Source organism: Zingiber officinale, chromosome 2B (genome assembly GCF_018446385.1).
Source record: "Zingiber officinale cultivar Zhangliang chromosome 2B, Zo_v1.1, whole genome shotgun sequence".
Lineage (NCBI taxonomy): Eukaryota > Viridiplantae > Streptophyta > Magnoliopsida > Zingiberales > Zingiberaceae > Zingiber > Zingiber officinale.
The window spans coordinates 28805412-28877500 of record NC_055989.1 but is presented as its reverse complement, the minus strand read 5'-3'; the positions used below and the strand labels follow the sequence as shown (position 1 = coordinate 28877500).

Sequence of the window (72089 nt, the reverse complement as noted above, 5' to 3'; positions counted from 1 at the left end):
CGGATCAGCTACAATTATTTCATGGTCATCCGGGATCCCGTAGGTCCGAACAAGACGCCGAGCGCTCTCCTCGTCAAATCTACTCTCCATGGTCACATACCAGGGACCGTGAACATCAACGGCGGGGGCGGAAGTGCTCGCCATGACTAAAGCCCCAAGAAAAGGAAAGAAGGAAGCCGAAAGACGCTCGGAAACAGAGGACAGATGAAAGTTCGCAAACAAGGGGACGAAAGGAGTTCCCCGCGAAAGGGAAAGGCCGAACGGAAGGAAGGGAGAAGCTTACTGAGGGAAGATGGACGGAAAGGATCACCAGAGAGCCAAAGACCACCAAGAGGCGAGAACTGGGACAGCCGGAATGATGCAGCAGCAGCGGGCACCTTCGACGGAGAATGCGCGATGAAACAGAGAATGCGGCGTAAAAGGCGAAGACGAGGGCTTTATACGAACGAGGCTGGTCGGCCTCGTCCGTCGGATGCAGGTCACGAAAGACGAAGTCATCATCTAACCGTCCGTTTCGAAATAACCGGCGTCCCATCGTACGGATCATCACCGCCACGCGAGAAGAGCCACGTGGCGCTCTGTCACCAGGCGCAATTAATGCGCCCATACCGCGCATGCTTCGACTTGATGAAAAGGATTTGCGCGATTTTCAAGAAGATTTAGACAAGCGAACATCCACGTTGAACGCCAAGACATCCAAAACGAAGAGCCGAGCGGCTGAATGTGGCGTAAGGGCCGAACGGCTCAAGGGATATTATAAGCGACAGTAAGGCGACGACCGCTCCGTTCGGACACATAGTCCAGTCAATCGGACTCACTGCCTCCTTCTACTAGACTTGAAGGAGAGGCAAGTGATCCGGCGGTAAGAATGGGGGGCCCACCTTCTGAAGGGTCCCAGCCTAAGGACGGATGGAGGGCTGGCCAAGCGGGTAATGGTCCGAGCGGAGCTAGAGATAACCCATCCATGGGCTTGGGTTTCCGACGCCAAGGCAGGAGGATCGAAGGGCCGAGCGGGTGGTCCGTTCGGCCAAGATAAGGGCGAGGGTACAAAGGTGGCCGAGCGGCCTATGCGCTCGGCTCGGGATATGGGATATCAGCAGAAGCATGTCTGATGATTAGGCCGTACACAAGATCGCACGATGGAGGATCTCACCGTCACATCACGGAGAGGTGGATACAGTAACGGTATGGCCTTAGGGATGTCCTTCTGACAGACCCATACCTGGGCATGATCGAAAGCAGGTGATCGCTTCGATTGGCGTGCTCAGGCTTCTTCAATAGGTCTATATAAGGCCTCCATTTCTTCACCGGAGGTACGCGCGTCCAGATCTCTGAAGTCACCTCCTTTGTTATTCCTCGCCTGACTCGAGTGTCGGAGGGTCGTCGCCGGGACACCCCTCCCGGCTCGGTTCTGTTGCAGGTTCGCCGGAGCACTCGAGGATCCAGCAGGGAGCGCCACGTCCCCAGCGTCCGTTGACTCCTGACTCGGACAGGATCAGGAGGTGTCAGCTATTCTGGAGCCTCCCTCTGAATTATTGGCCTTTATTTAATTTTTGGTTCTTGGTTTATTTTTGTTTTTTTTATAATTATAGTTTACTTGATAATATTCTAGGTCTTGGTGTGGATTAAAATATTTAGATTTTGAATTTGTTGGTCTAGGTTTGTATTTTATTTTTTGATTTGATTTATTTGATTTTATATAATATATTTTTTCTTTGGGTATGTAGTATTGATTAAGTCCTACTTGCGTGGTTAAGCACGCTTTCGGAACCCAAGCTTTGCTTGATTGTTTGTGTTGGGTTATTAATGATTTAAATGTTTTGTTCGAACTTGACTTGTAGCCAAGTCCGATTTTGTTATAAGTTGCCTTTTGATTATTTAATATTAGACCTAAATTCATAGATCTAGTTGTAAATTTTTCTAACATTTCTTTTAATTTGTTAATTTCTAGTTTTAGTAATAAATTTTCTTCCTCGAGTGTTGTGTCTTGAGTTGGAATTTGGATTTTTGATTTGTTCTTTGAGATTTTGATTTTCCTCAAGGAGCAATTTATTTTCTTTTTCTAGTTTAACTAATTTACTATTCAAGCATAAAATAATTTTTTAAAAAAATATTTAAAATAAACTTTACCTCGTCGAAACCTTCATAAACGAGTACGGACTCGTGGCTCGATTCGGGTTCGGACTCATCATCCGATTCTTCGTCCGATTCTTCTTTGAGGTTCATCAGCGCGAGGTGGCTCTGGTGCTTCTGATCTTCGGCCTCCGATTCATCCGAGGAGGAGTCGTCCCAAGTCGCTTTGAGAGCCTTCTTCTTCGATACCTTTGTCTTATCGCTCTTCAGTTTCAGACACTCGTTCTTATAGTGCCCTTTCTTGTTGTATCCGAAGCACGTTACATTCTTTAGTTCAGGGGAGTTGATCTTCTACAAATCCTTCTTGCTGAAGCTGTTCTTTCTCCTGGTGAACATCTTCCTTACCAGGTTCACCAGGAACTCTTCATCTTCAGTCTCCTGATCAGACTCTTCTTCGGGTTCAGGCTTGTTTTTAGATCTCTCCTTTGAAGAACCTGTAAAAAGGTTACACCTTTCTCGGTCCTGGCCTTAGTTTGCTCATGCAATTCTAATTCACAAAAAAGCTTGTCTAGTTTTAATTTTGATAAATTTTTAGAGATTTTGTAGGCATCCACGATAGATGCCCACAAATTATTACGTGGAAACGCGTTCAAGGCGTACCTTATTAAGTCTTGGTTCTCCATTTGATGTCCGATTGTGTGAAGTTCGTTGGGGATGTCCTTGATCCTCGCGTGAAGCTGACTTGCCGATTCTCCTTCCTGCATTTTAATGTTAGATAACTTATTTAATAACAAGTCACATTTCGTTACCTTTCCGTCGCTTGTTCCTTCGTGTAGCTCGATCAATTTGTCTCAAAGTTCTTTTGCATTCTGGTGTGGTCCTACCCGATTCAATTCTTCCTTCGTCAGTCCGCACTGGAGCGTGATGAGTGCTTTGAATTCCGTTGAAGATTTCTTCTTCATATCTGGAGTCCACTGTGTTAGGATCTTCGGATGGCTAGAGAGGGGGGGTGTGAATAGCCTCCTCTAAACGCTTAAGGAATTTCTTCCTACAAATCGTTAGCGCAGCGGAAATATGCAAACAAAAATGTAATACATGAAAAAGAAAGACAAGCACCACTAACACCAGTATGTACGAGGTTCGGGGATAACTTGCCCCTACTCCTCGGCGTGTCCGTAAGGTGGACGATTCCTTGATCTTTCGGTAGATCACACCCCGTATAGATTCCGGCTAAAGATTTTCTCCTTCTCGGTGGAGTAATCTCTCCACAAAGTCTCTAGAGATATGTAAATGAAGCACAAGACTTACAGCAATCAGTGGCTAGAAAGAATGAAGAATACGCTCACAGCCACACGAAGACGACGACAGAGCGCAAGAAGGAAAACAACAGCTTCTCAGCCAAGAGCTCGAAAACACCTTTTCACTTGCTTGATCGATTCTTATTCTTCTATCATCTTCCTTCTTCTTATGCCTCTGTTTTTCCACTGCGTTCAACCTGTACAGAATCACTGTCAACCTGCACTGAATCGCTGCTGCAAGCTAAGGCGTCGCCAATCACTCTTCCTCCTCATCTGATTCTCTGAACTCACACCAATAGAACCCATGTTCTTCACAGGTGTCTCTGAGCTCGAACCAATAAGCAAGAGTCAAGCTGACTGTCAACTGATAGTAGCCAGATCGCAGCCAGTGAACGTTGATGCTCCAATTGCACCATTTGCAGCGAAACACGGTAGAAAGAAACCTTTGCTTTATTCTCCTGATGGAGTTTAATTTGAATTTAAGCATTGGCATGATACCTGCAACCTGCAAATTAAAAAGTTCACAGCAGATGGTTAAATCAGACGAATCAAAAGTTGCAGAGAAACAGCAGAAACTACAGACATTATCGTGGATCGGTCAGCAGACCGATCCATAACCCTTCTGACCGATCAGGCCATAGCCTGATCGATCCAGGAAGGCTCTGATCGGTCTGTGGACCGATCAGGCTATAGGTGGATCGGTCCACAGACCGATCCCCTATCCTTTCTCCCGAAATCCGTTGCCTCCTGATCGGTCACCAGACCGATCAGTAATTCTCACGGAGAGTTACTGATTGGTTACTGATCGGTCACCAGACCGATCAGTAATTCTCACAGAGAGTTACTGATTGGTTACTGATCGGTCTGGTGACCGATCAGATAACCATAGTATCACTGGATCGGTCAACAGACCGATCCAATGCCTATGTAGGTTTAGAGCTTCCCAGCCCTAAACCCTAAAGCCTTCCTGGTCTAGAGAACGAGCTACCGAGCCCTCTCTGACTTAGTCCAGAGAACGAGCTACCGAGCCCTCTCCGACTTCCACGTCCAGTCCAGAGAACGAGCTACCAAGCCCTCTCTGACCTAGTCCGGAGAACGAGCTGCCGAGCCCTCTCCGACTCCGTCCGGTCTAGAGAATGAGCTACCAAGCCCTCTCTGACCTAGTCCAAAGAACGAGCTACCGAGCCCTCTCCGACTCCGTCCGGTCCAGAGAACAAGCTACCAAGCCCTCTCTGACCTAGTCCAGAGAACGAGCTACCGAGCCCTCTCCGACTCCGCGTGCCAAGTTTCCATACTTGGACTTTTCCCTTCCACCTAATCAACCTTGATCAGTAATCAATCTGAGTTTAATTAACATCTGATACAAACTTAAATCAGTGTCAACATCAAAACAACAGCTAGGTCAGACTGTATCAACAATACACTGTTCTAGGTCCAGTAGGATTCCGGAGTTGTCGATCGCGTCTTGTAGCCTCTTGTGATGTTGAACCATTGGTCGAAGTCCGTCTTCAGGTAGACTTCCATCCGCTTCTTTCAGTATGGAAAGTCATCCTAGTTGAACAAGGGAGGGCGTACTGTGCTGAAGCCTTCAAGTTGAGACATCCTGCACACAAGTAAAGAAAGAGACAAACAGAGTCCCAAGACTAGGTCTTGGATTAGTAGTGCGGGATTAAAATAGAAATAAACTGAAAAACACATTTGGTGTTGCACCAAATCAGATTAATAGCAACGAAAAGAGTTCCCAAAAAGATGATAATACCAGTTTGGGATAAAGATGAAAAATTGAAAACCGAAAAAAAAAAGAAAGAAAGTTACACCCCCTATCTGATTGGTGGTTGCACCAAATCAGAGTGGTACCTGCTCTGATACCACTTGTTGGATCGTAAGCGTTCGATATTGAGGGGGGAATATCGATTTAAAAAAAATTGTAGAGTAAGCGCAGCGGAAAGAGTAAATCAAAGAGAAATGTCACAAGTAATTTTTTACGTGGTTCGAAGCCTGTGTCGACTCCTACTCCAAGGCCAGCACACAAGGGTGCTTTCGGTGGGCAATTACTAATAATTCGAAATGAGAATTACAAAGAAAGTATAGGAATTATTAGAAAATGAAAAGACCGACAATAAAAAGAATACAAGGCAAACTGGCGATTTGTCGGAGAGCTTTTCGCAGCGTCGTAGGAGCACAGAAGATCAGATCGTGAGTTGTTGTTGGAGCTTCAACCTTGACCCTGTTGGTTGGTCCTAGGAAGATCGTACCGGCTCCACTATACAAAAAATTTTGTACAAGTGTCGAACCTTTCCTAAACAACCTATTGTGTTCTTTAGAAATTAAATTAGGAATCGCAAACGAAACTTAACATTATTAATTCCAAATTTAACTTATCTATTCTTAATGGTTTAGATTTGGATCGCAAACGATGCTTAACATTATTGATCCAAACCCACCTATGTTATAAATTCAATTAAATATTAATTTCTAAAATTGGCTTCCAGGTTAAACATGCCGAGGCACTAGGCCTTCTTGGATATGGGAGCAACCACCACTTCCTAGACAAAGCCTTTTAAGGAAATCTAATATTTAATTTCCTTATATAACTCTAGGTTTAACCAAAAAGAATAATTGAATCACAAATTCGATAAACAAAAAAAACACAAACTCGAATTACCAATTCAAAAAACTAGAATCTAATGTCTCTTGTGTTTGGAATTCATACAAAGAAGAACTAGCATGATGCGGAAATTAAATACTAGCTATACCTCTTCTTTGTATGCTAATAACCTCAAGATCTTCTGTTGTATTCCTCACCTCCTCTTGGACGTTGTGTGGGCAATGATCCTCCAAGATGAGCACCACCCAAAAGGCTTCTTCCTCCTTCTCTAGTATTCGGCCACCACCACCAGCACGGAGCAAAAGAGAGCAAGGGGAAAGGAGAGGGAGAGAGGGTCGGCCACAAGAGAGAGCTCCAACAAGAGAATAAGAATTAATTTCTCATGAAGCCTCTCGTCCCCTTCTTTTATAATACTTGCCGAAGGCAAATAAGGAAAAGATTTTTACAAAAATTAAAATCTTCCTCTTATTTTTCCTTTTCCCCTTTTATTTTTCCTTTTTTTTTCTCTTGATTGATTCAATCATTGATTGAATGCTTTTAATGGCCAGCCCCTTGCTTGGACACCAACCAAGGGTGGTCGGCCACATCACCATGAAGAGAAAAAAAATTTATAAAAATATGTATAAAAGAAGAAACCCTCTTATAAAATTTTACAAACTCTCTTTCCTTTTGTGGATGTTAAAAAAGGAAAGTTTTAAAAAATAAAACCAAGTTTTAAAATTTAAAACTTCTCTTCTAAAATTTCATTTTTTAACATGGTTACAAAAATATAAAGTTTCAAATTTAAAACTTCTCTTCCTTTTTTCTAAAAACCATGAGGATGGTTAAAAAGGAAAAGTTTTAAAACTTTTAAACTTTCTTTTAAACCATGTGGCCTAATTCAAAAAAGAAAAGTTTTATATTTTAAAATCTCTCTTTTAGAACTTGTAGATATCTACAAAGAGAAGATTTTAAAAATTCAAAACACCCCTCCTAATTTGAATTATATTGGTTGGCCCCTTCTTGCTTGGGCACCAAGCAAAGGGCCGACCCCCTTTGAGAAGTAAGTGGTCGGCCACTATGGCTTGGTCACCAAGCCATGGGCCAGCCCCCTCTTGAACACCAAGATGAGCTTTTCATGAGTGGATTTAAGGCTTCAATGAGGCTACAACAGGGACCTAGAGGAGAAATTGGTTTTGGCCTTCCGACGAGCTTGAGTATCCCGTGTTCGCCCCGAACACACAACTCAAGTTCATCAATAATAACTCATTCCACTAGAGAGCTATTATTACACTACCGCACCAATCCCAAATTACATTATGGGTTCCTTCTTATCATGAGTGTGTTAGTCTCCCCGTGTTTAAGATATCGAATGTCCATTAATTTAATTGAGTTACTGACAACTCACTTTAATTGATGTCTTAGTCCAAGAGCAGTACCACTCAACGTTATCGTCATGTCGGACTAAGCCCACCTACAGGGTTTAACATGACAATCCTTATGAGCTCCTCTTGGGGACATTCTCAACCTAGATAACTAGGACACAGTTTCCCTCTATAATCAACAACACACACTATAAGTAATATCCTTTCCCAACTTATCGAGCCTTTTGATATATCGAGCTAAATCTCACCCTTTGATAAGTTAAAGAAATAAATACTAAATATATATGCTTATTATTATATTAGGATTAAGAGCACACACTTCCATAATAACTAAGGTCTAATTCTTTTATTAAGTCAGTATAAAAAGAACTTACCTAAAATAGTCCTACTCAATACACTCAGAGTGTACTAGTGTAATTTATTAGTCAAGATAAACTAATACTTAATTACACTACGACTATTCCAATGATTTGTTCCTTTCCATCTTATTCGTGAGCAACTGTTTATAATTTATAAAGAACTAATAACATAATCTTCTGTATGTGACACCACACACTATGTTATCTACAATATAAATTAATTGAACAATTACACTTAACAAATAAATGTAGACATTTGACCAATGTGATTCTTTTATTTCAAAAATAAAAGCTAGGCTTTTAGTATACACTCTAACAATCTCCCACTTATACTAAAAGACTAAGCTGCCATATCTACTGTCATACATCCAATTCCCATCCCCTCTACATGCCGATCAAAAGCTTTCGCCGGAAGGGCCTTAGTGAAAGGATCTGCCAGGTTATCTGCTGATGCAATCTTGGCGACGACAACTTCTCCTCGCTTGACGATGTCTCGTATCAGGTGGTACTTGCGCTCTATATGTGTACTTGCCTTATGGGCTCGTGGTTCCTTTGAGTTTGCAACTGCACCGCTATTATCATAATAAATTGTGATGATTTTGGGCAAATCAGGAATCACATCTAAGTCCATTAGGAAGTTCCTGAGCCATATAGCTTCTTTGGCTGCCTCAGAGGCTGCCACATACTCAGCTTCCATGGTTGAGTCTAAAACGTATTTCTACTCGACACTCCTCCATGCAATGGCTCCACCTCCTAATGTAAACACATAACCTGATGTAGACTTACTATTGTCCCTATCTGATTGGAAATCTGAATCTGTATAACCCACAGGGAGCAAATCGTCTGCTTGGTAAACTAGCATATAATTTCTAGTCCTTCTCAGGTACTTTAATATATGCTCTACAGCAGTCCAATGTCTTTATCTAGGGTTACTCTGATATCTGCTAACCATGCCCATGGCAAAACAGATATCCGGTCTCGTACACAGTATTGCATACATTAAGCTTCCAACAGCCGAAGCATAAGGAACTACCTTCATGTCCTCTATCTCCTTTGATGTCTTCGGAGACATCTCTTTGGATAAAGCTACTCCATGCCTAAAAGGTAAGAAACCTTTCTTAGAGTTTTGCATGCTAAAACGAGCAAGGATTGTATCTATATATGAAGCTTGAGATAGGCACAACATCCTTTTCTTGCGATCCCTTATGACATTGATCCCAAGAATGTGTGCACATTCTCCTAAGTCATTCATATCAAATTGTTTGGATAACCATACTCTTACATCCGATAACACTTTAACATTGTTGCCAATTAACAAAATATCATCTACGTATAGTACAAGAAATACCACCACGTTTCCGTTACACTTCTTGTATACACAAGACTCATCCGGACACTGAATAAATCCATATGACTGGATTACTTTGTTAAACCAGATGTTCCAAGATCTTGAAGTTTGCTTCAGTCCATAAATGGACCGATTTAGCTTGCACACTAGATGTTCTTTGCCTTTTTCAATGAATCCCTCTAGTTGCTTCATATGGATGTTTTCTTCAAGACTTCCGTTAAGGAAAGCTGTCTTGACATCCATTTGCCAAATCTAATAATCCATATGAGCGGCAATGGATAAGAGTATCCGAATAGACTTAAGCATATCTACCGGTGAAAAGGTCTCCTCATAATCGATTCCCTCTTTCTGAGTATACCTTTCGCAACAAGCCTTGCTTTGAAGGTTTCTACCTTCCCGTCTGTTCCTCTTTTCCTTTTATAGATCCACTTACATCCAACGACTTTTACACCATCTGGTGGTTCTACAAGCTCCCAGACCTTATTAGAATACATAGACTCTATTTCAGAATTCATTGCCTTTTGCCAAGATACTGCATCTATATCTTCGAGTGCTTCGTCATATGCCCGGGGATCAGGTTCATGTTTACCCGGAATCAAGTCTGAAGACTCTTCCAAAAACATGAATCTCTCTGGTTGCCTCACAACCCTCCCACTACGACGAGGCACTGTCTGCGGTTGTGTATCATGTGTGACACGTGTTGCAGTCTCTTGTGGTACTTTATCTTGTACTATTGGTACTGAAGTAGACGTGTCCTCTCTTATTTCTTCTAGAACAATTTTACTTTTGGGCTTGTGGTCCATTATATAGTCTTCTTCTAAAAACTGGACATTGGTGCTAACAATGACCTTATGATCTTTAGGACTATAAAATAAACCACCTTTTGTTCCTCTAGGATAACCCACAAACACACGAACTTCTGTACGAGAATCTAACTTATCAGCATCTACTTTCAGCACATGTGCTGGACTACCCCAAATTCGAATATGTCTTAGACTGGGCTTTCGTCCATTCCACAATTCTGTGGGAGTAGAGGGTACTGATTTAGAAGGTACTAAGTTCAGAATGTGCACTGTTGTTTCCAGAGCGTATCCCCAAAATGAATTTGGTAATTCTGAATAACTCATCATTGATCTAACCATCTCCATAAGAGTCTTATTCCTTCGTTCTTCCACACCATTCTGTTGGGGTGTACCCAGTGTGGACAACTGGGATTGAATCTCGGCCTCTGATAAGTGATTCCTAAACTCTCCTAAGAGGTATTCGCCACCATGATCAGACCGTAGTGTCTTGATACTTTTAACGAGACATTTTTCCACATCAGCCTTGTATTCTTTGAACTTATCAAAGCATTCAGACTTGCGGCGCATCAAGTAAATGTATCCGTATCTTGAATAATCGTCTATAAAAGAGACAAACTATTCGAAACCACCTCTTGCCTGGATAGACATAAGACCACACAAATCAGAATGAACCAGTTCTAACACATCTTTGGCTCTATACCCCTTGACCTTAAAAGGTCTCTTGGTCATTTTACCTTCCAAGCAAGATTCACAAGTTAAAAAAATTTTCAATACTAATGAACCCAAGAGTCCATCGGCTATAAGCCTTTGAATCCTACTTAAGTTAATATGACCAAGCCTTAGATGCCAAAGATATATTTGGTTCATCTCCGAAGGTTTTTTTCTCTTATTGGAATTAGAATATGTATTATTAATTTCCATTTGTTTCTTTGTGGAAGAAATTAGATTTAAAGTATATAAATTGTCAACCAATGCACCAGAACAGATAATAATCCTATTTCTCTTTATAACCACATTGTCATTAAAAGAAACAGAATATCCATCCAAATACAGTTTAGAAACTGAAATTAAATTCTTTCTAAAACTGGGTACATAAAGACAATTTCTTAAAACCAAACTTCTATTCCTATCAAAAGATAAGTAGGCGTCTCCCACTGCAACAGCCGCCACCTTAGTAGCATTGCCCATGTAGACAGTTATCTCTCCTTCAAATAGTCGTCGGGTTTCCTGGAACCCCTGCAAAGAGTTGCAGACATGATCAGTGGCTCCCGTATCTACACACCAGGTGCTGGTAGATAACACCGCTAAACATGTTTCAACTACTAGAGAATGAGATATACCTTTATTGTTCTGATTCCTACGAGGACAGTCTGCCCTCCAATGTCCAGCCTGCTTGCAGATGAAGCACTTGCCCTTCGGCTTCTTCATTCCAACTTTTGATCTTGTTCCTAGAGGTTTATTCACCTTCTTTACTGAAACAACCTGTTCCTTCTTCTTCTTGCCTTTCGACTTAGAAGTAGAACCATTTTCAGTGTAGTGAATCTGAGAACTGTGATGAAATATACCTTCTGCTGCCTGTAGTTCTGTCAGAAGTTCCGCCAACGTATACTCCCTTTTGTTCAAGTTATAGTTCAGGCGGAATTGCTCAAAACTTTTAGATAGCGTTTAGAGAATAATATCGACTTGGGTTTCCCCATCGATTTCACCTCCAAGAACTTGTATTTCGTTCAGATAAGCCATCATCTTGAGGATATGATTCCTTACGGGTGTCCCCTCTGACATGGTGACTATCATTAACTTTTTCATTGCCTCTTGCCTAGCAGTCCGACTCTGGTGTCCAAAGAGTTCTTTGAGATTGTTCATTATATCATAAACAGTTGGCAAATCTTGATAATGATGTTGCAATACATTTGACATTGAAGTCAAAATGTAACACCGCGTCATCTCTTCTGTTTTTACTCATTTCTTATGATACTCAATCTCCTCTGGGGTAGAATCACTGTTAGGTGTATCTGGGCATACCTCTGACCGCTAAACTCAATCTGTTCTCTTTCAGAATAATGGCTAGTGGGTTGAAAGTCATCCTAAGAATCACAAAATAAACTTTGGTCAAGACTCTAAATTTAGAATAATATTGATTCCTCAAACAATACTATTTAAATTAACCAACACCTCAAATCACCATGAATTTTGCATGCTACGATAGTATGGACGTATACAAAATCGAACATTTGTAAGAGGAGGTTTTACCCATTAATTTTATTCTTGTCATCCTAACTTTATGACAAATAAAATTAATAGTTGGTTTTCCTTCGGTCACACAAATAATAGCAGTGACTTTGATGGGGAGAATACTATTAAGTGTGCCTAAGTGTACACCATTACTTGATACTTAGTCCATTAAATAAGATTGTGCCCCTTCCGATGGGGAAGATCACACGCTCCTAATTAATTTCCTATAATCATCCAAAATAGAAGTTTGATCTAGTGATCCGCAAACAAACTCATCTGATATGGAGGAAGGCACTCAGAGCCAACGCGCAAGTTCGTTTGCATCACTTACAAACCAGTAATGGAGACCATGAAATTTATTTAAAAATCCCTCTCCCACTTAGTTATTTAAGGTGAGGAATTTTAAACTATGCGAGCACACACCACAGCAAATAAAGCAACAAATATGAAAAAATATTTTTCCAACTATTATGACATTTTCTATCACAGTTCTCCGTGTTCTACCAACCCTAGCTGCTGTCATCTTTAGCTACCGCAATCGGGTCCAGTCACCGCATCCATCTTGCTTCCTTTTCCGCTGCATCTCTAGTGCTCCAATAGTACCACGCCTCGAAAGAATGTGATTCGCGACAAAAGTAGAATTTTACATTCATCGATCCTATATTCCACAAGGGAATGTACATGTAATCTAGATCGCAACAAAAATGTAAAATTCTAATAACTAATACAGCTCCTGTTGTATTTAATATTACAATCATGCACACACAATAAAATGCCCTTGACATGTCCAAGGGTCTAATCACACACAACAACCATAAGCCATAATAGTTGGAACCTGCAACCACAAAGTTAGCACATTCTACTATTATCCTGCCTAAATTATGTATGACATGTGCATAACTAGCTGAAAACCAAAACACACAGAAGCAAACCCTAGCTCTGATACCAATTATTGGTTGGTCCTAGGAAAATCGTACCGGCTCCACTGTACAAAAAATTTTGTACAAGTGTCGAACCTTTCCTAAACAACCTATTGTGTTCTTTAAAAATTAAATTAGAAATCACAAACGGAACTTAACATTATTGATTCCAAATTTAACTTTTCTATTCTTAATGGTTTAGATTTGGATCGCAAACGATGCTTAACATTATTGATCCAAACCCACCTATGTTATAAATTCAATTAAATATTAATTTCCAAAATTGGCTTCCAGGTTAAACATACCGAGGCACTAGGCCTTCTTGGATATGGGAGCAACCACCACTTCCTAGACAAAGCCTTTTAAGGAAATCTAATATTTAATTTCCTTATATAACTCTAGGTTTAACCAAAAAGAATAATCGAATCACAAATTCGATAAACAAAAAAAAACACAAACTCGAATTACCAATTCGAAAAACTAGAATCTAATGCCTCTTGTGTTTAGAATTCATACAAAGAAGAACTAGCATGATGCGGAAATTAAATACTAGTTATACCTCTTTTTTTTATGCTAATAACCTCGAGATCTTCTGCCATATTCCTCGCCTCCTCTTGGATGTCGTGTGGGCGACGATCCTCCAAGATGAACACCCTCCAAAAGGTTTCTTCCTCCTTCTTTAGTATTCGGCCACCACCACCACCACAGAGCAAAAGAGAGCAAGGGGAAAGAAGAGGGAGAGAGGGCCGGCCACAAGAGAGAGCTCCAACAAGATAATAAAAATTAATTTCTCATGAGGCCTCTCCTCCCCTTCTTTTATAATACATACCCAAGGCAAATAAGGAAAAGATTTTTACAAAAATTAAAACTTCCTCTTGTTTTTCCTTTTCCCCTTTTATTTTTCTTTTTTTTTCTCTTGATTGATTCAATCATTGATTGAATCCTTTTAATGGCCGGCCCCTTGCTTGGACACCAAGCAAGGGTGGCCGGCCACATCACCATGAAGAGAAAAAAAAATTTATAAAAAAAATTATAAAAGAAGAAACCCTCTTATAAAATTTTACAAACTCTCTTTCCTTTTGTGGATGTTAAAAAAAGAAAGTTTTAAAAAATAAAACCAAGTTTTAAAATTTAAACTTCTCTTCTAAAATTTCCTTTTTTAACATGGTTACAAAAATATAAAGTTTCAAATTTAAAACTTCTCTTCCTTTTTCTAAAAACCATGAGGATGGTTAAAAAAGGAAAGTTTTAAAACTTTTAAACTTTCTTTTAAACCATGTGGCCTAATTCAAAAAAGGAAAGTTTTATATTTTAAAATCTCTCTTTTAAAACTTGTAGATATTTACAAAGAGAAGATTTTAAAAATTCAAAACACCCCTCCTAATTTGAATTATATTGGTCGACCCCTTCTTGCTTGGGCACCAAGCAAAGGGCCGACCCCTATGGCTTGGTCACCAAGCCATGGGTCAGCCCCCCTCTTGAACACCAAAATGGGTTTTTCATGAGTGGATTTAAGGCTTCAATGAGGCTACAACAGGGACCTAGAGGAGAAATTGGTTTTGGTCTTCCGGCGAGTTTGAGTATTCCGTGTTCGCCCCAAACACACAACTCAAGTTCATCAATAATAACTCATTCCACTAGAGAGTTATTAATGCACTACTGCACCAATCTCAAATTAGATTATGGGCTCCTTCTTATCATGAGTGTGTTAGTCTCCCTGTGTTTAAGATATCGAATGTCCATTAATTTAATTGAGTTACTAACAACTCACTTTAATTAATGTCTTAGTCCAAGAGTAGTACCACTCAACGTTATCATCATGTCGGACTAAGTCCACCTACAGGGTTTAACATGACAATCCTTATGAGCTCCTTTTAGGGACATTCTCAACCTAGATAACTAGGACACAGTTTCCCTCTATAATCAACAACACACACTATAAGTAATATCATTACCCAACTTATCAAGCTAAATCTCACCCTTTGATAAGTTAAAGAAATAAATACTAGATATATGTGCTTATTATTATATTAGGATTAAGAGCATACACTTCCATAATAACTAAGGTCTAATTCTTTTATTAAGTCAGTATAAAAAGAACTTACCTAAAATGGTCCTACTCAATACACTCAAAGTGTACTAGTGTAATTTATTAGTCAAGATAAAATAATACCTAATTACACTACGACTATTCCAATGATTTGTTCCTTTCCATCTTAGTCATGAGCAACTGTTTATAATTTATAAAGAACTAATAACATGATCTTCTGTGTGTGACACCACACACCATGTTATCTACAATATAAATTAATTGAACAACTACACTTAACAAATAAATATAGACATTTGACCAATGTGATTCTTTTATTTCAAAAATAAAAGCTAGGTTTTTAGTATACACTCTAATAGACCCTCCTTATATAGGAGGTTCGAGGCGCCTGGAACCTTCAGGGCGCCCTGAACATGACGTAGCTGAGCCAACCAGGGCGCTCCACATGGCGAGGTGACGTTGAGGATAATTTTTCACCTCCGAGCGCCCAGGTCCCTTCCGGGCGCCCGGACCTCCGAACGCCCGGATCCATCCAGGGCACCCGGACCCCAGTTTTCCAGCAGCTTCCTCCCTGCAAGAAAACGTTAGTCCAGAGGTAAATATATAATACATATATCCTGCAAAATAAAGTGTTAGCACAGTTCAAGTTTAACAAGTAGAGTATTAATTAGATTCCGTCTCTCCGAGATTGGAATCTAGTCAAGATTTCGACTTAGAGTTCCGAAATGGTTCTAAGTCGGATTGGCGCCTAAATTCCCTTCCCGGGAACGCGTCCTCACAGTCACTCCCCTCTAGTGACTTACCTTCACTTACCTGCCAGACATCCGGTCAGCCCTTCGACCCGTCTAGGCTTCATGCCAGCTATCCGGTCAACCCGTCGACCTAGCTGGACTTCGTGTCAAACGTCTGGTCAGCCCGTCGACCCGTTTAGACTTCATGACAACTATCTGGTCGGCCCGTTGACCTAGCTGGGCTTCGTGCCAGACATCAGGTCAGCCCGTCGACCTGTTTGGACTTCTCCTGCACACTCGATCAGAGTGTTAGATAACAACGAACTAACTTAACCTATTTTGTCATTCATCAAAACTTGAATTAGACCGTTAGTGCTAACCGTACCAACAAATAGTTTCTGGCTAGGAAAAACCTCAAAAATCGAGCTCCAGCGCTAATATGACTTCATATCAGGCCCACGTTGGCCCTGATATGATTCCATATCAGGCCTAACATGAGTTTTTTTTTGTCGATTCTTTGATTTTATATATTAGCATCTATAAAAGGCAAAATAAATAATGGATATCATATTTGAACTCCTTGCACCATCAGAAATCCATAGGAATTGAAATGGATGCAATCGGAGTTCTCTAGGTCCATCAGTGGGTTTTGACCGAAACCCACTTATGGACCTAAGGAGCTCCGATTGTACTCATTTCAGTTCCTATGGATTTCTAATGTTGCAAGGAGTTCAAATATGGTGTCCATTATTTATTTCGCCTTTTCATAGATGTTAATATATCAAATCAAAGAATCGGCAAAAAAACCCATGTTGGGCCTGATATGATTTCATATCAGGCCCAACATGGGTGTTTTTGATGATTCTTTCATTTTACATGTTAACATCTATGAAAAGCCAAAATAAATAATGGATGTCATATTTGAACTCCTTGTAATTTTAGAAATCCATAGAAATTGAAATGGGTGCAATTGGAGCTCTCTAGGTCCATCAGTGGGTTTTGACCGAAACCCACTAATCGACTTAGAGAGCTCCGATTACACTTATTTTAGTTCCAATGGATTTCTGAAATTACAATGAATTCAAATATACTATTCATTGTTTATTTTTATTTCTTCAAATGTATTAAAATGTTATTAAAAAATTGATTAATGTTATTCATATGTTCTGCATGCCGATACAAAAAAGAAAAGAGAGAGAAGAGAGAAAAATAATGAAGAAAAGAATAACATTAGAAAAAGTCAAATTGTCAGGAGGGTAAAATAGGAAATGCACTTAAAAAGGTGCATTCTTTGGTAAATATCAAAGTAGTGTATGACTTTTGGTAAATTTAGATCTCTACATGCGCCCTTTGATAAATTGTTGGTTTTTTTTTAATTCTACGTATGTGAGCATTGGGTCTAATTAATTCTAAAGGCGGACTGTTCGTCGCTGCTGATCGCCATGAGAAGTATAAGTAGATTCTGACATAATACCCTCACCAATGGTTTGAATTTTTTTTATATAATTTATATCTCGTTCTGTGAGTCGATTAATTTAGAATGGATCAATCTTGTACTATAAAAGTTTTTTTATTGATTATCAGAATAAATTAAGAAGTACGAAGCCTATCCAAACGATCAGGCGAGATCTTCTAGTCCGTAAATTATGGGCCAGAGGATGGTCCATTTTTTTTTATTGGATGATTTGAATGTATCTCACTTATTTACAGGTGGAGTCCATCTAAATTACCCAATCTCATATAGTGGGCATTTCTTAGAGTTGTCATTTCTTTAGAAGAAAATCCTTACCATGCGCCGCAATTAAAATTCGCCCTTTAAATACCTAATTTACCGCTTGAAGGGTCTAATTATTGCACCGTTGGTCAGGCCCAATGATTTGATCTTCTTTTACAACAAAAGGTGATAAACCCCCCCCCCCCCCCCCCCCCCCCCCCTATACAATTTAAAAGGGAGATAAATCACCGAGATCATCCAACACAATGGCCCTTTGCATGACGACAAGTAATCTGCGATACATTTCGCACACGCTCAGAATCAATCCAACCTATTCCAACAACACCACATGCAAATATCAATTGTTCTAGTATGTGGGGGTTAATGGTTGGATTTTCTTTGTAACAAAAGGTAATTACGTCCACCTCATACCTCATATGTCCCTCACAATTCATCCCAAACTATATGAATGGAGGTAATTCATGAAATTAATTTGTATCCGACTTAACTAGGGGGTGAGAGGGGTAACGGTTAGATCTCCTTGAACTATATATCACTTGCACTGGATGATTGGTAATAGTAGAGTTTGTTTCATTAGTCTCAACTAGAAGCAGACACTTTAGAACAGAAGTTAACAACAATTCAATTCTATGCCCCTGATTAAATCATGGTAAATATATCAAATTAATTGTTCTGTTGACATATAAAAATATTCATATCAGCTATTTAAAAATTTTATCATAAATTTTAAATAAAATAGTTAAAAAATCTTTACATCAATTATTCTATTCATTCCGTAAATTATGTATTTATGCAGAGTATTTCTTTAAATTTAGAGAATATATTCCATTCTCTAAACATTATAGAAGAGAAAAGAAATAGGAAAATTGATATATGATGTATTGAAAAATGAATATTTAAATTTAATAAAATAATTTTTTTTACCCTATCTTATGTATTTTAAATAGAAAAACTGGTATAGAGGCTCTAATAATGTAAATTTTGGCCAAACCTTGTTTGCAATGCTTCGACTATCAGCCAAGCCGGTAGTAGGCATCAATCAATCTTTCAAAGAATATGCAGATGCAATATACAATATTACCTGCATATGTGGTTATATATGATCCAAGATAACATTTATTTATATTAAAAATCTTTTTGAACAAATGTTGTAATCCCGAAGGCCTCTCGCTAGGTTGTCTTTTGCAGAAGTTTCTCATCTTCAGCAAGCCTTTTCAACCAGCGGAGACCAAGGTCACAACCCGCACCAGCAGCAACTTCAAACTGTTCCTTTGCCAGTGCAAGTGGATCAACAATGTTTTTCTTACCTTTATTCCTGAGACCACCAGTAGAAGAGTTTCTTTTTGAATCAAACTTGGTTATAGCCTCTGGCACTTCATAACCTGCAATTGGTGTCTTTGTTTTGGTTAAAATCATTGCTATATTTACAAGTGGAAAAGATACTATAGCTATGCACAAAAAAGCATACAGCTGAATTACCTTGAAGCAAAAGAGATCCATAAGCAATTGCTGCTCCAGCATGACCCTGTCATGGATTAAATAAAAAAGTTAAAAGTTTCCGATTTTGAATATTTCAATCAAATTAGTATCAATGTTCAAAACTTGAAAGCTTGAATCATTGGATGGAAGTTAACAATGGAGATGAATGATAACAAAGAACACAATGCCTTCTCTGACGATCTGTGAAAGCACCACATAGCTGAAGCAACATCTTTTTTTACACACTCTCCGGTTAAATAAACTGCACCTAACAGATAAAGAGCACCTGGATGCAACTGGAGCAAAAACTAACCATAGTTAGAATGCTTGGATATCAGGAAAGACTACTAAATGTTGCAGCAAGAATACCTGATCAACTGCCTTTTCAATGTAGTAGAAAGCTTGTTGATCTGACTGAACATTGTCATTCTGCAACAATAAAAATATTAGTTTGCGGGAAACAAAACCTGAGAGAACTAATAACTTTAAGAATACAATAGTAACACAATAATATACGAAATATCCAGCAGCATAAAATTTTCAATGATGCATAATTCTCACGGTTATTGGATAATATAGAAATACATAATATTTATAAAAAGAAAAATCAATATGATTGGAAACTGATGAATGAATTTTAGTTTAGCATCATGCCTTAAGTCCGTTATCAACTACAGGAAAATGGTCGAGTTGCTAAACAGAATAAGATTCAAATTTATAGAATATAAACCGGAGAGCTGAAGCATGATGTTTTAATCTCCAAGTAACTATAGTAATTACATATTCTCCAGATTCCCCATGGTTCAGGAAGTGGGGCAATTTTACACCCCAGGTGAGAAGGTTGGGCTAGACCCTGTTCGGTGCAGTAAGACATCAAAGAGGCAGCTGCATATTTTGGATAGATTACACAGTTTACAACTATCAAATAAGATGATTGAAAAATAACTCTTCATTAAATATTTTTTTGTGATCATGGATATTGCAACATATCATAAGAGGAAATACATATGTAGAAATATGTAACAGAAATATATCATTGCGAATCAAGAAAATATCAGATGCATATAATAAAAACAAACATAATTATGGATGAAATTAGTGCAAATTGGCAGAAATTATTAGATAATCTCTTTCATTTAACAAGGGCCACCCACTTCAAGTTTTCTAGTGTTCTTGAAGGAGAAAGAGATGAAAAGTGGAGACCAGGAGTGTGACCATCTAACTTGGAAGACTTTTCTAGCCATTTAAAGAGTGAGGAAGGTGGATTGAGGCAAGACTTGGGTTGAGGTATCCCTCATGTTCTCTCAACCATACACTATGGTATGTTTAGATTTACTCTAGTTCCAAGTAGACCGTGATACACATTGTGTTCTCATTATTGGTTATTAGTGGATTTCCTCTTCAGGTGGGATTTTACCCTCTGCTTTGCAAGTGGTTTTTAACATGTAAAAATGAATGTTGTTGCTGTCATTTTCTGCACTGATGCATGCTTGAAGACGTGAATCAGTTTATGTGCTAGCCTTGTTATTTCATTATATATTTGCTACATTGGTTTCTTTGGATAACCAAGATTTGTGCCCTACAAGGCTATTAGATCCATGTGTAGTGCTCATCTGAGCCATGAATAATCAAGATGAAAGAGCCTGTATGCTGAAGTTGGATTTCTCATGCCATTTGGAACTTACTAGTATGGAGATGTTGTATTTGAAAAGATAGGAAAAAACCTACTAATACGAAAACATTGTATTTGTAAGACTTGAAAAAACCCAGATTATCGCCAATGTGATGGTGTTATGAAGTATGAACTAACTCAAATCTCACTTAATGGCTAATGGATACACTAATAGTGCAGATTATCTTGACACTTTCTCTTACTGACTCATCTACATTCATAATGATCTTACTAAGGGGGGTGTATTCAATGTTACACTTTTAATTACTTTGAATGACTTTTATGGATTTTAAAAATCTAGTTGTATTCAATCTAGACTTTTATAAACTCTATAGAAATCTAGTGGTATTCAAATTAGATTTTATAGAGTTTTAAAAGTCATGTGGTATTCAAACTTGACTTTTTAAAACTCTGAAAATCTTTTGGTATCCAAAGTTTCAATAGATTTTCATGGATTCTTTTAGAATTCCTTGGATATAAATTTTAACCAATAAGAACTCTCCAAAACACTTAGTACAACTTTAAAAATAAAATAGAAAGTCTTCTCCTCGCCCTTGAGATTTCTATCGACTTCAAATTGCCTTAATTTTTTACGAATAAATCCTTTCTCTTCCCACTCTTCGATTTTGATTATTTCTTTGATCTAAAAGACCCTGTCCTTGTTCAACCTCTCGGTGGCTTGCATCAACCTCTCAGCATGCATTTCATGCGAAGCTGAGAGTCCTCTGAAATGTCGTTTTCTGATGTTATAACAGCAAAATAATGGATCGAAACAGCCGGAACAGAACAGCAGCCACTTGCAGCCTTTTCTTCGGCGACAGCTCACGGCGGCAGGCTACAGGCAGAGAATTTTCTCGGGTTGCTCGTGATGGGAAACAATAAGGAGTGTCATCAAATGAAGCTTGCGGTGCGTCAGAAAGGAGAAAAATAAATAGAAAAATTGTTTGAGGCGGTCGGTGATGCTTCCGTCGACAACTTACGAGCAGGTCGAAGTCGAAGTCGAAGTCGATTTGGATGGTGGCACTGTGCGTACAAGAAAGAGAAACTTGAGACATTAAGTTTTAATATAAAATATATATTAATAAATCAAATTAATTCTCAACTTAATTAATAGATAATTTAATAAAGTCTAATGAAATTAGACCCTAAAAATATTCTATAAAATTTATTTAAATCTTAAAAATTCCTAAATTAATTTTATATATTTATATTTATTTATTTTAATAATATTATTACTAATCAAAGTAATAATATTATTATTAATTTTATTACTAATCAAATTTATTAATTCAACACTCTATTAAAAATTTGACCAAATTAAAGGGTTGACCAATATTTCATGATAATTTGGATCAAATTTGTAAATAAAAATATTTAAAAGTATTATAATATTATTGGATTTAAAATTATATTATTAAAGTTTTTTTAAAAATTATAAATTGAGACGTTATTCTCTCTTTGTTTTTAGCTAAAACAAGATAAAAATATAAAAAGTTGAAAAAAAAATTATGGACGAGTATGTTATTTATCATTTTATTAAAAAAATAACTTTAATTAGGTATTTTAGGTTTTGTTCGAAAATAAATATCGTGTGAGACAATGGCCACCTACGCTTTTCCAAGATTGAATACATCCCCTTAAATCTACAAGTTTCCATATAATTTATAAATGTCTATAAAAGTCTTGCAAAAAAGTATATAGAACTCTATGGAATTCTTTTCACAACTATATGCGATTCTATAAAAGTCAATAAAAATCTATCAACTCTACAAAAGTCTATCATTAAAAAAAATCAATGAAAGTCATTCAATCTCTTGATTGAATACACCCCTCTAAGATCTTGAATCCACATCCAGACTTTGCTCTATGTGTGTGTGTGTGACCAGCATCCTTTAGTTTCTGCATGAGCGGTTCAATGTGTGCGTGTGCGTGTGCATGTGTGTGTGACCAGCATCTTTTAGTTTCTGCATGAGCGGTGCAAATTGTAGCTTAAAGTTAGTATTATAGCCACAACATACCTTGGATGCTAATTCATCATTCAGGGTTATAAATTCTTCTTCATCCATCTCCAGTTCTGATATAGCATATGCTAAATGTTAACTTCCGGTATAGTATTAATGGTTGTAATACTTCTGTAAAATGTTATTTCTGATCCTTCAATTCAAAGTCCGCTAAAAAATGGCTGGAGCATTTTTCAGACCAAATGGCATTATTAACCACTCATATAAGCCTTGTGGTACCAAAAAGGCTGTCCAGGGAATTGAATCAGAGTTCATCATTACTTGATGGAAGCCAGACTTCAAGTCAAACTTAGAAAATATTCGATTGTTGCCTATTTTCTTCAAAATAAGATTAATGCTTGGAAGAGAATATTGATCTTTGTAGGTGTTATCATTAAGAGTCTTATAATTAAATACTAACCTTTCTTTACCCTTCTTCTCTTGGCCAGTAACTGGGTCTATTGTTGTTCCAGATTGGGCAATAAAAGCCATAGTCCTATGTCTGCTGGTGCTTGGTAATAAAGTATCAATATGCACCTTGAAACTAGACTCCATTGCAGGGGTAATATGCTTTAAAGGTTTATCTTGGATAGTTAAATTTGGATTGATTATATCAAGAGTACATATAACCTTGTATTTTACACAGATAGCTCGTGAACTCAAAGGTGGCTAAAGAACTAAGTAAGATTTCAGGTTTTTCCCGTCTGCCTTGCTTAGTTTCATTAAGGAGTTTTTATAGAGGCTATTGGAAGAGACAAGATAAGACCGGGTACACATTTGGGGGCCCCATCGCATCTTATCATATCTCTTCTTTACAGCTGTCTTACTCCTTTTTTTATTTAAAACAAGGCTATGATACCAAAACGAAATACTAGAGGTAAAACGAAAGGATTTATAAAATGAGCACAATACAAGGTACAATACAAGGGAATTTTTACAAGGATCAACTTGAGTCTAGGCTAAGATAGCTCGTGAACTCAAAGGTGGCTAAAGAACTAAGTAAGACTTCAGGTTTTTCCCGTTTGCCTTGCTTAGTTTCATTAAGGAGTTTTTATAGAGGCTATTGGAAGAGACAAGATAAGACCGAGTACACATTTGGGGGCCCATCGCATCTTATCATATCTCTTCTTTACAGCTGCCTTACTCCTTTTTTATTTAAAACCAGGATCGCACCTGGTTTTTACAATACCACTTATTAAAGGAACGGCTCCCCGGGACTCAGTTCCTAAAGTTTATACAGCTGTCCTAACCACTTATAAGTGCTGGAATAATTGAGCAGATAGTGTCTGCCAACTGGTTCTTGATAAGGGTAGGAGCATCTTTAGTCTCATCAATCAAGTCCTCAATCATCTGAAATATTTCTTCTTGGTCATCAGGAATATAGGATACAGAAGTTACATAATGAATTAATCGTGATAGAGCGTCGGCTAATTCATTATTACTTCCCTCAATATGTTCAAATTTGATATCCACTCCTGTTCTTGTAATATAATCAATGAAAGAAATCCATCTGACCCTTGAAGGCTTATTTTGTACTATTTTGTTGAAAAATTTGATAATCGCATGACAATCAGTCCTGAGAATGATCTCCTTTTTGTCCAGATAATGTATCTTCATTGCAGTTAGAGCTTCCATGCATGTATATATCTCTGCATCTATTGTTGCTTTGACTGTAGGGAATTTTCCGCATGCATAAGCGCATACTCGCTCAGTATTTCTTGGATCAAATTTTGATTTTTTTTCCATTTACAAATACCTCCCCATCCTTCCATGGAACCATCTGTCTCAATAATGATATAGGCATTCATAGGGGGAAGTTCTAGATCTGGAAGAGTTTGAACAATTCTTCTGATTTTTTTAACAATATCCCAATCCGAAGTTTTAAATTTTCGATCACCATTAGGAGATGTTTTGGAGTAAAGAGGTCCCAGCAGAGTACTTTGATTCTTAATGTATGGCCTTGCATAATTAAGAACTCCTAGCCAAGATCTAAGTCCCTTTAGAGTTTGTAGCTTTTGTTCATCAAAATCAATAATCTTCTTGACAATGTGTTGTTGGAGCTTGATTTTTCTGTTTCCTATAGTGGCTCCAAGAAATTCAATTTCTGATTGGGCAATCTTCATTTTAGAAGGTGATAATACCAGCCCTTCTTTCGCACAAATATCAAGCATCCTGGTTAAGTGCTGGGCATGAGCCTCTTCTGAAGATGAAAATACTAATATGTCATCAATATAGACTACTAGAAATTCTCCACAATCCTTGAAGCAATTGTCCATTTTGCGCTGAAAAATGGCTGGAGCATTTTTCAGACCAAATGGCATTACTAACCACTCATATAAGCCTTGTGGTACCAAAAAGGTTGTCCAGGGAATTGAATCAGAGTTCATCATTACTTGATGGAAGTCAGACAAGTCAAACTTAGAAAATATTCGACTGTTGCCTATTTTCTTCAAAATAAGATTAATGCCTGGAAGAGAATACTGATCTTTGTAGGTGTTATCATTAAGAGTCTTATAATTAAATACTAACCTTTCTTTACCCTTCTTCTCTTGGCCAGTAACTGGGTCTATTGTTGTTCCAGATTGGACAATAAAAGTCATAGTCTTGTGTTTGCTGGTGCTTGGTCGAATGACTTTTAATGATAATAAAGTATCAATATGCACCTTGAAACTAGACTCCATTGCAGGGGTAATATGTTTTAAAGGCTTATCTTGAATGGTAAAATCTGGATTGATTATATCAAGAGTACATATAACCTTGTTTTTTGCCTAGTGTAAAATTGGATTTTCCCTAATATAACCAGCATCCTTTAGTTTCTGCATGAGCGGTGCAAATTGTAGCTTAAAGTTAGTATTATAGCCACAACATACCTTGGATGCTAATTCATCATTCAGGGTTATAAATTCTTCTTCATCCATCTCCAATTCTGGTATAGCATGTGCTGAAATGTTAACTTCCGGTGTAGTATTAATGGTTGTAATACTTCTGTAAAATGTTATTTCTGATCCTTCAATTCGAAGTCCCCTTGCTACTGCTCTAATAAAATTACAACCCAAGAGCATTTGAATTTCATCCTTTAAATTCATATGTAATTGATAAGTAAAAGGAATGCGGAATTTATGGGTACTTATAATCATCATACAATTCTTGACTTTCATTCTTGTTTCTTGTTGAGAATTTATCCCAAAGAAAACAACCTTGTAATTTATTTCTTCAAAGGCTTCCTTTGGAAGAGCATCCTTGCAAATACAATACTTTGTTGCTCTTGTATCCAAAATGGCTTGAACCTTTGTGTCTGGAATACCAGGAATATGGAAAATTATTTCCATATTATATAATCTGTTGATTAAAGACTTTGTTGGTGCAGAGAATGCTGCTTCTTTTTCATTACTGTTGTCATGTGTTGAATCAAATGACCCCCCCTGTATTTCTTTGGGTGGGTGTCAAAGCCGCAACTTCTTCAATTTGAGTAATAATTTTTTCCAGAATAAATTGTGTCACACTGTCACATGTTTTCAGTGAAATTATACTATCAGAATTATTTAAGTAAGATTTGGATTTCATCTCGATAATCGGCATCAATTACTCCTGCTCCAATGTCTAACTTGAGTCACACACACGCACGCACGCGCGCGCGTGCAAAGTCTGGATGTGGATTCAAGATCTTAGAGGGGTGTATTCAATTAAGAGATTGAATGACTTTCATTGATTTTTGTTAATGACACACACACACACACAACAAAGTCTAGATGTGGATTCAAGATCTTAGAGGGGTGTATTCAATCAAGAGATTGAATGACTTCCATTCTTACTGCTAACCTTGCATAATGTCCTTCAGGGAATTCCAGGCATATTCCTGTTTTTACTAGCTTTCTATCTCTTGTAGGGATATTTACTGCTTCATCAAGAAAGATATCAAATCCCGCTGCTCCCTTAGTTCGTCGTTCAGGAATTTTTGCCGTCTCAGTTAACCTTACCAGAGGTAAAACGAAAGGATTTATAAAAGTAGCACAATACAAGGTACAATACAAGGGAATTTTTATAAGGATCAACTTGAATCTAGGCTAAGATAGCTCAAGAACTCAAAGGTGGCTAAAGAACTAAGTAAGACTTCAGGTTTTTCCTGTCTACCTTGCTTAGTTTCATTAAGGAGTTTTTATAGAGGCTATTGGCCTTGCTTAGTTTTATTAAGGACCTTTGAGTTCACGAGCTATTTTAGCCCAGACTCAAGTTGATCCTTATAAAAATTCCCTTGTATTGTACCTTGTATTGTGCTACTTTTATAAATCCTTTCGTTTTACCTCTGATATTTCGTTTTGGTATCAGAGCCATGATTGGCTAAAATCTTCAAGCAGGTACTCTGGTGAAAGCATCTAGAGGTATTGATCTAAAATCGTAATTTATTGTTTATTCCTTAAAGATTCTAGTTATAAGAAATTATAAAGCGAATAGTTTCTTTAGCTTTGTGTTACTATGGTAGGCTTTAGTAAGGTCATTATTAAAGAAAGGAAGGACCTGGAACTTGGTACCATAGTTAACATAAAAATAAAGAGCTATTTCGATTTACAGTTTCATATTAACTATGTCTAAAAGGTTTGAGCAAGCAATAAGGGATTGGTATCAAAACTCAAGAACTGTTGTTCTAGAGTACCTGAATCTTGCAACCGAGGTAAATCTTAAAGGTATTTCCAATAATATAGACGTCCTTTATGATCGTCTACTTCTGCACTCTAAAATCTCAGTAAAGGAATACTATACTTTACTCAATACTATCAAGGAGAATCATTGTGAACTGATAAAATCCTTGACTGAGTCTGTTAAAATTCAACAAAAATTACATAAAGTTGTATTAGAACTGCAAACAGAACTTTTAGCTTATAAACCTCTTACAGCCAGAAATGTGAAGGAGCTAATAGTTGAAATTACAAAGCAACCAAAGTTGATTGAAGAGCAAGCACTACTCCTTCTGAAGGAACTCCAAAAACAAATGAAACAAATCCAGGAAGTGGTACGTGATATAAAGAAACAGTTTGTATGAGCCTCACAACTTCATCTACTTCAAAGGAATATCTTGAAGCACTTGAAAATACTGAAGCTATTAGTAATCCTGCGATTGGTTTTATCTTTGCAAAAGACGCTGGAGTCAAAGGCATCAATAGGCAGAATAATACTATCATAGAATTATTACTGTCTATTAATGCAAAACTTGATCTCTTAATTAAAAAACCTGTTGATCCTAACAATCAGGTTACAGATCTTGCTAAAGAGCTTGAAGGATTAAATCTTGGAAAGGCTAGAACAAAGAAGCCAGAACCGTTCTTTGTTTATAAAGATCCCCTAAAAATTCTCAAGGAAGAAAGAGAGAAACTCAAGAAGGACGAACTCAAGGATATTCAACAAGAAGCTGATGCCGAATAACACAAGGCCTACTATTACTATAATAGAAGGAGACACACAACCGGTAGTATCATCTCAAGAAGATCAAGTACGAAGCTACCGAAGAATGGCAAGGCTAAGATATGAAGTACAAAGAAGGCTTTCGGGAAGAAGAAATAATACTAGAACCTTGGAAAGTCAGCTCAATCCAGAGGCGGAACTAGAATTATCTCAACAAAGAAGGGCATCACTAGTACCTGCAAAAACACTCTATAGTACTCATTGGTCAGAACCAAGACATAGAGTTTATCAGCATCACTCTGAAACAAGAGTTCTAGTAACTGAAGGGCAACAGAACTTATCACTAATCAACCCAAAAAGTTATGCAATACTTAGACAAGAAGGTATGCAACTAATCCATTTAGGATTAGTTATGATCCGCAGACATGCCCTTCATCGCAGGAATGCAGGTATCAATGCTTTAATAGTCCTACGAGATACAAGATGGAGTGATGATAGATCAATTATTGGCACCATGGAAGTTGATCTCTCTGAAGGTAGTCAATTAGTCTATATTGCACCAAACTTATTGATTAGCATCGAAGATTTTTTTCATCATGAGCTTGCCATTCAAACACATGGTTATGAAAACTGGAATTCTGCCGAAAGCAATTTATTAATTACAAGAGGATTAATAGGCAGGCTAACCAATACTAGTCATGCAGGATTTCGATATAATATCCAAAATGTTGCAGACTATTTGGCTAGTACCGGAATTAATGCAGTCCCAGCAACTCCCAAGACTACAACAGAACTACAAGGAATGAGGTGGATATTGCAGCCACCTCTGGCATCTCAAGTCAGAAATCCACAAATTGTACGCACAACCACGCTAATGGATGGCTCAATCTCACTGGCCTTTACGGGATATCAATCCACTGGAATCCAGTAGAGTTAATGAAAAAGACATTGAAGACATAAACGAAGAGGAGTTCGTGGCACCTTGCTTCTCTGATTATCCTGAAATATGGGATACATTGGGAGAACCCAGTGGAAGGTATAATTTTATGGTCAAATATACACCAACCCCAACTATTAATGAAGTAGTCTTAACAGAAGAACAATTAAAGGAATATACGTTTCCAAGTATTTGGGATAGTACTCCTTGGGAAGATGACCCTGAATGGGATATTGATGAACTTCCAGAACCACCTCCTGAGCCTGAAATCCAAGAATATGAAGAAGAAGAAAACCCTGAAACATATTTCTTAGGTCTTCAAAACTTAGAAACAGATTATCCAACTTCTATACCTGATCCTACGCAACAACCAATATATTGGGAAAGCTCGGATGCAGAATCAGAAGCATATTAGCAACAAGTAGTACAGCATGTTGAACAAATAGAAGCGCAAATACAACCACCGCTCACTAATGGCTGGTATGATCCTATTCAAGAAAATATGATTATTGAAGAATTTCTTGACAGGATACCACAAGGAATACCAGGAGGAACATGGTATGAATTCTACGGGACAGACTCAGAACAAAATGATGAACAACAAAATGATGAACAACAAAATTCTGATGCTAATAACTGGGTAAGTGAAACTTCTCAGTTAACTACTGAAATTTCAAATTTGAATATCCATCAGAATACAGAACCAATGGAAGAACAGGAAGCAGCTCATGTTCAAACTGAACAGATATTAGAGCAGCTAGAATACCCAATATTTCGAAAGCTAGTTCAAAATTCATCAAAGGAAAAGGCTTTTGCCTCCACATCAGATTCAGCAATCTCTCATTACCGGCAACCCAATGAACCATTAATGGGGCAAATCAATTACCCTCCAGCCCAAGGCACAACTCCCCAATTTACAGATAATGGGCCTTATAAGGGTAAGTTCAAAGGAAAGGCGCTAGATCACCAGGCATGGACACTCCCTTCAGCTCAACAAACTACTGGAGCTATGCTAGTACTTCCAGAAGATATTGGTCAGTATCATGATGTTATTTCTCGTTGGGAGTCAATTACTAATAATTTAGTTAATGAACGTACTTGGAATGATAATAAGCAAAAGGTGAAATTTATTGAAAATCATCTTAGAGAAAATGAAAAAAAGATGTGGATTCAATGGCGAATGATCTATGCAAGAGAATATGAGGAGATTATTCAAATGGCAGGAAAAACTCAAAATGTGTTATCAGCTATTCCAAGATTTATCCTATTAGAAGATCCTTACCAAGGTACAACAGTTGAACAAGATCAAGCATATATTGACCTTGAAAGGCTTACTTGTTCTACTATGAAGGATATATTCAGTTTTCTGAATGATTACAAAGTCCTAAAAGCAAAATCAGGAAGAATGTTTATTAGTCCAGAATTATCACACAAATTATTCCGAAAACTTCCACCATTAATCGCAAATGATGTGGAAGTTGCCTTTACGGTACGTCATGCAGGTAATCAAATTGGTGTATGTTAGCTAGAGCCCTAGAGTCAATCATTTGATGATTGTATTTTGGACTTGTTGTATCATATTCTAAATAAATAAAGGCATTTGATTTTTGGTTATTATACTTACTTGTATTGGTGCCAAATAAACTAAGTATAATAACGTCCTTGAGTAGACGGTTCTCACCTATATCAATCGGTTAGTTGAACCGATAGTGAGATGATATAGGGAACACTACTCTTAATCATTCCTAGTCGAGTATTAACATTCAAGGACAATGTTAATGCAATAAGACTAGCATGTAGGTCAACTCGATGACTTGATCTCACAAGTCATGGATATAGAGATATCAAGTTGACACATGGGTATGCATTAGAGAATGTATACTGAATGACCCGCCATGAGAAAATATCATGGATCGTTATATGAGTGTCATATACTTTCTCATGTGGCTATTAGTATGACTACTAGTCCTTAGACCTGAAGTCACCATGATTCCCTACATAAGGAGTTATGTACTTTGGTTTCGTCAAACGTCACCCGTAACTGGGTGGATCATAAAGGCGATTACTAGGTATGTAACAAATTATGCGGAGGGATGTGAGTGATGTAGATGGGATCTATCCCTCCTATATGACGGGAGAGACATCGGTATTCTTGATAGAGAGAGTGCATGGCCATGCCCAAATGAGTCAATATAGGATATTGAGCTCATTTGATTGAGTGAGTCTACTTGGAGTTCAAGATTTAGATTGATTAGAGGATGACACGGTCTATACCTCACATTGATCAATCTAGATGTTTAGGATAGGACACTTGTCATATATTGTGAGGAGTCACAATTAGTAGTCACAAGGTGATGTTGGATCTCAACATTCTTGTAACTTGGATAGTAATGATGTATTGCTAGATACCGCTCATTACTTATGTTTCTAAATGAGTTTAGGGCATTGCCAACGTTACAAGAACCTATTGGGTCACACACAAAGAACAAATGGATGGAGATTAGGTTCATATGATGAACCAAGAGGATTAGATTCATTTGATGAATCAAATTGGATTAAGAGTAATCCTAATTGGGCTAATTGAGTTGGACTCAAGTTGATTCATGTGTTCAATGAGTCTAATTTAGATTATGACTCATTGAATCAATTTAATTAAATGAATTAGATTCATTATATTAAATTGGCTTGAATTAAATGGTTGGATTAGATCAACCATGAGAGAGATTAAGTCAAGTTTGACTTGACTTGAGAGGAAGATGAAGAGTCAAGTTTGACTTGACTTTATGCCACCTCATTGGTGAGTTGGCATTAAGTGGACCAATGATGATGCTCCACATCATCATGGTTACTTAAGTGAAGTGTCACCTCATGGGAGTTACCAAGAGTTGTGACTCTTGGTATCCCATGGAGGTTACAAACCACTTAATTAGATGAAAAGAGTTTCATTTTGTAAGTGTAACTCTTATTCAAGTGATCTTCCTCCTCCTAAGCTCTCTTCTTGCTCCTTCTCTTCTCTTGGTCGTGGGTTTCAAGAAAGGGAGAAGAAAGGAGAGTGAATCTAATCCAAGAAGAAAGGTTAGTGAAAGTCACATAGAGATTTTAGAGGAGTGTGTTCTCTTCTTTTCCTTTCTTCTTCTTCCAATCCTACCCGAGAGCCCTAGAGAGTGCTAGCACACTTGTGGTGCTCTCTTCTCCATCCTTGAGTGTTAGAGAACACTTCTTGTTCGTGTGGATATCACTAGAGAGTTGTCTACGTTGACAACTTCGAGATCCGGCGTACCGTTGGACGAGCGGGATTTGCGAGGGCACGCTTCAAAGGTATAAAATGTTTTTCCTTTGTAGATCTACTGTAGATCATAGTTTGAAACTCGTACTCGTATTTTCGAAAGTTTTCTTCGCACGGATCCAATGGCTAGGGGGTTTCGGGGTTTCCGCGACGCGAAAAAGCGGTTTTCCCGGCCCGAAAAACCCAACAGTGTAATGCCCAGAATACATTTTATTTATCAATATTTGGCAGAGATATGCAAAAAGGCAGCAATCCAAAGAAGTGTTAAAGATTTGGCTTTCTGTAGCAAAATACCTATTCCTGGATATTATGAGGGCAAACAGAAGAAATATGGTTTAAGAAAGTCAAAAACATATAAAGACAAACCACATGATACACATGTTCGTGTTTTCAAAAAAGAAGAAAGCTGAGCAGCAACACAAATGCAAGTGCTTTATTTGTGGTGAACTAGGACACTTTGCCAGAGAATGTAAAAGAAAAACTGGAAATATTGCTCGAGCAGCTGTTATGGATCAGCTCGATTTACCTTCAGATTATGATATATTATCAGTTGATTTAAACGAGCCAGATTCAGATGCAATATGCAATCTTTCTGAAGGAGAAACTAGACCTCTCAATTATGCAAGATATGCCTTAGAGGATTTACAATGGGAAGGTGTCTTTATGATGGGTGATGATGAATGTGGATAGCGCTCCCAAGTCTATGTGGGTGATGTTATGAAGAATTGTCAACATTACTGGGAGGAAAATAAGACCGTTTCTGAAACCAAGTACCTTTACTGTACTTTCTGCAAAATGATTACAACTGACACTTTGCGTATTCATTGTTTACAATGCAGAATGACCGCCTGCCCATCATGCAGCAAATATTATCTAGGAAAATCCATCCCTTATAAAGAAATACAATTCATACCGCCCTACCAAAAACAGGAGGAGATTATACGAGAATTACTAGACTATACGCAACATTTACAGTCTAGTATTCTTAAACAGAAAGGGAAGGCTATTATGATTGACGATGATAATGATGATAATGATCAAGCTGATAAGGAATTTGTGCCTTTTCTTCCAGGGAAAGAGGTAGGGGCCACTTTTGAATTTCTTAAGATTCGAAGGTTAACTGAGACGGCAAAAATTCCTGAACGACGAACTAAGGGAGCAGCGGGATTTGATATCTTTCTTGATGAAGCAGTAAATATCCCTGCAAGAGATAGAAAGCTAGTAAAAACAGGAATATGCCTGGAATTCCCTGAAGGACATTATGCAAGGTTAGCAGTAAGATCTGGAGCATCATCACAACTCAAGTTAGACGTTGGAGCAGGAGTAATTGATGCTCCAGATCTTAATGCTAACCTTGCATAATGTCCTTCGGGGAATTCCAGGCATATTCCTGTTTTTACTAGCTTTCTATCTCTTGTAGGGATATTTACTGCTTCATCAAGAAAGATATCAAATCCCGCTGCTCCCTTAGTTCGTCGTTCAGGAATTTTTGTCGTCTTAGTTAACCTTCGAATCTTAAGAAATTCAAAAGTGGCCCCTACCTTGGTGTCGTCTATGGGAAACAATACACCCCTCTAAGATCTTGAATCCACATCGAGACTTTGTTGTGTGTGTGTGTCATTAAAAAAAATCAATGAAAGTCATTCAATCTCTTGATTGAATACACCCCTCTAAGATCTTGATTCCACATCCAGACTTTGTTGTGTGTGTGTCATTAAAAAAAATCAATAAAAGTCATTCAATCTCTTGATTGAATACACCCCTCTAAGATCTTGAATCCACATCCAGACTTTGTTGTGTGTGTGTGTCATTAAAAAAAAAATCAATGAAAGTCATTCAATCTCTTGATTGAATACACCCCTCTAAGATCTTGAATCCACATCCAAACTTTGTGTGTGTGTGTGAGAGAGAGAGAGGAAAGAACCCCCTCTAATAGCACACTATAAAGCAAAGTAGTAAAAACAAAGCCTCCTTGAAAATAGCTGAAAGCAGAAAAAGCTATATAGATTTAGAAAACGCAGCTTTAACAAAACCTCCAATTAAAAAAAAATGCAGTCCGGTGCACGAAGCTCCCGCCATTCGAGGTCCCGGGGAAGGATTCATTATACGCAGCCTTACCCTACTTTTTGCAAGAGGCTGTTTCCAGGATTCGAACCCGTGACCTTTTCGTCATGACAACAACTTTACCGTTGCGCAAAGGCTCCCCTTCTAACTAAGCCTCCAATTAAGCTTCAAAATTTTAGCAGAAACAGCAACCTCAATTCAGTTACTACAAATATTAGCAGAGCAACCATCAAATCCCAGTAGATAAACTGAAGATATCTGGTTTACTGATATGAACAAATTACAGAATAAGCTGCTCATATCAGTCTACCAGAATAGTTAGTACAAAATACTTCTCAGGCTGTGTCAACCTAGCTCTGTGGCAAACTGATGATCTGCCAAAACTGAATCAGTATACTTACAATCAGATCCGAGAACAAAATAATAGATCAATTTGACCAAAGTTTCATCATAATTCAAAACTGAACACAACTAGCTACTTCAGTGGGCATAGCCATTACCATTGTAGCCTCCATCAGCCCCCGTTCAAAGTACAAAATAATCAGATTCACAGTATCAATTTCAGCATGCAGACCATTCATGAACTTGAAATTTCTGGAGCAGTTATCAGTTTAGGAAAAGCCACCTTAACAACTTACAATCAACAACAAGTCTGCTCAGCTGCCAGAATTTATACTAGCTCATTAAACCAAATTCAACATCAAAGCAAAAAAGACATGTATTCAGAAATATCAAAGCAAGCCCCTTTCTGTTTCAGCAGATTTCAAAAGCACCAACCATAGCTGCATATCCAAAAAATTGCCGCACACTAAGAATAATCTGTATCCACCAATCTTTCAGATGATCAGATCTCTCTCTTCTAAACTCCAACTACATAAGGGAGAACAAAAGCAAGCACTTGAATCATAACATCATGCCACACCTCATGAGAGAAATAACATCCAAAAATAAATGGTCAACTGATCCCTAGTGTTTCAACATAACCAACAATAATTATGAATCAATATTCCCCAACCATATTATATCCAGAGTAGGCAATTTTCCATGAAATTAAATCCATGCAATGAAAGAAAACCTTGGTAGATGAACTTTAAACCATACTAGGCTCCACCATTTAACAATAGATCTATTCCCATCCTACAAAGCTTCATAAGCATTCACAGAAAGAATCATTCTTGTGAGGAATTCCAAATAACCACATCCTTTTCGCCCAACCAGAAAAAAGGCATATGAACAATTTTATCTCAAACACCCAAAAGGGAATGACTAAATATAAATTTTTTATTCCAACCATTCTTTTCATTAGCTTAGTCAGGAATTGTTTCATATGCTGTGTTCCAGAAACACAATTTCATCATAAAGTCAAGGATCCAACCAATGCACGATTCTTATTCCAATAAAATATTTAACTTAGCCCAAAATCAAACTGTTTAAATTAAAAATGCTCCACCAAAAAGAATAAGAGGAAGGAATTCATATGCATCAAATGGAATCCTTTGCCAGATTTTTTCAGTTAGTCCACCTCATATATAACATACTTTGAGAGTAATAGACCAAATATGCTTTGAAAGGCATGCTGAATTAAGAGTGACCAAATCCAGAAGACCCAAGCCCCTTTCCTTCATAGGGGATCATAATAGCTAAAGTGACTTTAAAATACCTTTCTTGTCTAGACCCAACCAAAAAGAATCTACTTATTAGTTGCTCTAATTTACTTACCACTTTGCAAGGAATTCTAAATATATTGAACCAAATTTGTGAAACATCACTGATATAATTAACTACAATCAACTTACATAAGAGAGGATCTCCAATCTCTAGTTGCAAACACAAGCTTACTCTCATTCAATGAAAGGTTGACGGTCATTTTAAGAAAGGCTAGAAGTAATAAGTGTGAGCAAGATCTTGTAGGATCAAAAGCGCTGGAGGGGGAGGGTGAATAACGCTCGTGGCTTTTTCACGTTTTTTGAAAAAGAAACTCGGAGTAATAAAAGCAACGGAAATAAAAAGATAATTGACATAAGTTGATTTTACTTGGTTCGGAGCTTGTGACGACTCCTACTACAAGGTTCGCAATCGTCCGTTTTCGTTGGGCAATTTACTAACAATTCTGTAATTAAAAAAAAATACAAAAAGATGATTACAAGTTTGTGTAAAATAAATTATACCGACAGTATTAAAATTCGGTGTAGAGCGCAATTGTCAGCAGCATCGCAACATTGTAGTCGAAAGTCGGAGTAGCGCGACGAATGTCTGAGCATCGAATTGAAACCAGAAGTTGTAGATTTGTTCATTGGAAGTGTTGAATAGCATTCTGGCCGAATAGTGCCTTTAGTGAGCGTTGAGGGCACCCCCAACTGCATCCAAGGCGCCCCCAAATACCAAACTCATCCCTTAAGCTTCGGACTCGATAACCTCCGGAATCTGCGATTTTTATCCGCTGGAGGGCGCCTTCCAGGCACTCCGAGGCACCTCCGAGCCAAGCTCCAAGCCGCCCTTAGCTACATGGGAGGCGCCTCCATGCCTTTCCACCGAGGTCTTCGGTCAAGGCATCCGAGGCGCCTCCAACAGCACAGGGGCACCTCGAGCATTGTTCACCTGAGTTGTTCTTTGAGTTTTTTACTCCTGCAAGATTATGTTAGCCTAATAATAAAGAGTAACATGCAAAACAGGTTAGTACAATATAAAATAGTATTTATTAATTAGTCTGACAATCTCAGAACTGTCCGGTTCTGACTTTCAAATTTTCGTGAAACTCTAAGTCGAACAGACGCCTACTGTTCCCTCAACGGAGAACGCATCCTCACCTTATCCTCTCAGGAGAGTTTACCTGATGTCAAACTAGTCCTCTAGACCATTTGGACTTTTATTTAGCATCCGAGACTTCAGGACTTTCCGCTTGACATCCAATCCTCGACCCATCCATTCTTCTACCTAGTGTCCACGACGTCAAGGACTTTCACCTACTATCCTCGACCAGTATGATTTTCCGCCCGATGTCCTCGACCTACTAAGACTGCTACCTAATCCCTCGAACCAGGACTTTCTTATCTAACCACAACTAGGGTTTTCCACCTACCTATTATTCACTAAGACTTTTACCTTGCCTAAGATCACTTAAAACTTTCCTACGCACTGAATCAGATTTATTAGAACCACAATAACCCTTTATCATTATCAAAACTTAGGGTCAATCATCTAGTGCTTCCTGCACCAACCGATCTAACATCAGATTTGCAAAAAACTTGTGGAATTACTTCCTTGGGATCACATGACACAACCATTTGTGGGAATTATAAGAATTGACATCATAAGAATGCTTCAAGAGAAGGCATTTTATTTTAGGATATTGTGGGTATACTAATACTACATTGTAATTGTGGTTTCCACTTACGTTGATTACTGATTAGGTAAGCTTTCCTACAAATAGACAATCCATATCAAAATAGTGCATTCTTCCAGGAGGTAACATACGCAGAAAGTCATTGCTACTCAAGTGGAGAGGTGGAATACAAGATTGGCTCTTAAAACATTTGACGTCACCAGGTGACTAAATTAAGACATATAGAGCCAATGATATTGCACTATAGCAATCAAATTATTATACATATATTCTTTAATCTAGTGTTTCACTACACAATAAGTACATAGAGATTGTTTGTTAATTCATCCAAGAAGGTGTAATCAAATGAAGTTATCAACTTATATCTGAGCTCACCAAAAATCATTTAGTAAATCTAGTAGCAAAACCCTTGAAGGTAGTAATCCATGGGGCTCCGCGGCCGCACATGGCTTCGCATGTAGTTCAGATCCTCTGTCCCCATTTCTCTCTGTCCCCGTGTCCCACTGTCGATCGGACGGATCAGATTAAATCTCAAGGCATCATGACATCTTTAAAATGTGCAGTATCCTCATGATTTGCAAATCATCCTTGAGATTTAATCTGATAGCAGTGGGACATGAGGACAGAGAGAAATGGGGACAGAGGATCTGAACTGCTTCGCATGAGACCCGCGATTGTGCAAGGCCTCACGCGAGATCCCACAACCACGCAAGGCCCCACAGTCTATTTTTTTCAATTTCTATTTTTTTCTTTATTTTAAATGTTAATTTATTTTATTATTTTATTTTTTTAGACCATTTCGCCTCTATTATTTTCTTATCTTATTCCATTCCTCCTTAAACCCATGGAGGAAAAAAAATCTTACGAATGTTTGCTATTTTCTCTATTAATTTCTTTTCTTATTCTGTTCCTCCTTAAACCCATGGAGAAAAAAAAAATCTTAAGAATGTTGGTTATTTTCTCCATTAATTTCTCTCTCCTTCACCTTTCACATGGACAAACACAAAAGTTAACAGAGAAAAAAATACCTCTTTGAGGAAAAACTACCTCTTTAAGGATATTAATTATAGAGGAGACAAATTGCTAGAAAAGGTAAAAAATAAATTAAATATAATATAATTCCTAAATACTATTACGCTTTGAACTAAATTATTATACATGTAAATTTAGTTTAATTTTAAATTGATCAAAATAAATTCAATTCAATTAATTCAATTTAAACCTACTTGATCCTAATCATCATGTCTAGGCTTTAGTTAATCCTAAATTGACTTTTATTCAATCCTAATTTTTAAAATATTAATTTAATTTAACTTAATTAATTATTTAAATTTTTAAAATTTATTTAGAATATAAATTTTTTAAATAAGATAATATATGGTATTTAAAAGATTTTGTATATTCTAACTATTGTGATGTCAATAGAAATTGAGAATTAAAGTCATCATTTAAGAATTATCATATAATATACTCAATATATCAATGATCATCCCTTTATTCTTTTCTTATAGAATAGAAAATTTAACCAACACTTTTACATATTCTCAAAATACAAAAATTACTAATCCATAAATAATTTAATATTTTCAAATAAATATAACATAATCAATCTTAAAATCATCAAAATTAAAATGTTGAAATCAAATATCAATTTTCATGACCATTATAAATGCAAGGTCGTGTATTTGATGTCTCTACAATAAATCTTAAAACTGAAGGTCAATCTTCATTACCATTGTAAATGCAAGTTCTTGGACTTTATGTCTTTACAATAAACTTAAAATTGAAGACCAATACTCATTACCATTGTAAACCCAAGTTCTTGGACTTAATGTCTCTACAAAAAAAAAAATGTAATTAAGACTATTTAATTATATGCAATAATAATAACAATATAGATTTTAAACTTATACATTTAATAGTTGTTGTAAAAGATTCAATAATCATCAAACATGTCACATAACATTAAAACTTGAACTCAACATTCAACATCTCAAATATAACCTAATAGTAAGCATTTATGGCAATCAAATATTAACAAAAAAACTAATTAATTAATATATTTTATATTTTGAAGGGGATCCTTACCACAGCGGTAAAGTTGTTGTCATGTGAACTTGAGGTCACGGCTTGCAAAATTCCAAGATAAGGTTGCATACAAGAGACCCAATGTGGTCCAACTCTTCCTCAAGACCCGCACTAACAAGAGCTTCATACATCGGACTACCCTTCAATATATTTTATATTTTAAGAAGTATCAAAACCTTATTGGCACGGTACAATATGGTACCAAAACCTTATCGTTATAATCATAAATCGAAACTTCGGCATGGCTCAAAATTTTAAACCATGGAATCAACTAGGGGTGTAAACGAATCGAATCGAGTCGAATATGCTGAAAAATTTAAGGCTCGAATTCGGCTCGAAATAGGTATATTCGAGTTCGAGCTCGATTCGAAGCTCGAAAATTTTAAAATGTTTGGTTCGAGTTCGGTTCGAATTAGGGTTCGGGTTCGAATTCGGCTCGAAATATTCGAACATGTTCGCGAACTATTCGAATTATTACTCGAAAATATGTTCGAAAGGCTCGAAATTTATTTATTTAATATATATTTAACTTATATTAATAAATATTAAGGCTCGTGAGCGGCTCGCGAGCGACTCGAACAATATAATTTGAGTTCGAGTTCGGCTCGAAAAAAAGTTCGAACATGTTCGAGTTCGGCTCGAATTCGATAAATTCGAATACGAATCGAATATTTTTCGAGCCGGCTCGAAAAGCTCGCGAGCCGGCTCGATTCGTTTGCAGCCCTAGAATCAACTATAGCAGTACCAAATAGAGTTTTCTTAAACAAGCTTGACAGAGAGCACTAGGACCTAAATATAAATATCACATATTCTAAATCTTAAGTTTTGAAGTTAAAATAATTAATATAAGTATAAACACTAAGGACTATTTTGGGTAAGGAAATCACAATTTCCATACTACTATTAGCTTGCAAAGAAAGCATGTGTATTGCTTTGATAAATAAGATAAATTAATGAACAAATGGAAGGGTTTCCTCTAATATCTATATAGACAACTAATGGTTAAATTAATCAGGTAGAAGATACTTTGTAGTGATGTCTCATTTGGAGCTATCGAACTAGTTTAAGTATATAAGATGTATATCGATAAGCAAGAAGCATAATCAGAAAATGTTGCTTCTACTCAAAGAAATTCATCAAAATTATCTTCAAGTAAAATTTTCAAAAATTAACAAAGCCTCACATCAACTCGAAGACGGCAACCAAGTTCATATTGTGCATCTGCATCACCCATATTCGCAGCCTCCACCAATAAGGCAGCTCCACTACAAATAAAATAAGAAGAATGTCAAATAATTTTTTTTTTCTTGGGATATAAGAATGGAAGATACAAAGAATTAGACATTTCACACAATGACAACATTTAATTTTTTTTAAAAGAAACTTGTATTGAAGCTTCTAAATAAATGGGTTAATTCAATAGGTTAAGCAGGAAAGAAGAGGTAAATATGGCTTTAAAATATTTCACCTATATTTCACACACATTTTTTTAATTTAAATTTTAATGTCTTTACACATCTTATAAAACTAAACAATTTTACTATGTGCTCATAAAATAAATATTAAAATTATTTCGATAATAAGTTCTTTAATTTTTCAAATAGATTTTTTATATTTCTACTTAATTTATAAAAAGCAATCCAGTACACGAAGCTCCCGTCAGTTCGAGGTCTCAGGGAAGGTTTGGATTACATTGGATCTATTATACGCAGTCTTACCTTGCAATTTGCAAGAAGTTGTTTTCGCGACTTAAACCCGTGACCTCAAGGTCACGTAGCAACAACTTTACCATTACACCAAAGCTCCCCTACATTTTTATTAATTTGTATAAAATATTTTTTACTTAATATTTCTATTTCTCAAAATAGAAATTATAATAATGATGTCACTATCAAGGTCAACAAGTTCTACCATTTGAGCCATCAAACTCGTAGTCCCACACATTTGTTCTCAAGTCAAGTTCACAAAACATTGCTAATTAGATGGCTTGCCCAATGTGGATAGCATGGCTCAAGATCACATTGTGTGTGGACACCTAACATTTCTATCTATTGATGACATGTAATGTTTTTCAGGAACAAACTTGTCGCACATTTGAGATTCATCCTTATCTAAGATACCTATATCCAAGTTTGAGTAACATAGTAACTTCATATCCTCCATCTCTTTCTATATCAAAACCAAAGACCAACTTCCTGCAAGCAATATCTCATCAAGCATGAAATCTACACCATTTTAAGAAAAACACCACAAGACTAAGGAACCTAAAATAGGACTGGTTAAGTTACATTGAATAAATTCACTGGCAAAGTCAGATGAATATGCTTCCCCAAATGTTAAAAGAGAACAATAAATATAGAATCCATAGCAGAACTTCATCATATAAGCTAACATGCTGACAGGAGCTAACAACAAGAAACAACAAATCAAGAAATCATGTCACTGTGGTGTAAATAGCAACTAAATGCTGTCAACTTGATGAGAGGCATGACAGAGTAGTGTTTTAAAATTCAGACCAGAGCAGTCAGTTCAACTGGTTACACTGGAAACTACATGGACATTCAAGTTTTGTTTATACCCCAAAAAAACTGTACAGTAAAAAAAGGGTAAAAACTGGAATAATTCGTTCAGTTAGTAGTTAGGAGTTTATGGGTCTAACAACAGGTTACAAACATGTGGACTAATTCGATCAGTTAAACCATTGACCCACTTATTTTGCCAGTTCAATGTCTTTGGTTTTCAAGGCTTTGCTGCAGTGCGGTAATCTCCATGGCCACAGTTTTTTCTTTATTCTCATGAAGAAATTATGATTCTTTTGAAAGAGAAAAGTTGATTCCGTATCCAATGATGAGTCAACCAAAATACTAAGTACAAAACGTCAATGTTAGATATAATCTTAGTCTTTGTAACATGTATATCTATGTTTTTACAATAGACAAACTATAAAAAGATAAATGGAATTGAGCAGTTTCATATAGTTTTATCCACCAATATTCTTAATTTCTAGATGAAAAAAAAGTTGGCTTTAGATTTTATATTTATTGAAGTAATAAAAGAGAGAAACATTTGCACTGTTGTATGGACAAAGACCAAGCTATGAACAGCATATACTATAATTTGAAGCTAGGGAAGTCAATAACTCACATTGCTTTACAAGCCCCAGGAACATGGTACTTAAAGTGCATCCTGGCCAACCAGTATCGTGCATGAGTATTCATGTTGTCAATCTCAAGAGCCAATTCAAAGTTCTCCTTTGCACCCTATTGGCAATAAGAACATAACACTGAAATGAACCTATCTCAGTTGTTCAGGTGTTCTCCTCAAATTTTTTTAAAAAAAAAAAAACCTGCTTTCTATTGAAAATTCAATAGGAAATAAGAGGAAAGCGAGTGTATGCTCGTGAAGGATACAAGAAAAACATTCGATTAGAGAGAAAAAAGATTATTCAGTTAGTTTGTGAGTCCATACTCTGAGTTGTGGGATGAGGCGAGTGTCATTCCGATCGGCATAGTCGATAACCCTATCTACTTCCTGTAGAGCACTCCACCCTTTTGCCACTAGTTCCATTGCCTTTTTGTTACGACTATGAATCCCTCTCTGTAGGGCGAAATAGCAAATCAACATATGCAGCGCGTTAAAACAAAGGCAAAGCGAAGGAAGAAATGACCTTGTGCATAAAAGAGGGCAGTGGCTTCCACACTTGTTTGGCAACTCTAGAGCATTGTTGCTGAATCATTTTTCAGATATCTCGGTTGCACAACCTGCCGATTTTGTCACTGCGAAACACCTAAAATCAACCCTCAAACTGTTAATGTCCAAACTCTGATCGGGTACACCACGTGAGGAGAGGAATCGAGCGAAGGGATCGGGAATCACGTCAACTGCTAGAGAGGAGCCGGACTTCCACAGTCGATCAAAAACCGTTTATCGTTACAGTTTCCGACAAGTCGGCGACGATGTGAGGAAAGGAGAGGCTTGCGGTGAGTTCGCAGCGAGGAGGGCCGTAGCGCCGACGGAGCTTCCGCTTCAGGTTATATCGCATAGCGTTTTTAACCTCAAAAAATTATTATTATTACTATTATTATTATTATTAAAATAATAGAGAGCGAAAAAAAAATTAGGATTATAAATAAGTCAAACCATTTGAATTGGCTCATTTAATATTGAAGTTGAATTTGAGCTCTTGTAATTCTGACTCGATGGCTTATCGAGCTTTTGTTTTTTTTTTTTAATCCAACTATATATATAATATATTAATATATTATTTTGTAAGCTCTTGTAAAACTAGCTCAAGTCGACTCTGACTAAGTTCCAATTCAAAATTTTAATTTTAATTTTTTAATTCGACCTCAAGTCTAGGATTAAATGATCGAGGAGACGACTTGAGTTCAAATTTACAAGCTTAAGTTAAACTAGCATAAAATAAGTCGACTTGTAAAATATCGAAAAATGACGAATAATGATAAGGGAATTTTTCGAAATTTTTAGAAATTTTTCTGGAATTTTTCGAAGACCGTATGAACGAGTTTACGGGGATAAAAACGGAGTCCGGTTAAGCCTATTTAGTCTACCCATTTAAACGAGGAAAAGTTGAAATTTTCCTTTTATTTTCTTTTTCTATTTCTTTTTTTCCTCTCCCGTGCCCATTTCCTTTCCCCGACGCTGTTCCTCTTCACTCCGACGGTTTCTTTTTCCCCAATGCCCGCGCCGACGCCACCCTCGCAGTTGTTCCTCTCCTCTCTGGTACAAAGGCAGTGGACGTGGGGAAGCCTTGTGTTTTCCCCATCTTCCAATCTGTGCCCTAGCACCCTTTGCCGATCTCCCTTCTTTTCCGACGACGCCACACGAGCGCGTCGCCCACCTTTCCCTCACGCTGCGCCACCCCTACTGGATTACCGCCGTCGATCTTGCTGGTAGCCACCACCACGGATCCGTGCCCTAACCACCGCCATCTCCTCTTTGTGCCCTAGACTTGTCCCTACGCGCCACTGCCGACCGTCGGATCGGGCTGTTCCAGCCTCTCTAAGCCTAGCTTCTCCACGTCGACCCCTTATCTGAACCCTAGTCGCGACGAGAGGCTACTGGGAATACCCCCTCCGAGCTGTGCCCTAGCAGCGTGGTCTCGCTACGCCACACCAGTTGCCATCGGATCAAGCCGAAGCCACCACTGATCGTCGAAGTGGAAGGGCTATCAGGACTCCAAGGGTCAACGATCGAGTCTTCTTCTTTCCCGATTTAGTGCCCTAGCAGTGGTCTTTGAGGTAGTACTCGGCCCTAACCTCTGCTTTGGATATCTGATCTTTAAGTGGGTTGATTTTGGATTTCTGGTTTCATGATCTACTGGTTTTAGCCACCACATTACTAGTAGCTGGAAGTTTTCTCCGCCAGAATCATTGATCGTCATCAGCAACCGGAGAGGAAGAGGTTATGGGAATGGACTATCACTGGAATTAGGTTGTTAGGTGAATGCCTTGTTGATTTCCTGATTTCCCTTCTTGATCCAGTTGGTGAAGTAGTCCAACAGCTATGTCTTCCAGCAGTGAACACACTCCGCGATTGTGGATCAAGAACGACTATGAGGTATCGAAGTAAGGAGTAGGGGAATTTGATACAAATTGGTTAAGTGTGAATTAGGTTTATGTTTATGTGTTGATTAGGGTTTTGCCCTAATTTAGTGTTAAAGATTTTTATTTAGCTACTTATTTGAATTTAGCTAAATAAAATATATGCCTTTATTGGTACAGGACTTTAATTTGAGACAGTGTCTCGACGAGGGATTTATTTCGGATTGGACCTGTCTATTGGAGGCGGGTACTTTGACTTTATGTCATTTGATATGCATAGTAATGTTTTTAACAAATAGCAATGATTGTGTTTCTTATTCGCTTCGGTTGATCACTACCCGATCTGTTACATGCTTGTTTGTTTATTTGTTATGCACATCATGTTAGTATTTACCTGATTATACATGCTTATAGAGGTAGTGACACAACCATGTTATTTATTATGTTCAGGATCTAGGGTTTTTGATACCTTATATGATCTGTATACCTTTGATTTGATTCATTGTCCTATGGTACACACTTTATATTTATATATGGATATTGCTATGTTGTTCAGGATATTGCCATGTTTAGTGTCATGCATCATCTCGCATGATTGCATACTGTGTGATAGTCTGCTCCATTATTGTCGAGCACATCGCCAGTTACATGTATCTGCACACACCACCACTCATGGGTTAGTGGTATATCAGACAGGTGTATGGCAGTTCTGCTGTTTGGCTCCGTTGGTCTGGTGACTCAGTGTGGTAGCTGACAGACAGTTCTGCTCTGTTTAGCTCCGCTGGTTTAGTGTAGCAGCGTGGTAGCCGGCAGGTGGTTGGACTCTATTTGGCTCCGTTGGTCCGCTCATGGGTAGTGTGACGCAACGTGGTAGCCGGCAGAGATTCCTCCCCGTCATCGTGTACCGGGAGATGAGAGCATTGAGCTCCCCCATTTATGATTTGGGTAGGAGGATATGTGTACTCCGACAGCATCCCGTCCACTCGGTCACTCATCAGGAGCAGTGATGGCAGAGTGCACGGTTGTCACAACCCTACCCACTCGGTCTCACCATTGTGTGTGAGATGACTGACTGGCGTCAGGGGTGACCATGACATTTGCATCATATGCATGATGCATTTATTGCTTGTGTTTACTGCATTTACTTGCTGCATTTATATGGATGCATATGATTGACATGCATACAGGATTTATGACACTCTCGGCTTGACGACCCTGTTGTACTTATACCCTGGTCCTAGTTAGTACAGTTTTCTCCTGCTTATTTCAGTTGCATTTACCCTTCTTGTATCAGGAGACTGTACGCATGATTAGTGCTGGTTGTTATTTTTTTTATTATGCATATCAATTGTTACCCGCTGAGTTGTTGAACTCACCCCCGTGGACACTATCTTTTTCATGTACCAGATTGTTTATGGAGTCGCTTGGAGTATCCTACCTGCCGGTCCCCACGTCACATCAGAAGATCTGTCTCCGTTTTTGTTTATTTGTATTTTGATATATGAATTTGTGTATTTAACTTTGTGTTCCGGCTTTGTTCCTGGAGTGTTGTTTTGTTGTGTGGTATAAGTCTAGCCGGCTAGCAGTCTTCGTTTATAGTTGTATGTGTTGTCTATTGAATTTCCGTTGTGATTGGTTTTGGTACAACCGAGTGAGTTGTTAGATTTACATATAACTGCATGGTTGTATTTTTTTTTTGTATCAGCCGAGTAGGCTGCATATAAATTGCGTGGTTGTGTGTATGTTCCAGTCGCCTGTGGCTGATGTATATTGTGTCTGTATAAATATTTCAGATTGTCACCCGTACAGAGAATGTGCTGTCAAAATTTATTCGAATAAGGATTTTCTCGGGACGTGACACGACTCAAGCTCGAGCTAAGACGAGCTCGAGTTCTTCGTTTACAGCCCTAAACCACGTAAAGACTCTTGTTTGCTTCATCATTATACTCGCTTTTATGTTTGTGTGTTCTTTTAATATTTATACTGTCTTTTTCTTCTTATAGATTAACCTTATCATACAAGTTGACTTATTCACTTTTATTTTTTTTTATAATTTAAATATTTAACTCTTCGAACTATTAATTCTAAAAATGATCAATTTAATTCTATAAAAAAATTTATCATTAAAATAAATTAAAAAGTAATTATAAAGACTCGTTCAAATAGTCAACATTGTCGTTTTTCACTAAAAGAAAAACTTATCTACAGTACACTACAGCTTAATTATTCATTTGAGCATCTACGTATTACACCATTGCCCGAGAAGTACACCCCTACCTCTAGTTTGATGCTAAATGTGCCTTAATATCTAAATTTAAAATATATAAAAAATATCGATAAGACTCTACGTGATTCTAGATTAGTGGAACAAAGTTTTAGTTACGATGAATAAATGAACTTGTTCAAAGTCTATTGGAATGTTTTTCCTTTGTTCCATATAAAACGTTAAATTTTATCATATGGATATTAAATTTATATTTTAAATAGTTTTACAAAAAAATAAATATAGGTGGACCGACTACTAGGTTAACATATCTCATATCAAAGGATTAAAGAAAAAAAAAAACAAGTGGACCATACTTCATTGAAAGAGATGTATTCATCCTCATAATTTCAATTAACCTTATTGATTATTGTTAGATGATCAATTATATAGAAATTTTTTATCGATCATTAAAGTAAATCAAGAAACACACGCAGTTCAAAAATCTAGCATTTTTTAGTTGCACCCTCATTTAGAGAAAAATTTCTTATAGATATATCATAACTGGGGATCAAACCATATATACCTGGATGACAACTTAAATATCCTACTGTGATATTATAACCTTATAAATAAAAAGATGTATTCGTTGCACAATGTACAAGTTTACATAGATATAATATTAGGATCATAAAATAAATAATTATTGAGTGAGTTTATAATTCTTAGGAAAAAAACTTTGAAAATGAATTCAGTAGGTAATTTAAATTTCTTCATAGGACTCTAAATTAAACAAATAAAATAGAAAATTGATATTCTTCAAATTAATTAAGTATATTAAGGAATTAATTAGAAGGTTTCGAGTGAAGAGTGATAATCCTATTTGAAATCTACGGAGATAATGTGCTAAGTACAATGGATGAATGATTAACTTTCAGAAGATCTTTCTCTCCAAAAGAAGCTTCTCCTTTTATTCTGCACATAAGCAAACGATCCAACAAAACGTCAATGCCTAGAAATTAGGAGGAAGTCCCTGGCGAAGGTCCTCTGACAATCAAGTCAGTCTCGATCCAAATGAATGGAAGAATAGTCAGAATGTATGCACGAGAGTGGAGTTGCATATGTCAATGAGCATTGCAGAGATGACTCCCTTTTTGTATACCACCGCTCATAACTTTCGTACTCATGAGATGACAAAATGTGTCAGAGTTTGTAAGTAGTTCACCATAATCGTCCGAGCAATCTTTGTTGTACCCACATGTATATCCCTTTTATCATTTTTAGTTTCTATTATTATTGAGGTTGCTGGAGGGATATATATATTGTTATTATTGGTCTGCTGATGGGAGACACGATGGTCTCTGAAGAAGTTTCCAGAAAAATATTCTCTGACACAAATTTATTATTATGACAGACTGTCGAGATATTGTTTGCTGAATATGATTCGGTCGGTCCTTAAGTCGGTCATCCTATTAAGATGATGTTGTCAACTAAATATAATCTGGCCAATTCTTAAGTTGGACGCCCTTTTAGAATGTTGCTATTGTCTAAATATAATTTAATTGGTCCTTAAGTCAGTCACTTTGTTAAGATGTGATATTGTTCATTAATTATAATCCGACCCATCCTTAAGTTGGTCGTCCTGTTAGGATGATGTTATTGGCTGAATATAATCCCATCGGTCCTTAATTCAGTCACTTTTATTGAACTGTTTAGCTACATTTTGTATATTCCACTGTTATGTATTATATTAAGCTTAACCACGTTCTTCGTAGCATTAAGATATTCGTTAGAGAATGATAGAGTGTATCATGTTCCCAAAAAATCCCTTTAATAATAATATATGTTATGCTGGGATTTTGTTCAGGTGATAATAATACAAGTATAAATATTGTGTGCCCGGTTGTCTCTTTACCTAGCCGAGCGCATGATAAGTTACCTAGAGAAAGTCCTCTTCGCTCTGAGAGCCTTGGTCAACATACCAGGCTGGGCTATATTTGCTCTACCCTAGTTTTTGTACGACTGGGATATATAAGCTTGTCTAACTTTATTACCGGACGAGTTTACCTGCCTTCATCCACTAGTAGTTGGTCTATTGTGGAATGAGTCAATCGTTTCGGTCGGCCCTTAAGGTCGGTTGGCCTCGCTCATGGTAGCCTTAAAATCTGACTGACCTTAAGACACCAGACTCCCTGATTCACTCGGCTTAAGCTTATTATCCTTCCCTGACCGGATTATAACTCGATTTAGTGGAATATAAGAAACTTAGTATTGGATGATTTAATTAAAGTTGAATGAGGAGATTTTACTCCTTTTGAAGTATGACTATCACAATATCTTAACTTTAATTGTTCCGTTATCTTGACTTCTACTACTATGTGACTTTCCAGATCCATTCATCATAATCCATATCAAGTGATAAGGAGTTATCTACTCCAACCGCTACAAATATTAAATTATATAATGATCCCAGTGGCAATAAAATTATTTAAAATTCTTTACCAGCATAATTGGTAATCTTCTTTATTTTACCACTACTAGATAGATATCTTATCATCATTCGCGTATGTGCTAGACAGTTGCCATAAAAAGAATATTAAAATACCTAAAGGATACTATTAATGTAAGCTTATGGTATGACTAATACATTAAACCTAATAGGTTACTTGGATTTTATAGGGATATCAATTATTTAAATTTGTCTTTGTTAATTGGAGTAGTCGAAAGTAATATTATATTGCACTATTATCTATAGAGGTCGACTCTATTCTTGGGAGGATGTGTGGCATAACTACAATTATGAACTTGAGAATTAAAATATACAATTGTTATATGATATGAGAAATAAAAATCTAACACATCACTTTAAAAGAAAACACATAGAGATAAAATATTATTTTATTAGGGATCATAGGATAAGGGGAAACATACTAGTTAACTATGCTAAATTTAATTATAACCTTATAAGTCTAACCTTGCCGATATATTTACTAAACTTCTTTCAAAAAGGAATTTTCTTCACTTAAAAGAGAGCTTAGTAGGTGCATTAGAAACTAACCCTATACATAATATTAGACATGTATGATCACTTAGATAGGAATTTTACCTAAACTACATCTCACAAAAAAACCCTAAACAAGAAATCATGTGAAATGTTTGGATAATGTTTTTTGATTTAGAATGTTTATACATTTATTTGAACCAAATATCATTAATTTTATAAAGATCATAAAAGTGACCAATCCTGGGGAGACTAGTTTAGGTAATGCCCGTAGTGCTCCATGATCATGATTGAAAATACCCTTGAAACATAGTTGAAAATGGTTATAATGCAAGAAAGAAAATAGACTACTTATAGAAGTCATACTTGATACAAAACTTTGACAAACACACTAAACCTTTTTTTTAACACAATATCTTTATACCAAACTAAGTAAAAAAAATAGTTAATTTTCATGAAAACTCATTTTTCCTTAATAAATCATGATAAAACAAACATGTGTATATGAATTTTCAATAATTTTTTGAATATACAAAATCATTAAGAATCTTCATGAATTCTATTGACAAAAGGGTTTCAGAACATTAGTCACCAAATTAGGAAAATCAATCGACTAATCACCAAATGATTAATTAGTGAGATGTATAATGCCAAAAAGTAGTGATTCCAACTATAACTATATTTTAGTCACTATGCATAACTCTAACTCCCTAAAATACATGAAATAATGTCAAACTTCAATCTCTATAGGAATTGTTGATACATTTTAATTCTTTTTTAGAAAAATGTTAAATTGAGGGGAAATAAAAGTTATCAATTCATGTATAGTACTCATAATTGTTAGAATTTACAATATCTTTCTTTAGGAAATGCTAAATTTATTTTTGATGTATGATAAATGGGAAGAAGAAAGTATAAGTTAGAAAATAAAGGTTAAATGTTATTATTTTAAGGGGGAGTAATAGCTTTAAGTAAGGGGAAGAAATCCTTGAGGTAGTAACCCTTTGGCTTCTCTTATAAACTAACTTAAATTAGTTATTAAACATTAAAAAAAAATGAGATTATTGGTGTAATTATATCCTTAAATGGTTTTGATGCTTGGATAAAAGTTTAAATTAAAAGATGTGTTTACTAAGAGGTGTGTTAAGTATGTAAGTATAGGTTAGCATTGCAAATGCAATATAAAAAGTTTCAACGGATGAAGATTAACCGGATGATTTACAAAAAAGAATGCCCAAAAGTAAGGTTTCTTGGCATATGAAGTCTCAAAGAAGGATACTCTTGGTATTTTTATTTTGTGCAAAGTTGGGTGTGAGTGCACTTGTGCACGTGAGTCCATCGGACAGTCATTCAGATTAAATGAAAAGGAAATAGAATCTTTTTGTTCACTCTATTTGCAAGACATTTGATGAGTTAGTCAACTGATATGAGAATAGTCAACTTTGAGTCGTCTAAAAAATAATTATATTATTACAATAGAACGATTAAATTGCTGATCCTAAATCTTGTAATGTAATAATCGATTGATGAAAGATTGAGTTGATTGAAGATTAGTTGATTGATGTTAGATAAAGCCGACTGAAGTAGCCATTAAAGCTATTGCATGAAAAAGAATAGTTGATCGAACCATTTCAAGAAAAATATTATGAAAGCTTGATAAAGGGCTATAAATAGGGGTTAAACAAAACGACTTAATCAAAGTATTATAGTATGCTCATTCTCTTAGCTTCCACTTTATTTCTCTTAGCCTAATCAATTATGTATTGCATGCTATTTAGAAATCTATTCAGGAAATAATATTATCTATGTAGTGGAAATCCATTTAAAAAACAATATGAAGATAAGTATTGCAGGCCCGGTTGATCTTGTATCCGACCAAGCATATAATAAGTTGCTCAGAGAGAGGGAACTGTGTTCTAAGAAGTTCAGTTGGTATTTTAAACCGAGGTGTTTTATACTCGACTGATCTTTATTTGGCCAGACATACATAGAGAGATTTGTGAGAATTAGGGAGATCAACCATTATTTGGCCTAGACCCACGGCTTATCGATTACAAGGTGGGTCAGACATTTCGACCGACCCATAAGGTCGGTCGTCTTTAGACCTGATCTGGCATGACATCTTTATAGTTTAAGAATAAAGCACTAAACCTCTATATTCGACCGGTGCAAGGGTCGACCGGTCTTCTCCCGCCCGATTTACAATTCGATCGAATTAGACCTGAAAAGCCTTAGCGCTGGGCGCACAACCAAGCTAGGTGAGGGAATGTTATCTTCTTTTGACTTTGACTTCCACATTACCTTGATTTTGATTGTCACATCGCCTTGACTTTGATCGTCACATTATCTCCTGGGTCCACTCGTTACAATCCGTATCAGTACCAAAGATTCTATTAATAAGAAAGAGTATTGTAGTAGGTTTCTCCATCTCTAATAAGTATACGAGGAAGAGAAAGCTAATGAATTTCATGGGGTGACATCGTAAATTCATAAGTCCTAGAGTGGGAGTTGGCGGTTTTGATCACATAAAAACTCTCTTGTTTGCATTGTCTTCTTTATATACTCTCACATTTTTGTTTTGTTGTTTATTTGTTGTTACACACTAACATTTTGTAGAAGTTAAACAATCAATTATTCACCCTCTAAGCCTCTATTTTGATCCAACAGACTTGAAGTTAAATTCAGTCGACAAAAGAATTGTGGTACTTGGCTTAATGTATTATTCTTGCATTCTTGCAAAGAGAAGGATTTTGTTTCATTTAAGTTGACTGCACGATAATTCATTCGATTGGAGTAATTTTGGTTGATTGTTGTAAATAACTCAATCTTTGTTTGAATTGAGTCAATTGAAGAGTGGGTTGACTAAAAAAAAATATCTTATGGAGGATAAGGATTGCAACAATAGTCATCTGAGTCAACCAACAAGTGTTGAGTCAACTGAATCAGATTTGAATAAATTGAATGTGGTTTGATTTGATTGGAATCATGATCAGCCAAAAATGAACTTGTCACCTAATCCAGTTGAACTAACTCATGAGTGTTAGTCAATTGGAAGGAATTTGATTAGATTAGATATGTATTGAGTTACTTGAAGACAATTGAGACATAATTAAGGTCTCCTGATCAACATTTTAATCAATTAGAAAAAGGATTAAGTCAACTCGAATTAAACAAAAAAGTTGCATGAAGCTTATCCAAGCACGGTCTAATGATTCTGAATAGTAAAAAATAAATAAATAAATTCAGTCAGGCTGATTAATTATTTTTAAAATGATGGATCTAATTTTATGAAAATTTCTTATTGATTATAAAAATAAATAAAGAAGCGCATATGATGGTCAATTCAGAAGTCTAATATATTTTAGTTGCATATCCCATTTAATTTTATTTTTTTTTACAAATATATTATAACTGAGAATCGAATCATGAATATTTAGATGACAATTTAAATATCCTATCACGATATCATAACTCTAGAAATCTAATGATTCTAAATAGAGGCACAAGAGAACTCGACTTTAACTATTATACAACAACTCTATTGCTCTGTTTATTTTGCTCTATTTTGTTTATTATTGTTCTTTTATAGATTTTTTGTCTCAATGCCTTAAAATCTATATCTTCAAGCCCTTACAATTTTACTCATCTTATCTTTTGGGTAAATGATTCTTTGGAAGGAGAATAAATTAGCGATGGAATTGACCTGATTTTATATTTATTTGATAATATATTTAAGTCTATTTAAGATTGGCCAAGTTAGCGTAGGATCTTAAAGTGCACTATAAGAGTGAATAGTGAGTTATTTTTTTTAAAAAAAATAGAGAATACGTACTAGAAAATAAAGTAAAATAAGTAATCACTAATATATTTTGTTTTTTATTTGGTTCGAAGGCTATGACGACTCCTACTTCAATGTTCATACTCGTTGAGTACTTTCGATGGACAATCCACTAATAACTCAAATATTATAATCGAATTCAGAATTTAAAGTGCAATTAATAAAAATAAATATACTGACGACTTTAGAGTAGAAGATTCAACATCGTCGTTGAAGGAATGTTTCAACATCATGGAGAGATTTTTAGAATAGCACGCAAGTACAGAAGTCATTTGGAATGATGTCCTTTAGGTGCTGGTCAAACTTTCTTTTAATAACATTATTCGGGTACCTAGACCAAGCTGACATGGCTTTATCTCAACAAAGCTCTATCCACTAAAGTTTATCCATCTCTAGGCATTTGGACTCGGTCCGGGCACCTGAATTCTAACGTATGCTGGCCAATCAGTATGTGTCAACTCCTCTACTTAGGTGCCTGGGTTCGAGCCAATCTAGGCGCTTGGATCCAATCCGAGTGCCTAATGCCCCCTTTTCTGACCAACTTTCAGCTTCAATTTCCTACACCATAAAATTAGAAAAAAATAGGCATAATATAATAATTCAAACAATCTCAGGATTGTCTGGTTCTAACTTCAGATTTCGCTGAAATCCTAGGTCGAATCGACATCTACTGTTCCCTCAACGGGAAATGCGTTATCACCTACTCCTCTCAGGAGAGTTACCTTTTGCGAAACATCTATTTGAACTTTTGTTCAGCATCTAATCTACTAGAGGAGAACTTGCAGTGTTGTTTGTCCTTTCAGAAATAGATACAGATTCGTAGCTTGACTCGGACTTGGCTTTGGATTCGGTCTTGGACTCAATCTCAGATTCAGTCTTGGCAACGTAAACTTATACCAGTAGAGCAAGGAAGCTCGTTTGAGTTTGTTCTTCTTCTTCAGAGTCTTATGACGACTCAGATCATGTTGCTTTTAGGCCTTTCCTTTTTCTTTGCTTCTTTAGCAATTTTCAAACTAGACTGACTAGTTCAGAGGTGATCTCCTTGTTGTCTTATAAGTCCAATTAGAATTCAGGTTTGAGTCAGAATTTGAGCTTCGACTTCTTGGTCTTGAAATTTCCTATAAACAAAGCAATTCCCTTCTCGGTAGAGCATGCATTAGTCTGTTCATGCAATTCAAATTTGGAAAATAGCTCGTCTAGTCTAATAAATGAAACATCCTTGGAAACCTTATAAGCATCTACCATAGATGTCCATAAAGTAATCCTTGGAAATGTGTTAAGTGTATACCTTATAATATTGTGATTCTCCACTTTCTATCCAATTGAGTGGAGTCCGTTAAGCAGATCTTGGATCTGGGCGTATAGTTGAATTGCTGATTCTCTATTTTACATTTTGATGTTATATAATTTATTCAAAAATAAATCCTTCTTATGTACCTTAGCGTCTGAGGTTCCTTCGTGAAACTCGATCAATTTTTGCCAAAGATCCTTTACACTGTTGAGCGGCCCAACTTGGTTCAGCTCTTCTTTGATTAAGCTGTGCTGTAAGGTCTAAGTGGCATTTGCATTTGCCTAGATCTTGCTTTTTGTTTGTTTATCCCATTTGTTGCAGGAGAGTGGTTCTCCATTTTTAGTGAGGAGTGTGAATCTAGTTTGGATTATGATCCACACCTCCATCTATGTCTTGAGGTGGTACTTCATCCGGTCCTTCTAGTAGCTGAAATCCTCGTCAGAGAAAAGAGGCGGGTAGGTGGTATTGTAGCCTTCTTGATGGGCTATTTCATATAATCGATCTCGCAAAACAAAAATAAAAAGGAAAATGTATCAAGACTTGGTGTTAGATTAGTAGTACTGAAAAAAAGAATAACATACTTGAAAAAAATATTGCTCGAATGGTATTGTACCAACTTCGAGAAATTTTAAAAAATAATGAGAAATTTTTCATAAAAGGTTATTACACCAATCCTGATTTATGATAATAATTTAAAAATACAAAATTGAAAAACCAACAAAATGCTCTTATGGTGGTTGCATCAATTTAAAGCGCCCTCACTTTGATACCAATTATATGATCGTAAAACGTGCTAAAGAGGGATGAATAGTGTAAGTCACTTTTTGATTTTTTTTTTAAATAGAGAATTAATATGCAACAAAAAATAAAACAAAGAAAAAAATAATCACTAACACCTTTTATTTTTTACTTGGTTCGGAGTCTATGACAACTCCTACTCCAAGGCCGGCATTCGTTGAGTGCTTTCGATTAGCAATTCACTAATAGTTTGAATATTACAAGAGAATTTAGAATTTAAAGTGTAATGAATAAAAAAAATATACTTATGACTTTAGAGTAGAAGATTGAGCGTCATCGTCAGAGGAACATTTCAACATTGTGGAGAGCTTTACAGAGCAACACGTAAGCACGAAAGACATTTGGAATGATTTCCTTTAGGTACTGGTCGAACCCTCTTTTTATAGCCTGTCTAGGCACCTAGACCGGTCCCGGGCACCCCAATTAAGCTGACGTGGCGTGACCTCAACGGTGCTCTATTCGATAAAGTTTATCCATCTCTGGGCATCTAGACTCAGTCCGGACACCTAGATTCTGACGTAGTCTGGTCAATCAATATGCGCCAACTCCTCTACTCGGGTGCCTGGATTAATCCAAGCACCTGGACCCTTCCTAGGCGCCTGGAGACCCCTTTTCTGGCCAACTTCTAGCTTCAATTTTCTGCACCATAGAGTTAGAAAAAATAGACATAATATAATAATTTGGATAGTCTCTAGATTGTTTGGTTATGACTTTGAATTTTACTAAAATCCTAAACTGACATCTAATGTTCCCTCAATGTGGAATGCATCCCTACCTACTCCTTTAAGGAGAGTTATGTTTTACCAAACACCTGTTTGGACTTTTGCTCAGCATCTAATCTTGACCTTCGGGACTTTCGCTAGACGTTTGATTCTCAACTCGCCTAGACTTCCTCTTGTTGTACGCGACCCCCAAGACTTCCACCAAATGTCCTCGATATGTCAAGTCTTCCGCCGAGTCCACCCGACCAGGACTTCGTGCCCAATCCTCTCGACCAGGACTTCTTGGCCAATCTCTTGACTAGGACTTCATGTTTAATCCTCTCGACCAGGACTGCGTGCCCAATCCCTTTGTAAAATACCGGAAAAAAAGGCCAATAATAATAAGGGAATTTTCTGGAATTTTTAGAAATTTTCTGGGAATTTTTCAGAGTTCGTATGGACGAATTTACGGGGATGAAAACTGGGCCCCGGGGAAAGCCTGTTTAGGCTACCCATTTAAGCGAGGAAATGTTTATTTTCTTAATTTCCTTTTATATTTTGTTTTCATTTTCTCTCTTTACCTTCGTTGCTTATTCTGACCCGTGCCCTAAGCCTCGCCCGATCCCTCTCCTCCTTCCCCCTCTCGCGCGGCGCGGGTTCTTCTTCCTCATCCCCAACCGAAGCGCTGCCGTCGCCGCCGCTCGTGATGTTTCCTCTTCCCCGCGTACAATAGCATTGGCGAAGGAGATGAATCCTTTCTCTACCCGACTCCTCCTCTGTTCCTCGCGCATGCGAATCCTTGTGATCGGTGATTCTTCTCTCTGTCTCTCTCGGTGTCGCCGGTGAGGAGTCGGTCTTGGAGCCTTGAAGGGGGAAAAGCTTGTTCATTTCTATGGTCTCCTTGCCTCTTCCCTCTGCCGGTGCCCTAGTTTCCACTGCCACCAGTGACTCATGCCCTAGCTCCGGGCTTCGTCCTCTCTTCACTGTCTTGGTCACGGAGAAGGTGCCAAGTGATGGATTCCAGTGGGTTGTTTGCTGTGGATTGTCCCTGTTGCCGATCACCACTTCTCCTTCTTGATCCGATGGATTCCAGCAGTACCTATTTAGTTGCAGTGTTACATTGAGGTGAGAAGTGTATAGAATTGGATTAGTACTAAATTAAATCCATTATTTTGTTGCTGCATTGAATTTGGTTATGGTTCTAAGAATTTAAGTGTTAATTGTGAACAGAGGATTGGTTTATTTTCGGGATTGAGGTTGTTAATCTGTGCAGCTTGAGGTATGGTATAGTAAATTTTGATACATGATGTAGTAGGTCACATGATCAATTATAGGATTATGGGGTTAGTATCATGATTTGTTATGATGGATTGTTAATCAAATTGACATTGTGATTAATAGAAGAGTTATGATCGATGTCAAGGATCATTGGATTGATTATAAGATGTATAGTGTTTTGGAAAAAAATAAAGGATTAAAGGGTTATTTGATTAGGGTTTTCCCTAATTAGGTTAAGTTGAGATTTAGCTAGTTGTTTGCATATATGATTAGCTAAATTATAACCATGTGATTGATACAGGACTTGGGTTTGAGACGAGACGTTGGATTTGACTGGATTGGACCTGCGATTTGAGGCGAGTACCTCTTGACTTATCTTTTATGATATTGTCATTTGGATATGCATAGTATTTTATAACTACAAGCAATGAACATGTTTGCCTTTGGTATGTCACTGTTTGATATTCATAACATGATAGGTTTGTCGCCTGTAATGTATCCGTGCTTATGTCTCGTGATTTGTTGCCATGAGTATCTTAGTTTCTAGAGTGACATACCATGCTTTACTGAGGTTAGGGTTAGGCTCTGGATTTTTGTTTCTGGCATGTGTATCCAAATTATCTGATACTTAGGTTTTTATGCCATGCTTGGATTGTGTATTTCTATTGGTATATCGTATATGATTCATGTACCTAGATCTTGTGGCTTTGATCTGTGCATATTGTTGGTACATATGCTATGGAAGGGGGATATGTTTAGGATCTAGGGTTGTTATACCTTAGAGGACCTGTATACCATAGATCCGTGGATTTGACCTACTGATACTGTGGTACCCATATTATGTATATATGGATTTTTCTATGCTGATCAGGATATTCCATACTTATTATGTTCAGGACATAGGTTTTTGATATTCTATCTGACCTGTGTACTCTAGATCTTGGTATGTGACCATCGATTTTACCGTACTCATTATATATATATGGATATGGTTATGTTGATCAATTTTGCTATGCTTAGTGTCATGCATCATGATTGCATGCTGTGCGATTGTCGGCTCCACAATGGTTGAGCCCATCGCCAGTTACATGTACTGCACACACCACCACTTATGGATTAGTGGTTTATCAGGCAGGTGTGTGGCGGTTCTGCTGTTGGCTCCGTGGGTCAGGTGACTCAGCGTGGTAGCCGGCAGACAGTTCCGCTCTGTTTGGCTCCGCTGGCATTTAGTGTAGCAGCGTGGTAGACGGTGGACTCTGTTTGGCTCCGTTGGTCAGGTGACTCAGCGTGGTAGCCGGCAGAGATACCTCCCCGTTATCGTGTACCGGGAGATGAGAGCATTGAGCTCCCCCATTTATGATTTAGGGTCAGGACAGGAGTACTCCGACAGCATCCCGTCCACTCGGTCACTCATCAGGAGTAGTGACGACAGAGTGCACGGTTGTCACAGTCCTACCCACTCGGTCTCACCATTTGTGTGTGAGATGACTGACTGGAGTCAGAGGTGACCAGGACGCATCATTAGCATCTATGCATTGATGCATTTATATTCTTATGATTGTGTTTGCTGCATTTTGGTTGGATGCATACTTTTGACCTGCATACAGGATTATTGACACTTTCGGTTTGACGACCCTTTTGTCTGGATAGGAGTTCCTGGTGAGTACAACTTCCTCAGTTACCTTTCAGTTTTGCATATTCTCTATATATGATTAGGAAGTTGTATTCCATGTTTGTTGCAGTTAGATATATCTTACTACTCATGTCCATTGGTATTCGCTGAGTTGTTGAACTCACCCCCGTTGACACTATCTTTTCAGGTACCAGGTTATTTATGGTGTCGCTTGGAGCATCCTGTCTGCTGGTCCCCACGTCACATCAGAAGACATACCTCCGCCTGTTTGTTATTTTATCTTGGTATATGAGATGTATGTATTTGACTTTGTGTGTTCCGGTTTTGTGTTCGGAGTGTTGTTTTGGTTGTGTGGTGTAAGCCTAGCCGGCTAGCAGTGTGTTTTTCGTTGTATGGGCTTGTCTTTATGTATGTTTTGCTGTGTTGGTTTTTTTTTGGTTTCAGCAGAGTGGGCTGATAGAAATATATATATATAACTGCGTGGTTGTGGATATATTTGTCCAGCCGTGTAGGCTGAGATTATTAACTGCGTGGTTGTGTGTATATTCCAGCCGCCTGTGGCTGATGTATATTATGCCTGTAGAAATGCTTCAGATTGTCACCCATACAGGGGAGGTGTTGCCGAAATTTCTTCGGACAGGGACTCCTCTGGGGCGTGACAATTTAGTGGTATCAGAGCAGGTATACGATACTTGCTATGTGTTCTGGATTTTGAGATTTATCTGATACCAATTTATTTGGTATCAGAGCTCCGATTACGAGTCTTATTTTCGGTGTTTCGGATTTCGTGATTTGATTTTCTCGATGTGACTTTTCGGGACCTGGCAGCAGCAGGGCATCTCCAAGCTATAGGAGGTATGTTGGTATATGATATCCTACCTTTTTGATTAGTTTATGCCTTGTTCACTATTACAGTCTATGACATGTATTAGTATTTTTTTATTAGTACCTGTCTAGTTGATATAGCATATACTTTATGTGTTAGGTAAATCACTGATTAGGGTAGACCTTGATAGAGATTAAGGGCTACAATTTCTAGTGATTTATCATATCATACACCAGTAGTTTTTAGATTCTGTTATTACTAGTTGGTTAGCAGATTGAGGCACATACCAGCCTCTGCTATTATTAGCTGGGTAGTGGATAGTATCTATATCTTTATGTTGACCTAGCCAGTAGTATACCATGTTATCTTAGTTAATTTCATCAGTAAATTTTGGGTTACTCTTGTTAGATTGGTCAGTAGAAGTCTGATTTACACTTGTTGATTTGGGTTGTCATATATTGATATACCTTAGTTGCTTGTGGAGGATTAAGGTATTCTTGATTAGTTAGCAGATGACTTATTTAGTTTTGTTGGTTTGATCAGTAGATGACAGTCATACTCTATTTTAGAGGTTCGAATCGTTGGGTTATTTGTGCTTAGTATGGTATTTAGAGCACATTTGAGTACATGTTTTGTACTGACGTGGAAAAGATTGAATTGACAGTATACCATTGTCGATTTGGGTCAGTCTATAGAGGATCGATGTATCCTATTCCATGTGGACTTTAATTTTTAACTGTATGTACCTAGTGGGATAACTTAGAAGGTGACCCTACCGTTTCAGAATGTCAGGTTGATTGGGTCAAATATGTTGATTATCCCTAACTTTGTTTCGTGTACATATGATTGTAATGAGTTGTAGGAGTTCTCTGATGGTTAGTTCATTTGCAGGAAGTGTGAGTATTCACATCTAGATATGGTTATTGTATGTTCCTTGTGGATTATAGCTTTTTAGTTAGCTGTACGTGTCTGATTGACATATTGGAGGTATCTTATTGATTTAAATCTGTGTAGTGGTATGTGCATATGGGTGTGAATGTCATGTTGGAAGTATCTTGTCGACTACATCGGTGTTGTGATATGTACATATGTGTTTGGTGTGGTATCTGAGGTATCTTGTTGATTATGTGTGATTTGTGAATGCACCTGAGTTTTAGTATGCCTTATTGGAAGTATATGTTGATTATACTCTTGGCATATGTGTATATTTGTCATGTGAGTGTTGTTTGAGGGGTATTGTTGATTTTACCTACGATGATATATGCACACGGGTTCGGTATATATTGTTGGAGGTATCACGGTGATTTGTACCTATGATGTGAGTATTTTTGGTGTGTACCAATTGGAGGATTATGTCGATCATACATATGTTGTGTGTGCATGTGTGTCAGATGTATGGTTGGTAGCATCATGATGATTCTACCTATGTTAAATGTAGAATATTAAATGTCTACATTATGATATTGGTTGTTTTACCCTGTCAACTAATTCTCCCATTAGTGGGTGACCGACCCACTAGGAGGATGATAAAGTTGACTATGGATTTGATTTGCTTACTTGGTGGTTATACCCTAGGCTAACCACATTGATCTGTGGTAGAGAGATCTTGTGCAGTCTCTAGCTAGATAGTTAGGTGCTTGGGCACTTATGTATTATTGTGGTAGAGCGTAGCTCCCACATGTTATGGATCGTTTGTGGTAGAGCGTAGCTTCCACATATTCTGGATTCCCACATATTTAGGGATTGTTTTGTAGTGGAGCGTTGCTCCTACATATTGCGGATTGTTTGTAGCGGAGCATTGCTCCCATATTTATTGTGGATACATATTTTGGATTATTTGTGGTGGAGCGTTGCTCCCACATATGGAGGATTTCTTGTGGTAGAGCGTTGCTCCCACATATGTGGTATTTCATGTGATAGATCATTGCTCTCACACTGGAGGTTCTATTCTTTGGTGATTATATATCATTGGTGATTAGATCTGTTTATTGTTGGGGATCTTATTGTTAGGAATGTATGTGATACGGACATTATGTGTCTTGGTTTTACCATTAGTGCTTGCGGTGCCCTAGATGTTATCATGGACTTGATGATTTGGGTATCCCTAGAATGTTTGGATCGGTTTCCATTGTCTTTGTTGACGATCTTGTGATCTATTTCGGATCCGCGGTAAGTCACGTACACCACCTTTGCTTAGATCTAGAGATGTTTCGACGAGAACATCTATATGTGATGATCAGTAGTGCTTATTTGGATTGTCTTATGTGATGATGATTAGGACACACGGTCACCAGTAGGAGTATACCGTGGTTCCACAGGAGATCGAGGTTGTTACCGTTGGGAGTAGACGGAGTCGATATAAGAGGCTCGCAACTTCCTTTGATTGGCTAGATATTTCCGGAGATACGTTGAGGGTTTCTCACGGATTGTTATGCTACTTACACGCCTGATCAGGAAAGGCGTGAAGTTCACTTGGACTGAGGTTTGCAAGACCAGCTTTTAGGAGCTGAAGCGGAGTTTAGTGTCGGCTCCGATTTTTGGTTTTACCTTCTGGAGAGGATGAATTCGTGCTCTATACCGACGCATCTCTACCAGGTTTGGACGCTGTTTTGATGCAGCACGATAGAGTAGTCTCCTATGCTTCTCGTCGGTTGAAGAAGCATGAGAAGAACTACCCTGTACATGATCTGGAGCTAGTCGCCATTATTTTTGCCATGAAGATTTGGCGACATTATTTATATGACGTTACATTTGAGATTCTCACTGACCATAAGAGTCTCAAATATCTATTTTACTTAGAAGGAACCTAATCTCCGACAGAGGAGATGGATGGAGTTCCTGAAGGATTTTGATTATACCATTACCTATCACCTAGGAAAAGCTAATGTGGTTGTCGACGCACTTAGTCGGAAGTCTAGAGTGACTTTGGCTTGCCACCGAGTTGTGGTCACAGACTGGTTACCATGGTTGCTCAGTCGTCGATCAGTACGAGGATCCGAGAGCCCTAGGCTGCTGATCAGTATTTGCAGCCAGATAGCTTCCGGGTAGCAGACCGAGTTCACACGAGACGAGGAGGGTATTATATACTTCCGAGGTAGATTATGCGTACCTCAGTCTCATCCGGTCTTATAAGAGTTACTTCCGGAGGCTCATCGCTCATGATTTGCTGTCCACCCAGGCGGTACCCGTGTGTACCAAGATTTGAGGTGTTTCTATTGGTGGAACGACATGAAGGAAGACATCGCAGATTTTGTAGCTAGATGTCTCGTCTGTCAGCAAGTGAAAGCCGAGCATTAGAGATCTGCCGGCTTACTTCAGCAGATTTCTATTCCTGAGTGGAAATGAGAACATATTACTAAGGACTTTGTGGTGAGTTTGTCGAGGACATGACGAGACCAAGACGTGATTTGGGTAATCGTTGATCAATTAACCAAATCCGCGCACTTTTTAGCGATCCGGAAGACTGATTTCCTGGATCGATTGGTAGATCTGTTTTGCCGGGAGATTATCATATCACATGGTGTCCCGTTGACTATTATTTCGGATAGAGGCCCTTGTTTCACGTCTCGTTTCTGGCAGAGTCTACAGCAGCCTTTAGGCACTGAGCTCTGTTACAGTACAGTTTTCCATCCGCAGACAGATGGACAATCAGAGCGGACCTTTCAGACTCTAGAGGATTTGCTGAGATCGTGTGTGTTGGATTTTGGAGGCAGTTGGGAGGACCATCTACCATTTGTAGAGTTCGCCTACAACGACAGCTTTCTTTTGGCTATCCGGATGGCACCGTTTGAAGCGTTGTAAGGTAGGTCTTATAGGGCACCCACCCTCTGGGATGAGGTTGGGGAGACCCAGTTGACGGGACCTCATAGAGCTCAGCAGAACGAAGAGTTGGTCCGTATTATCAGACGGATGATGTTAGAGGCACAGGATCGCCAGAAGTGTTATGCTGATCGAAGATGCAGACCCCTAGCGTTCTCTATTAGCGACCATGTATTTCTGCGAATTTCACCCACAAAAGGAGCGAAGAGATTTGGCTTCAGAGGTAAGCTAGCTCCGCGATACATTGGACCTTTCCATATCTCGGAAAGGATTGGAGTGGTAATTTACCGGTTGGCACCACCATCGTTCCTGGCAGGAGTTCATGACGTATTTCAGGTATCTATGCTGAGGAGATACATAGCAGACCCAGCTCACGTGTTGTCTGATATCTCAGTTCCTATTCATCCTGACGTCACTTATGAGGAGATTCCGGTACGGATTCTAGACCGGAAAGAGCGTCAGTTGTGGAACAAGACTATCTGGCTGGTTAACGTCGGATGACAGCATCATTCGGACGAGGAGGCTACCTGGGAGCTCGAGGATACTAGCCGAGCTCGATATTCCACATTTTCACTTGAGGTGTGTGAGTTATGGTTCCGTTCAGCATTTATACTGTTTAGCTTTTGCTGGTACTTGCTGATGGTGGATAATGAAATTTGGGGACCAAATTTTTGTTAGTGGGGGAGAATGTAAAATACCGGAAAAAAAGGCCAATAATAATAAGGGAATTTTCTGGAATTTTTTAGAAATTTTCTGGGAATTTTTCAGAGTTCGTATGGACGAATTTACGGGGATGAAAACTGGGCCCCGGGGAAAGCCTGTTTAGGCTACCCATTTAAGCGAGGAAATGTTTATTTTCTTAATTTCCTTTTATATTTTGTTTTCATTTTCTCTCTTTACCTTCGTTGCTTATTCTGACCCGTGCCCTAAGCCTCGCCCGATCCCTCTCCTCCTTCCCCCTCTCGCGCGGCGCGGGTTCTTCTTCCTCATCCCCAACCGAAGCGCTGCCGTCGCCGCCACTCGTGATGTTTCCTCTTCCCCGTGTACAATAGCATTGGCGAAGGAGATGAATCCTTTCTCTACCCGACTCCTCCTCTGTTCCTTGCGCATGCGAATCCTTGTGATCGGTGATTCTTCTCTCTGTCTCTCTCGGTGTCGCCGGTGAGGAGTCGGTCTTGGAGCCTTGAAGGGGGAAAAGCTTGTTCATTTCTATGGTCTCCTTGCCTCTTCCCTCTGCCGGTGCCCTAGTTTCCACTACCACCAGTGACTCATGCCCTAGCTCCGGGCTTCGTCCTCTCTTCACTGTCTTGGTCACGGAGAAGGTGCCAAGTGATGGATTCCAGTGGGTTGTTTGCTGTGGATTGTCCCTGTTGCCGATCACCACTTCTCCTTCTTGATCCGATGGATTCCAGCAGTACCTATTTAGTTGCAGTGTTACATTGAGGTGAGAAGTGTATAGAATTGGATTAGTACTAAATTAAATCCATTATTTTGTTGCTGCATTGAATTTGGTTATGGTTCTAAGAATTTAAGTGTTAATTGTGAACAGAGGATTGGTTTATTTTCGGGATTGAGGTTGTTAATCTGTGCAGCTTGAGGTATGGTATAGTAAATTTTGATACATGATGTAGTAGGTCACATGATCAATTATAGGATTATGGGGTTAGTATCATGATTTGTTATGATGGATTGTTAATCAAATTGACATTGTGATTAATAGAAGAGTTATGATCGATGTCAAGGATCATTGGATTGATTATAAGATGTATAGTGTTTTGGAAAAAAATAAAGGATTAAAGGGTTATTTGATTAGGGGTTTCCCTAATTAGGTTAAGTTGCGATTTAGCTAGTTGTTTGCATATATGATTAGCTAAATTATAACCATGTGATTGATACAGGACTTGGGTTTGAGACGAGACGTTGGATTTGACTGGTTTGGATCTGCGATTTGAGGCGGGTACCTCTTGACTTATCTTTTATGATATTGTCATTTGGATATGCATAGTATTTTATAACTACAAGCAATGAACATGTTTGCCTTTGGTATGTCACTGTTTGATATTCATAACATGATAGGTTTGTCGCCTGTAATGTATCCGTGCTTATGTCTCGTGATTTGTTGCCATGAGTATCTTAGTTTCTAGAGTGACATACCATGCTTTACTGAGGTTAGGGTTAGGCTCTGGATTTTTGTTTCTGGCATGTGTATCCAAATTATCTGATACTTAGGTTTTTATGCCATGCTTGGATTGTGTATTACTATTGGTATATCGTATATGATTCATGTACCTAGATCTTGTGGCTTTGATCTGTGCATATTGTTGGTACATATGCTATGGAAGGGGGATATGTATAGGATCTAGGGTTGTTATACCTTAGAGGACCTGTATACCCTAGATCCGAGGATTTGACCTACTGATACTGTGGTACCCATATTATGTATATATGGATTTTTCTATGCTGATCAGGATATTCCATACTTATTATGTTCAGGACATAGGTTTTTGATATTCTATCTGACCTGTGTACTCTAGATCTTGGTATGTGACCATCGATTTTACCGTACTCATTATATATATATGGATATGGTTATGTTGATCAATTTTGCTATGCTTAGTGTCATGCATCATGATTGCATGCTGTGCGATTGTCGGCTCCACTATGGTTGAGCCCATCGCCAGTTACATGTACTGCACACACCACCACTTATGGATTAGTGGTTTATCAGGCATGTGTGTGGCGGTTCTGCTGTTGGCTCCGTGGGTCAGGTGACTCAGCGTGGTAGCCGGCAGACAGTTCCGCTCTGTTTGGCTCCGCTGGCATTTAGTGTAGCAGCGTGGTAGCCGGCAGACGGTGGACTCTGTTTGGCTCCGTTGGTCAGGTGACTCAGCGTGGTAGCCGGCAGAGATACCTCCTCGTTATCGTGTACCGGGAGATGAGAGCATTGAGCTCCCCCATTTATGATTTGGGGTCAGGACAGGAGTACTCCAACAGCATCCCGTCCACTCGGTCACTCATCAGGAGTAGTGACGACAGAGTGCACGGTTGTCACAGTCCTACCCACTCGGTCTCACCATTTGTGTGTGAGATGACTGACTGGCGTCAGAGGTGACCAGGACGCATCATTAGCATCATATGCATTGATGCATTTATATTCTTATGATTGTGTTTGCTGCATTTTGGTTGGATGCATACTTTTGACCTGCATACAGGATTATTGACACTTTCGGTTTGACGACCCTTTTGTCTGGATAGGAGTTCCTGGTGAGTACAACTTCCTCAGTTACCTTTCAGTTTTGCATATTCTCTATATATGATTAGGAAGTTGTATTCCATGTTTGTTGCAGTTAGATATATCTTACTACTCATGTCCATTGGTATTCGCTGAGTTGTTGAACTTACCCCCGTTGACACTATCTTTTCAGGTACCAGGTTATTTATGGTGTCGCTTGGAGCATCCTGTCTGCTGGTCCCCACGTCACATCAGAAGACATACCTCCGCCTGTTTGTTATTTTATCTTGGTATATGAGATGTATGTATTTGACTTTGTGTGTTCCGGTTTTGTGTTCGGAGTGTTGTTTTGGTTGTGTGGTGTAAGCCTAGCCGGCTAGCAGTGTGTTTTTCGTTGTATGAGCTTGTCTTTATGTATGTTTTGCTGTGTTGGTTTTTTTTTTGTTTCAGCAGAGTGGGCTGATAGAAATATATATATATAACTGCGTGGTTGTGGATATATTTGTCCAGCCGTGTAGGCTGAGATTATTAACTGCGTGGTTGTGTGTATATTCCAGCCGCCTGTGGCTGATGTATATTATGCCTGTAGAAATGCTTCAGATTGTCACCCATACAGGGGAGGTGCTGCCGAAATTTCTTCGGACAGGGACTTCTCTGGGGCGTGACACCCTTGACCATGACTTTGTGCTTAATCTCTTAACCAGAACTTCGCTGCCTAGCCTTAACTAGGTCTTGCCTGTGTTGGTGCGATTAGCACTAACGGTCTAACTCAGGTTTTGATGAATGACAAATCAGGTTAAGTTATGCTTGTCGTGATCTAACACTCTGATCGAGTGTGCAGGCTAAGTCCAGACAGGTCGACGGGCTGACCGGATGTCTGACACGAAGTCCAAGTGGGTCGACGGGCTGACCGGACGCTTGGCGAGAAGTCTAGCTAGGTCGACGGGCTGACCGGATAGCTGGCGAGAAGTCCAAGCGGGTCGACGGGCTGACCGGACGCTTGGCGAGAAGTCCAGCTAAGTCGACGGGCTGACCGGATAGCTGGCGAGAAGTCCAGACGGGTCGAAGGGCTGACCGGACGTCTGGCAGGTGAGTAAAGGTAAGTCACTGGAAGGGAGTGACTGTGAGGACGCGCTCCCGGGATGGGAACATTAGGCGTCGATCCGGCTTAGATCCATTTCGGATATCTAAGTCGAGATCGTGACTAGATTCCGGTCTCGGAAAGACGGAATTTAAGTTATACTCATTTTGCTAAACTATAAACTGAACTAACACTCTGTTTTGCAGGTTATAATTTATATATTTGTCTCGGACTAACCTTGTTTTGCAGGAAAGGTGCTCCTTGGAAAAAGGTGGTCCAGGCGCCTGGAGGGGATCCGGGGCGCCCCGAGCTTCATATAAAAGAAGGGGCAGGGGTGGAGCTTCAATAACAACTCAGAACTCTCTGCTCTACTCTGCTCATGCGGCGCCTTGAGGCTACTCCGACAAAGCGCTGTCTTCAGCTTACTTCTTTTCAGTTTGTCGGTATTATTTTTTATTAGCATTCCTGTAATTTTTAATTGTAACACTCTTCGAATTGCTAGTGAATTGCCCAACAAAAGCACTCTTGTGTGCGGGCCTTGGAGTAGGAGTCGTCAAAGGCTCTGAACCAAGTAAAATTGGTTCTTGTGTTAGCATTGCATTGTCTTAATTTTTTCGCTGCGTTTAACTCTCTTCGACGAACGTTTTTTTTATATTCACCCCCCTCTATCGAACGTCTATGATCCAACAAGTGGTATCAGAGCAGGTACCGCTCTGATTTTGTTCAACCACCAATCAGGCATAGGAGGTATTTTTTTAAGAAAAATTTAGATATCGTTGATTTTTAAGAAAAACGTCTACGAATTTCGTTTTTTTCCCTCCAAAACTATTTTTGAAAAATACATCGTCATCTTTTCACCATTGCTTAGTATTGACAAAATATTACATTTTCAAAATTTAGAAATAATATTTTTTATTAATATTTTTATTAATATTTTATTTTATTTTAAAATTAGTGCAATACTATATTTCTTTCTTCTCGCACTGCTAATCCAAGACCAAGTCTTGGCACCACTTTTTAGTTTTCCATCTTCAGCATTCAATGACTCTTCTAGAAGGACGGAACCCCCACGAACCACCTTCATACGATCAAGATTTCAACTACTGGAAGCGATTAATGGAATACTTCTTAAGAAGCTTAGATTTCGATTATGTCCTAATATTGAGAAAACCCTCTCAGGACTCGGAACTGAACAAAAATGTAAGTAAAATTATTTATAGTGTTTTACCAAACAATGTTTTATGTAGACGAGAAAAGTGCAAGAATGCATGTGAGCTTTGGACCCAGTTGATCAAGCTTCACGATAAGCCGTTGGAGTCAGACGATCAAGTCAAAAGCGAATCCGAACTCGAGTAAGATCCAACGGAGAAGCCTGCTGAATTAGGGATTACGCTCAAGGTTAGTAATATTTACCAAAACACCCTTGCTAGTAGTAGCTTAAAATATGTGCATGTTAATTTGGATATGTCTGAAAGTATATGTGGAAATAGCGTACATGACAATACTTGCAAAAATATCCCTAGGATATTTTCTGATAAAATAAATATAATTAATTTAGAAAATATAGAAAATATGAAAATAATTAACAAATCTAAAAATTTGAATTTAAACCTAAACAAATTTGAAAATTCAAACAAAAAAGATGACAAGGTCAATATTGATCTAGATAAAGTTAATAAATTATTTAATCTAGACAATATTAATCTAGAAAGTCTTATCCAAACTCGAGATAATCTAATTAACAAAAAATTAAATATTAAAGATAAAACTTATCTAATAAATTCCACTAATTATATCACTTAAAAGGTAAAGAAAATATAAGGATAAATTCAAACACTCTGATAAAATCAAAAATAAATTTTAAAAATTTTAAAAATAACATATTAAACAAAGATAATCTGGAAAATTTAAAATTAACCGTTAATAAAAGATTAAAAGATAAACCTTTAAAGAAATATAATTCAAACAATTTAATTAATTCAAATTTAAAAATTAATAAAAACTTAAACTTTAAAAATAAGCTATTAAAGAAAGATAATTCAATTAACCTACTAAAATTGAAATTGAATGAAAATTTAAATATTAAATACACTCTTTTAAAGAAAGATAATTTGACAAATTTAATTAATTCAAAATTAAAAACTTAAATTTAAAATTACAAATTAAACATTAAAACTTAACTAAAATCAACTCTAATTATACAAAAATCTTAAAAGGAAAGCCAATAAGTTAGGGGGAGGCTCCATAATAGCTGGCACCTCCGAAACTAACCTACCCGAAAGGGTAACCCAAACAAATCTACCCGGCAGGGTACTTAGGATTAATTAGAAAATGGTTCAAGTTTAACTTGAAAAATGGTACTGGTGAAGTTTTGGATGATAGTACGTTAGGAAAGCTTAGTCTATGCATGTCTAGGAAGATATGGCTTCGACCTGGTGCATTTGGCTAAGTGGAACTAACCGAAGCTACCCCTTACGGATCCTAACCAGTTAGACCAAGATTTTGTATTAAATTCAGTGGATAGGACTATTTGGAAAACCTCGAAGGCATGGTTACTCTAATGATGTCTAGGTGACTCACCATAGCCCAGAAGTTTATCCAAAGAATGTCTATTTGTTGAGCCCAAAGCTAAACCTGAATCTAACACAAAGTTAAACCAAACCCTATAATTGAATCAAATTCATCTCAAAAAATTATAGGATTCCCGGATTAAAAATTTAAATCGGGTGAGATGATCAAGGATCAAAATTAAAATTTTGAATTCAAATAAAATTTTGAATTCAAATAAAATTAAAATTTAAGATTAAAATTTAAATTAAAACTCGAAATTTAAAAACTTTGTTTTTAACATAAAAATTAATCTAAAAATTATTTTAACTTAAAAATTATTTTAACTTAAAAATTATTTTAAAAATTGTTTTTAACTTAAAAATTATTTTAAAAATTGTTTTTAACTTAAAAATTATTTTAACTTAAAAATTATTTTAAAAATTATTTTAACTTAAAAATCATTTTAAACTAAAAATTATTTTTAAAA

At 37.6% G+C, this 72089-nt stretch overlaps 1 protein-coding gene across 2 annotated transcripts; it reads right to left on the bottom strand.

Moving 5' to 3' along the window:
* Positions 1-18534: 18534 nt before the first annotated feature.
* Positions 18535-43820, bottom strand: LOC122045542. 2 transcript variants are annotated; one of them, XM_042605807.1, is made up of 9 exons: positions 43664-43820; positions 43455-43574; positions 43256-43384; positions 42932-43047; positions 40971-41052; positions 19370-19429; positions 19189-19296; positions 19001-19046; positions 18535-18903 (listed from the first exon to the last, which is right to left on the bottom strand). In XM_042605807.1, the coding sequence occupies exons 2-9, from the start codon at positions 43521-43523 to the stop codon at positions 18692-18694; spliced, it is 822 nt and encodes a 273-aa protein (XP_042461741.1). In that variant the 5' UTR covers positions 43524-43574; positions 43664-43820; the 3' UTR covers positions 18535-18691. The 2 variants fall into 2 exon arrangements, with proteins under 2 accessions (XP_042461741.1, XP_042461740.1); XM_042605806.1 differs by having other exon boundaries at positions 43455-43820.
* Positions 43821-72089: the final 28269 nt, after the last annotated feature.

What these genes read in the sequence shown, in the direction of transcription:
- LOC122045542 (XM_042605806.1), bottom strand. Translation starts at nt 43,523, where the DNA reads ATGATTCAGCAACAATGCTCTAGAGTTGCCAAACAAGTGTGGAAGCCA. An exon ending in GTTGCCGTCTTCGAGTTGAT is followed by an intron (nt 19,430 to 40,970) that starts GTGAGGCTTTGT and finishes TTATTGTTGCAG; the next exon opens with AATGACAATGTTCAGTCAGA. An exon ending in TTCACAGATCGTCAGAGAAG is followed by an intron (nt 19,047 to 19,188) that starts GCATTGTGTTCT and finishes AATCCATGACAG; the next exon opens with GGTCATGCTGGAGCAGCAAT.